Source organism: Coregonus lavaretus (assembly GCF_964263955.1).
Source record: "Coregonus lavaretus genome assembly, contig: HAP1_SCAFFOLD_1997, whole genome shotgun sequence".
NCBI classification, from domain to species: domain Eukaryota; kingdom Metazoa; phylum Chordata; class Actinopteri; order Salmoniformes; family Salmonidae; genus Coregonus; species Coregonus lavaretus.
In genome coordinates, this window is record NW_028156988.1 from 31,695 (window position 1) to 91,532 (window position 59,838).

General features: G+C 44.3%; 1 protein-coding gene across 4 annotated transcripts; it reads right to left on the reverse strand.

Moving 5' to 3' along the window:
* Nucleotides 1–4,745: 4,745 nt before the first annotated feature.
* LOC311125949 (zinc finger protein 513-like) lies at nt 4,746–33,183 on the reverse strand. Of its 4 annotated transcripts, none has more exons than XM_084199977.1 (5): nt 32,848–33,183; nt 24,264–24,398; nt 15,016–15,153; nt 6,183–6,932; nt 4,746–5,972 (listed from the first exon to the last, which is right to left on the reverse strand). In XM_084199977.1, exons 2-5 carry the CDS (start codon nt 24,301–24,303, stop codon nt 4,855–4,857), a joined length of 2,046 nt encoding a protein of 681 aa, XP_084056103.1. In that variant the 5' UTR covers nt 24,304–24,398; nt 32,848–33,183; the 3' UTR covers nt 4,746–4,854. The 4 variants fall into 4 exon arrangements, with proteins under 4 accessions (XP_084056103.1, XP_084056101.1, XP_084056100.1 ...); XM_084199975.1 differs by having other exon boundaries at nt 4,746–6,008; nt 32,848–33,111; XM_084199974.1 differs by lacking the exon at nt 32,848–33,183 and adding an exon at nt 24,997–25,203 and having other exon boundaries at nt 4,746–6,008.
* Nucleotides 33,184–59,838: the final 26,655 nt, after the last annotated feature.

A 59,838-nucleotide genomic window follows, 5' to 3' on the forward strand; every position in this document is an offset into this window, starting at 1 on the left:
CAGTTGGTTTAGCCTACGTTATCATTCCATTTAATGACATTTTCTTTACCTTAATTTGCTTCCTCTGTAAAGCCGTCACCGCCGTGTGGTTGATGCTGAGGATCATTAGTAGCAGACTAATTAAATTGTTATGAAGCAGAGTGCAGACCAGGCCGTGTCATCACACAGTTCCATGGTCAGTGCAGGCAATAGATGAGGGTACATTTACATTTTAGCAGACGCTCTTATCCAAAGTGACTTACAGTTAGTGAGTGCATACATTATTTTGGGAATTGAACCCACAACCTTGGCGTTACAAACGCCATGCTCTACCAACTGAGCTACCCTGGACAACGCGCCGCCCCCCATGGGGTCTCCCGGTCGCGGCCGGCTGCGACAGAGCCTGGATTCGAACCAGGATCTCTAGTGGCACAGCTAGCACTGCAATGAAGTGCCTTAGACCACTGCGCCACTCGGGAGGGTATAGCTATTCCTATTGTAATTATAATGATATACACACACTAATCTTCCAACATTACCATGGGTTGAAGAACTGAATGTGGCAATTTTCAGAATTAATAAAACCACAATTTTCTTACTTTCGTGTATAAAGGGTCTTCAAACCTGTTTGAGTCATAAATACTTTCCTAACACTAAATAATCTACAAGATCAGAGGATTTTTAAAATCAGGCCTCCTGAGTGGCGCAGCATCGCAGTGCTTGAGGCGTCACTACAGACCCGGGTTCGATCCCAAGCTGTGTCACAACTGGCCGTGACCGGGAGTCCCATTGGGCGGCGCACAACTGGCCCAGCGTCGTCCGGGTTAGGGGAGGGTTTGGCCCAGCGTCGTCCGGGTTAGGGGAGGGTTTGGCCCAGCGTCGTCCGGGTTAGGGGAGGGTTTGGCCCAGCGTCGTCCGGGTTAGGGGAGGGTTTGGCCCAGCGTCGTCCGGGTTAGGGGAGGGTTTGGCCTGGGGGGGCTTTACTTGGCTCAGTGCTCTCTAGCGACTCCTTGTGGTGGGCCGGGTGCCTGCAGGCTGACGTCGGTCATCAGTTGAACGGCGTTTCCTTCTGACACATTGGTGTGGCTGGCTTCCGGGTTAACCGGGCGGGTGTTAAGAAGCGCGGTTTTGGCGGGTCATGTTTCGGAGGACGCATGACTCGACCTTCGCCTCTCCCGAGCCCGTTGCAGCGATGAGACAAGATCGAAATCACGAAATTGGGGAGATAAAGGGGGTAAAATACCAATTTAAAATAAATATAATTGAGTATTTTTAAATCTAACAATTTGTGCTGCGACGGGGACTAATATGCATATATTCCGACGGCTTTCTTTAATTGATCCCTAACATTCTGAACCCGTTCTCTCTATATTCTAGTGAGTCTTGACAAAATTCGAACTAAAAAGGTATATGTATTTAAAGGGATGATACACCGTATTGAATGAAAACTCCATATTATATATATATATATATATATATATATATATATATATATATATATATATATATATATATATATATATATATATTATATTATATTATATTATATTATATATATAGGCCAGCAAGTGGGAGGGTTTTCAGTGATTTAATTCCATTTATTCAGCGTGCGCAAAGGAACCACAAACTACTGAGAAGTGCGTAATTTCCTAAAATCGGAATCAGGCCCCAAATAAATAGAAGCAAAGAAAGCAGTCTAATCTCACACTGAGTGAACACAAAGTCCATGTGTTTATTTCAAAATACTTAAGGCAATTATGGGACCGTAGATAGGGCTGGACATAAGAGCCGTAGATAGGGCTGGACATAAGAGCCACACACGTCTGTCTTAACACAAGACGTCGTCTCCCCTTCTACACACAGTAAAAAATAAAGACATTCCACCAGGGTTGGGATCAATTCCATTTCAATTGAAAGTGAAGTTCCAATTGTCCTTGTTTTTCCAATGAGGAAAATAGGAATTTGAATCAGTTTACTTCTGAATTGACTTAAATGAAAATGGACCCCAACCCTAATCTTCTACATACACAGGTAATGTGGGGCACTTCAGGCTGGACGAATCAATGCATTTCAGATTATCCATAATTTCTTTACAACTATTTTTTTTTTTTTTTACACTGCATATAGTAAGAAGTTCATGGTCCTTTTGTATATTTCTCCCGTATAACAAGCATAATGCCACAGTCACACATTCTTCAAGATAGGAAAAATAAAAAAGTTATATCATTTAAAAAAAATATGAACTTCTAATGAGGATCGTCACGTAAACAAAATAAACGCTATATATCCAGTTGACACTTCTCAGATCATGCTTTAAAAAACGTTTACTATGTGTCGTCTTGGGGATGCGTCCCAAATGACTCTCTTCCATTTATTAGTGCACTACTTTTGAACAGGGCCCATTGGGGAATAGGGTGTCATTTGGGACGCATTGTTGCTTCTTCAAGTAAAAACAAAACAGAAGGATGTAACAAATGGGATCATTTCACAGTCGATATGAACACAGCGAGCGTTTCCACAGCAACACACTACACCAGCCTGAGGGATATACTACAACTTGCCTAAATAAGGTTAGTTTGTAATTTTAAAAATCAGCTTGAAATGGGAATCGTCTACTCTAATTGACTCAACAACCAAAAACACATTCACTATATATACAGCAGTATGTGGACACCCCTTCAAATGAGTGGATTCTGCTATTTTCAGCCACACCCGTTGCTGACAGGTGTATAAAACTCGAGCACACGCCATGCAATCTCAACGTGGCACCGTCGGTTTGTCAAATTTCTGCCCTGCTAGAGCTGCCACGGTCAACTGTAAGTGCTGTTATTGTGGCAACGTCTAGGAGCAACAACGGCTCAGCCGCGAAGTGATAGGCCACACAAGCTCCCAGAACGGGACCGCCGAGTGCTGAAGTGAGTAGCGTGTAAAAATAGTATTTCCTCAGTTGCAACACTCAGTACCAAGTTCCAAACTGCCTCTGGAAACAACGTCTGCACAATAACTGTTTGTCGGGAGCTTCATGAAATGGGTTTCTGTGGCCGAGCAGCCGCACACAGGCCTAAGATCACCATGTGCAATGCCAAGCGTCGGCTGGAGTGGTGTAAAGCTCGCCGCCATTGGACTCTGGAGCAGTGACAACGCGTTCTCTGGAGTGATGAATCACGCTTCACCATCTGGCAGTCCGACGGACTAATCTGGGTTTGGCAGATGCCAGGTGAACGCTACCTGGCCCAATGCATAGTGCCATCTGTAAAGTTTGGTGGAGGAGGAATAATGGTCTGGGGCTGTTTTTCATGGTTCGGGCCTAGGCCCCTTAGTTCCAGTGAAGGGAAATCTTAACGCTACAGTATACAATGGCGTTCTAGACGATTCTGTGCTTCCAACATTGTGGCAATAGTTTTGGGAAGGCCCTTTCCTGTTTCAACATGACAATGTCCCCGTGCACAAAGCGAGGTCCATACAGAAATGGTTTGTCGAGATCGGTGTGGAAGAACATGACTGACCTGCACAGAGCCCTGACCTCAACCCCATCGAACACCTTTGGAACGCCGACTGTGAGCCAGGCCTAATCGCCCAACATCAGTGCTGAACTCAGTAATGCTCTTGTGGCTGAATGGAAGCAAGTCCCCGCAGCAATGTTCCAACATCTAGTGGAAAGCCTTCCCAGAAGAGTGGAGGCTGTTATAGCAGCAAAGGGGAGACCAACTCCATATTAATGCCCATGATTTTGGAATGAGATGTTCGATGAGCATGTGTCCACATACACTACATGACCAAAAGTATCTAAGTTTATATTTCTGGTTGTTTATCAAAGTTCTCTGGCTAACGTATACCCCTCTGGTCCCAGATCCGTTTGTGCGGTCTTGCCAACACCTATGGTCAATGACAGCAGTTGGTCAGCAAGAGAGTACGGATCAGGCTAAGTCCATACGCTCTCCGTTCGAGGGCCTTTCTCAAAACGAGGCCAGGTTCAGTAGCCAGACGTTTTGGAACGTTGCAGATAGAAATGCCATGAATAAGGGTCAACATTATTCCTTGTTCTACACGTCAGAGGCATGTTGGTTCTACATAGTATATTTCTATCTGAACGTTCCAAAACGCTGCGTCCTGCTGAACACGCCCCCAGGATGTAACAATAGGTGGTTGTTATGGCGATACAGCGATAAGGGGTTGAGGAGGAGAGAAGGGAGGAGCTATGGAAGATGGGAGTGGACAGTAGAGGGGTTGGAATAGCATACTAGACTGCTGCAGATGTAGGATCTTCATTTTATCACTTTAGTTGTAGAGAATTTTCCAAGTTAACTTGTAGTGTATTTGAGTTTTAAAAAGGCTTCTAAAATGTGGAATTTCCACTTTGAAAATGTCAGACTTGATTTGCCCTAAAGAAAAAAAATGTATCCATTAATTATAATCCACATAATAATTCACATTTCCTGTTGCTGCAGGATTATTTTCCTGCTGTAGCAAACTGGCTCAAATTAAGGTCCTACATCTGTATGAAGAGGATAAATAGTGGTTGTAAGCCACAATGTGAAATGACTTCAGGCAGGGGTTTGGGCTTTAGGGGAATGTTAAAGTAGATGACTCATCCCAGTCCATTTGTCTGGCAACAACAACAACCAGAGGGTCTGAATAGCTTCCTCCATCCCACTCCTTCTGTGTCCAAAGGCATCAAAACATAAATCACTATCATATTTTATAATTGTACATAGCAGCCACCGAAGATAGTTGACAAAATAACAACACAAAAAAAAAAACATAAGGACGTTGAGAAAACAATCTAGGATTTTGCTGGTAGATTTGCTTTTATTTTCAAGTCTTTTTCCAATGTAATGCATGTTAAAAATGTATGGCCCAGCTCTCCCTTTCCTCTTATCTGGACATATACTGCATCACCATCTCTCCTTCTTTCCTCTGCGGCTGTCCCACCACCCTCTCTTCCTCCCCTTCTTCCTCCTCCTCCTCCTCCTCATGGGCACCTGGCATCTGAACTTTGACCCATCCGTCGGTGGCGAGGCCGTGTTTCTTCTGGTGGCGTTTGTAGTTGTCCCAGTGTCCCGTGGTGTAGCCACACTCCTGGCATTTGTAGGGCTTCTCGCCCGTGTGTCTCAGCATGTGTCTCTTCAGGTTCATGCTCTGGTTACAGCTGTAGCTGCACGCCGCGCACTGGAACGGCTTGGCGCCCGAGTGGACCCGCTGGTGGCGTTTTAAGTTAGCCAGGTTGCCACAGGCGTAGTCACACAGGTGGCACTTGTACGGCTTCTCGCCCGTGTGGACTCTGTGGTGGCGTTTCAGGTTGTCGAAGTGGGCGGAGGCGTAGTCGCACTGAGGGCACTTGTAGGGCTTCTCGCCGCTGTGTGTCTTCATGTGTCGCGCCAGGTGGTTGGGGTAGTGGGTGAGGAAGGGACAGGCGCTGCAGGTGTAGACCTTGTCCCCGCGCTCCCCGGGGCTGTTGGGGCCGGATGAGTCTTTGTTCAGCATGTCCAGGGTGCACTTGGCACAGATCTGGGTGGTGGAGCCGTCCTCGTCCTCCAGGGGGATACCACAGAGACGACAGGTGAAAAGGAACGGGAACGGAGGGAGAGAGTCCCTGTGTGTGTCCTCTGACTTCGCTCCCACCACAGCTCCGAGCCTAGCCCCGGTCAAAGACCCTCCTAAAGCCCCAGTCCTTCTCCCAGACTCAGCCCTAGCCCCAGTCATAGCCCCGGTCAAAGACCCTCCTAAACCCCCAGTCCTTCTCCCAGACTCAGCCCTAGCCCCAGTCATAGACCCGGTCAAAGACCCTCCTAAACCCCCAGTCCTACTCCCAGACTCAGCCCTAGCCCCAGTCATAGACCCAGTCCCAGGTCCACAGCCAGGCGCCTCCAGAAGTCTTGAGGGCTGGTGCTCAGGGAGCTCTGGCGGTGGTGGTACCGTCAGTCCATCACAGCATGGCAAGTAGTCTCTGCTATGGCCTCCTACGTGGAGGTTCTGGTCGGGCTTTAGGGCTTCTGGAAAGAGATCAGACGTGGGAGAAACAAGTTCAGCTGAAAAAAAAAAACTAGAATTATTGCCTAAATATATAAATACATACACAATATAATTTTAGGAAAATATACAAGAACACATCTTTAAAACTATTCAAAATGGTCTAACTTGAGAAATAGTCCAGACCTTAACTCTTTAATTCACGTTTTTCATGGAAAGACTTTGGACATTACCTTCAGTTGAAGCACTAGGCTCATCCTCCCAGTGCCTCTTTACACCACACCCACCCGCAGAGGGACCAATAGGAGGTCCACTAGCAGGTCTGACTGCTTCCTGTCCCGCCACATGCATCCTCTGATGCCTCTTCAGGTTGCCTAGGGAACTGCAGGCGAAGGAGCAGGAGTCACACCTGTATGGTTTCTCCCCAGTGTGAATCCTCAGGTGTCTCTGCAGGTTGACCAGCTGGGCTGAGGCGTAGGTACACAGGGGGCAGTGGTACGGCTTCTCCCCGTTGTGAGTCTTCATGTGCCTCTTGACGTGGTTGGCGTAACGGGAGGAGAAGCCACACAGCTGGCAGGAGTAGAGCTTGGAGGACGGACCGTCGTCACCCATCGTGGAGTTATCGTCCGTTCCATCAGCGCCGTCTATCCCGCCTCCGTCTCCTTCCTCGCCATCGTCCGCCTGTGATCGCGAACCGTAGCGAAAGCCGCCGAACGCGGCGCTGAAGTCCCCACTTCCTCCCTTGCAGCAACGGTGACAGTAGGGTCCCACTAGGTCCTGGCCACAGCCCCGGCAGGACAGGTAGGGGGGAAAGGGGGGCTGGTGGTCGGGGCCCTCCTCCTGGTCACCCTGGCTCTCCGTGGCGGTGCGGGTGGCGGTGGCGGTACGAGGGTCTCGGTCGTCTGCGTCACTCTCCATACTGAGACAACTCTCCTCATCACCCAGAGAGTACACAGAGAAGCCGATCTCAGCCGCTACGGAGTCTACAGGGGAGACAGAAAACAGCAGTATGAGGAATAGACCAAACAATAGGAACACCTTCCTAATATTGAGTTGCATCTCCCTCAATTCGTCGGGGCATGGACTCTACAAGCTGTCGAAAGGGTTCCACAGGGGATGCTGGCCCATGTTGACTCCAATGCTTCTCACAGTTGTATCAAGTTGGCTGGATGTCCTTTGGGTGGTGGACCATACTTGATACACACGGCAAACAGTTGAGCGTGAAAAACACAGCAGAGTTGCAGTTCTTGACACTAACCGGTGCGCCTGGCACCTACTACCATACCCTGTTCAAAAGGCACTTCACACTCTGAATGGCACACATACACAATCCATGTCTCAACTGACTCTAGGCTTAAAAGTCCTTCTTAAACCTGTCTCGTCCCCTTCATCTACACTGATTGAAGTGGATTTAACAAGTGACATCAATAAGGGATCATAGCTTTCACCTGGATTCACTTGGTCAGTCTATGTCATGGAAAGAGCAGGTATTCCTAATGTTTTGTCCAGTCTGTGTAGATTCACAGGGTTTAAGACAACATCATAAGACATGTTACACAGAGAAGCCAATGACTGCCCATACTGAGTCTTCAGCAGGGGGAAAGGCACAAAAACATTGAGGATAAATCTTTACAGTCTTTACGGGGTTAAAATACACTATGATAAGACACAGGGTTAAAGACACCATGATAAGACACAGGGTTATAGACACCATGATAAGACATGGTTAAGGACAGGGTTATAGACACCATGATAAGACACAGGGTTATAGACACCATGATAAGACACAGGGTTATAGACACCATGATAAGACACAGGGTTATATACACCATGATAAGACACAGGGTTAAAGACAGGGTTAAAGACACCATGATAAGACACAGGGTTAAAGACAATCAATCGATCACATTTATTTATAAAGGGTTATAGACACCATGATAAGACACAGGGTTATAGACACCATGATAAGACACAGGGTTATAGACACCATGATAAGACACAGGGTTATAGACACCATGATAAGACACAGGGTTATAGACACCATGATAAGACACAGGGTTATAGACACCATGATAAGACACAGGGTTATAGACACCATGATAAGACACAGGGTTAAAGACAGGGTTAAAGACACCATGATCAGACACAGGGTTAAAGACAGGGTTAAAGACACCATGATAAGACACAGGGTTAAAGACAGGGTTAAAGACAGGGTTAAAGACACCATGATAAGACACCTCTACCTGTTCTACTGCAGGGGGACAAACAATAAGAATTGTTATTGTTTAGAACAATATTCAAATATATTTGGGAGGCAGTAGAATAAAAAAACCATTCTAAAAAAAAAATGGTTTGTGCAAAAACAAGCTCACACAAATCAGCCACTGACATCACAGTAGAAATAGAACTGTATTCTACATGCTCCTACGTAATTTAAAATGACAGTGGAAATGCAATCATCTTTACAACGTTTGCTAAATTATATAATATTGATATCTTTAGGCCTTATGAAAAATGTGTTTAAACTCGGTTCATAGCAGTTTGTCAGATGTAAAACTACATTTGTGGAAAAGGGTATACTAATGTGGAATAAACACTACCGTTCAAAAGTTTGAGGTCACTTAGAAATGTCCTTGTTTTTGAAAGAAAAGCAATTTTTTTGTCCATTAAAATAACATCAAATTGATCAGAAATACAGTGTAGACATAGTTAATGTTGTAAACGGCTGATTTGTAATGGAATATCTACATAGGCGTACAGAGGCCCATTATCAGCGACCATCAGTCCTGTGATCCAATGACACGTGTTTGCTAATCCAAGTTTATCATTTTAAAAGGCTAATTGATCATTAGAAAAACCTTTTGCAATTATGTTAGCACAGCTGAAAACTGTTGTGCTGATTAAATAAGCAATAAAACTGGCCTTCTTGAGACTAGTTGAGTATCTGGAGCATCAGCAATTGTGGGTTCGATTACAGGCTCAAAATGGCCAGAAACAAATAACTTTCTTCTGAAACTCATCAGTCTATTCTTGTTCTGAGAAATGAAGGCTATTCCATGCGAGAAATTGTCAAGAAACTGAATATCTCGTACAACGCTGTGTACTACTCCCTTCACAGAACAGCGCAAACTGGCTCTAACCAGAATAGAAAGAGGAGTGGGAGGCCCCGGTGCACAACTGAGCAAGAGGACAAATACATTAGAGTGTCTAGTTTGAGAAACAGATGCCTCACAGGTCCTCAACTGGCAGCTTCATTAAATAGTACCCGCAAAACACCAGTCTCAACGTCAACAGTGAAGAGGCGACTCCGGGATGTTGACCTTCTAGGCAGAGTTGCAAAGAAGAAGCCATATCTCAGACTGGCCAATAAAAATAAAAGATTAAGATGGGCAAAAAAACACAGACACTGGACTTCTTTGCAACTCTGCCTAGAAGGTCAGCATCCCGGAGTCGCCTCTTCACTTTTGACGTTGAGACTTGTTTTGCGGGTACTATTTAATGAAGCTGCCAGTTGAGGACCTGTGAGGCGTCTGTTTCTCAAACTAGACACTCTAATGTATTTGTCCTCTTGCTCAGTTGTGCACCGGGGCCTCCCACTCCTCTTTCTATTCTGGTTAGAGCCACCGGGAAAGGGAGGGGGGTGTCAAAAACTATACACAAAAGGGAATGGTCAGAATATCCCCTCCGGTAGGCAAACCCAGGACCTTCAAATCCCAGGTGCGCTACGAACCCTGTTCCAGATTTGTAAAATTGTCACTATTTAAAAATGTACAGTTTGGTGATGACAGCACACGTTTTCGCTCCAAAATGTTTGTTAATTCACTCAGTACTAATTGAACATTTAATTATCTTGCTTGGTAAAATATTTGTCTATAACAGTTGATGTGTTGAAAACTGTTTCATTTTATCACATAGCTAACCAAGTTAGCAAGCATGGCATTTTCTTTTGACTACGCACAGGTCCAGCAAGCAAGGAATGATTGTTTATGATGATGTTGTTGTTGTTGTTGTTATTGTTGTTGTTGTTGCAACACGCACGCACCCCTGCTATTTGTTTACTTGTTGATGGCGAATTCAGGTTTCCGGGAACACATTGAAAATTAACTTGGCACTGTGTTGATCAGTCAGAGCACATTTGGATTATAATGATAAGAAGAACATGTCATTGAGAGGGGAGGAACTGCGTACTGAACTAATGCATAAGGTAAGGGCTAGAATTTGCACTGGATTTTCTAACAGCAACATTCTGGTGTGTGCATGTATTATACATTAGCAGCATGGCAGTTTTCCCAGAGCTGGTATGTATATATATATATATATATACACTGCTCAAAAAAATTAAGGGAACACTTAAACAACACAATGTAACTCCAAGTCAATCACACTTCTGTGAAATCAAACTGTCCACTTAGGAAGCAACACTGATTGACAATACATTTCACATGCTGTTGTGCAAATGGAATAGACAACAGGTGGAAATTATAGGCAATTAGCAAGACACCCCCAATAAAGGACTGGTTTTGCAGTTGGTGACCACAGACCACTTCTCAGTTCCTATGCTTCCTGGCTGATGTTTTGGTCACTTTTGAATGCTGGCGGTGCTTTCACTCTAGTGGTAGCATGAGACAGAGTCTACAACCCACACAAGTGGCTCAGGTAGTGCAGCTCATCCAGGATGGCACATCAATGTGAGCTGTGGCAAGAAGGTTTGCTGTGTCTGTCAGCGTAGTGTCCAGAGCATGGAGGCGCTACCAGGAGACAGGCCAGTACATCAGGAGACGTGGAGGAGGCCGTAGGAGGGCAACAACCCAGCAGCAGGACTGCTACCTCCGCCTTTGTGCAAGGAGGAGCAGGAGGAGCACTGCCAGAGCCCTGCAAAATGACCTCCAGCAGGCCACAAATGTGCATGTGTCTGCTCAAACGGTCAGGAACAGACTCCATGAGGGTGGTATGAGGGCCCGACGTCCACAGGTGGGGGTTGTGCTTACAGCCCAACACCGTGCAGGACGTTTGGCATTTGCCAGAGAACACCAAGATTGGCAAATTCGCCACTGGCGCCCTGTGCTCTTCACAGATGAAAGCAGGTTCACACTGAGCACGTGACAGATGTGACAGAGTCTGGAGACGCCGTGGAGAACGTTCTGCTGCCTGCAACATCCTCCAGAATGACCGGTTTGGCGGTGGGTCAGTCATGGTGTGGGGTGGCATTTCTTTGGGGGGCCGCACAGCCCTCCATGTACTCGCCAGAGGTAGCCTGACTGCCATTAGGTACCGAGATGAGATCCTCAGACCCCTTGTGAGACCATATGCTGGTGTGGTTGGCCCTGGGTTCCTCCTAATGCAAGACAATGCTAGACCTCATGTGGCTGGAGTGTGTCAGCAGTTCCTGAGGATGCTATGGACCGCCCGTTCCCCAGACCTGAATCCAATTGAGCACATCTGGGACATGTCTCGCTCCATCCACCAACGCCACGTTGCACCACAGACTGTCCAGGAGTTGGCGGATGCTTTAGTCCAGGTCTGGGAGGAGATCCCTCAGGAGACCATCCACCACCTCATCAGGAGCATGCCCAGGTGTTGTAGGGAGGTCATACAGGCACGTGGAGGCCACACACACTACTGAGCCTCATTTTGACTTGTTTTAAGGACATTACATCAAAGTTGGATCAGCCTGTAGTGTGGTTTTCCACTTTAATTTTGAGGGTGACTCCAAATCCAGACCTCCATGGGTTGATAAATTTGATTTCCATTGATAATTTTTGTGTGATTTTGTTGTCAGCACATTCAACTATGTAAAGAAAAAAGTATTTAATAAGATTATTTCATTCATTCAGATCTAGGATGTGTTATTTTAGTGTTCCCTTTATTTTTTTGAGCAGTGTATATATATATATATAGTTGAAGTCAGAAGTTTACATACACCTTAGCCAAATACATTTAAACTCCTGACATTTAATCCTAGTAAACATTCCCTGTCTTAGGTCAGTTAGGATCACCACTTTATTTTAAGAATGTGAAATGTCAGAATAATAGTAGAGATAACGATTTATTTCAGCTTTTATTTATTTCATCACATTCCCAGTGGGTCAGAAGTTAACATACACTCAATTAGTATTTAGTAGCATTGCCTTTAAATTGTTTAACTTGGGTCAATTGTTTCGGGTAGCCTTCCACAAGCTTCCCACAATAAGTTGGGTGAATTTTGGCCCATTCCTCCTGACAGAGCTGGTGTAACTGAGTCAGGTTTGTAGGCCTCCTTGCTCGCACACGTTTTTTCAGTTCTGCCCACACATTTTCCATAGGATTGAGGTCAGGGCTTTGTGATGGCCACTCCAACACCTTGACTTTGTTGTCCTTAAGCCATTTTGCCACAACTTTGGAAGTATGATTGGGGTCATTGTCCATTTGGAAGACCCATTTGCGAACAAGCTTTAACTTCCTGACTGATGTCTTGAGATGTTGCCTAAATATATCCAAAATTTTCCTTCTTCATGATGTCATCTATTTTGTGAAGTGCACCAGTCCCTCCTGCAGCAAAGCATCCCCACAGCTTGATGCTGCCACCCCCGTGCTTCACGGTTGGGATGGTGGGGCGGCAGGTAGCTTAGTGGTTTAGAGCGTTGTGCCAGTAATCGAAAGGTCGCTGGTTCTAATCCCCGAGCCGACTAGGTGAAAAATCTGTCGATGTGCCCTTGAGCAAGGCACTTAACCCTAATTGCTCCTGTAAGTCGCTCTGGATAAGAGCGTCTGCTAAATGACTAAAATGTAAATGTAATGTAAATGTGTTCTTCAGCTTGCAAGCGACCCCCTTTTTCCTCCATGATGGTCATTATGTCCAAACAGTTCTATTTTTGTTTAATCAGACCAAAGGACATTTCTCCAAAAAATATGATCTTTGTCCCCATGTGCAGTTGCAAACCGTAGTTTGGCATTTTATGGCGGTTTTGGAGCAGTGGCTTCTTCCTTGCTGAGCGGCCTTTGAGGTTATGTCGATATAGGACTCATTTTATTGTGGATATAGTTACTTTTGTTTCCTCCAGCATCTTCACAAGGTCGTTTGCTGTTGTTCTGGGATTGATTTGCACTTTTCGCACCAAAGTACATTCATCTCTAGGAGACAGAATGCGTCTCCTTCCTGAGCGGTATGACGGCTACGTGGTCCCATGGTGTTTATACTTGCGTACTATTGTTTGTACAGATGAACGTGGTACCTTCAGGTGTTTGGAAATTGCTCCCAAGGATGAACCAGACTTGTGGAGGTCTACAGTTTTTTTTCTGAGGTCTTGGCTGATTTCTTTAGATTTTCCCATGATGTCAAGCAAAGAGGCACTGAGTTTGAAGGTAGGCCTTGAAATACATCCACAGGTACACCTCCAATTGACTGAAATGATGTCAATTAGCCTATCAGAAGCTTCTAAAGCCATGACATCATTTTCTGGAATTTTCCAAGCTGTTTAAAGGCACAGTCAACTTAGTGTATGTCAACTTCTGACCCACTGGAATTGTGATACAGTGAATTATAAGTGAAATAATGTCTGTAAACAATTGTTGGAAAATTTACTTGTGTCATACACAAAGTAGATGTCCTAACCGACTTGCCAAAACTATAGTTTGTTAACAAGAAATTTGTGGAGTGGTTGAAAAACGAGTTTTAATGACTCCAACCTAAGTGTATGTAAACTTCTGACTTCAACAGTAATAGCAGCCAAGGAGGTTCGCTAACTTATGTTTGTGCTCTGATGACTTAAGCCATATAAAAAAACCTTCCATAGCTAAATATACCTAGCTAGCTAGCTACCTTTTGCTTCTCATCCAACTGGCATTAGCTAGCTAGATACAGCTGCTAGCCTTCTCCTAGCTAGTTGCTCCTGTTGCACAGCAACTGAACTGCACCGGTTTTAGAACTCCGATTCCGCTGAAAAGATGTGAGCATTGTCAGAAATGCTACAAAAAAGGTAGCACATCGTTGGTTTTTATTGGCCAGAAATGTGCACGTGAGAGCGGTAAATAGTGAATTTAATCAAATCTGTTGCACCTACAAACTTACTCAGTCCAAATGGATCTAAGTTTAACGGTTACCTTACAGACGACGTAGCCTTGTTTTAATTCGACGTCTAGAATTTGAGCTAGATTCTGACAAAAAAAATGGTCTGATCAAATCAAAATCAAGCTTTATTTAGACATGGAATGCAACAACGTGTTTCACAGGGGAAAAAAAACAAATAAACTGAAATACTTACTACACAACAAACATAAAATACAAAAGAATAACAATAAAATTAAACTATATGAAATTATGCTAATGCTAACAACCCTGTCAGAAATGATGACCCCTAATGCTAACAACCCTGTCAGAAATGATGACCCCTAATGCTAACAACCCTGTCAGAAATGATGCTAATGCTAACAACTCTGTCAGAAATGATGCTAATGCTAACAACCCTGTCAGAAATGATGACCCCTAATGCTAACAACCCTGTCAGAAATGATGACCCCTAATGCTAACAACCCTGTCAGAAATGATGCTAATGCTAACAACTCTGTCAGAAATGATGACCCCTAATGCTAACAACCCTGTCAGAAATGATGACCCCTAATGCTAACAACCCTGTCAGAAATGATGACCCCTAATGCTAACAACCCTGTCAGAAATGATGACCCCTAATGCTAACAACCCTGTCAGAAATGATCCTAATGCTAACAACCCTGTCAGAAATTATGCTAATGCTAACAACCCTGTCAGAAATCAAGTTGATTTGCCAACTGTCATCGACATTTGTGTCATATTGGCTTAGATATACAGTATGATGGTAGGGCGATTTGAATATAACATTGAGCTTCAACCAATGCATACCGGTTGGCACAACTATAATAAAGCACCACATTAGAAGTGCTAATCTAATCTAATTTTACCCAGATCTTAAAAAGGCAAAACTGATTCTAGGTCAGCAGCACTCTCCTCAGAGACACTTTATAAATTCGGGCCCAGGTCTCCCTCACCAGAGAGATTTTAGCTAATTGGTGGCTAACCTGGCCAAATGAAGCTTTAATAAATGAAGTACCAACCTGAGTACTTGTCGTCCAGACCTAGGATCTTGTCATGGTCGGAGTCAACAAACTCAAGGTCGTGTCCCAGAAGGAAATCTGCCTCCAAGGTCAGGATTCCTGGAGCTCCAATGGTTACTACACCATCTTCAGAATCCACTGCAACACAGAGCAACAATTAGATTGACATTTTAGTCATTTAGCAGACGCTCTTATCCAGAGCGACTTACAGTTAGTGCATACAATTTTTCATACTGTCCCCCCGTGGGATCTAGCATTACATTATCGATAACTAAACTGAACAAAAATATAAATGCAACGTGAAGTGTTGTTCCCATGTTTCATGAGCTGAAATAAAAGATCCCAGAAAATTCCCACATGTACAGAAAGCTTATTTCTCTCAAATTTTGTGCACAAATTTGTTTACATCCCTGTTAGTGAGCATTTCTCCTTTGCCAAGATTATCCATCCACCTGACAGGTGTGGCATATCAAGAAGCTGATTAAACAGCATGATCATTACACTGGTGCACCTTGTGCTGGGGACAATAAAAGGTCACGCTAAAATTTGCAGTTTTGTCACACAACACAATGCCACAGATGTCTCAAGTTTTGAGGGAGCGTGCAATTGGCATGCTGACTGCAGAAATGTCCACCAGAGCTGTTGCCAGAGAATGTAATGTTTATTTCTCTACGATAAGCCGCCTCCAACATCGTTTTAGAGAATTTAGCAGTACATCCAACTGGCCTCACAACCACCGACCACGTGTATGGCGTTGTGTGGGCAAGCAGTTTGCTGATGTCAATGTTGTGAACAGTGTGCCACATGGTGGCGTGGGGTTATGGTATGGGCAGGCATAAGCTACGGACAACGAACACAATTGCATTTTATCGATGGCAATTTCAATGCACAGAGATACCGCGATGAGATCCTGAGGCCCATTGTTGTGCCATTCATCTGCCGCCATCACCTCATGTTTCAGCATGTTAATGCACGGCCCCAGGTTGCAAGGATCTGTATACAATTTCTGGAAGCTGAAAATGTCCCAGTTCTTCCATGGCCTGCATACTCACCAGACATGTCACCCATTGAGCATGTTTGGGATGCTCTGGATCGACAGCGTGTTCCAGCTCCTGCCAATATCCAGCAACTTCACACAGCTATTGAAGAAGAGTGGGACAACATTCTACAGGCCACAATCAACAGCCTGATCAACTCTATGCGAAGGTGATGTGTCGCGCTGTATGAGGCAAATGGTGCTCACCAGATACTGACTGGTTTTCTGATCCACGCCCCTAACTTTTTAAAAAAGGTACACTATATATACACACAAAAGTATGTGGACATCCCTTCAAATTAGTGGATTCGGCTATTTCAGCCACACCCGTTGCTGACAGGTCAGTTCATCAAATTTCTGCCCTGCTAGAGCTGCCCCCGGTCAACTGTAAGTGCTGTTATTGTGAAGTGGAAATGTCTAGGAGCAACAACGGCTCAGCAGCGAAGTGGTAGGCCACACACAAGCTCCCAGAACGGGACCGCTGAGTGCTGAAGCGCGTAAAAATCGTCTGTCTTCACTACCGAGTTCCAACTGCCTCTGGAAAGCAACGTCAGCATAAGAACTGTTCGTCGGGAACTTCATGAAATGGGTTTTCATGGCCATCGGCTGGAGTGGTGTAAAGCTCACCGCCATTGGACTCTGGAGCAGTGGAAACGCGTTCTCTGGAGTGATGAATCACGCTTCACCATCTGGCAGTCCGACGGACAAATCTGGGTTTGGCGGATGCCAGGAGAACGCTACCTGCCCAAATGCATAGTGCTAACTGTAAAGTTTGGTGGAGGAGTAATAATGGTCTGGGGATGGTTTTCATGGTTCAGGCTAGGCCCCTTAGTTCCAGTGAAGGGAAATCTTAACGTTACAGTATACAATTACTTTCTAGGCGATTCTGTGCTTCCAACTGTGGCAACAGTTTTGGGAAGGCCCTTCCCTGTTTTAGCATGACAATGCCCCCGTGCACAAAGCGAGATCCATACAGAAATGGTTTGTCGATCGGTGTGGAAGAACTTGACTGGCCTGCACAGAGCCCTGACCTCAACCCCATCGAACACCTTTGGGATGAATTGGAACGCCGACTGCTAGCCAGGCCCGCAGCAATGTTCCAACATCTAGTGGAAAGCCTTCCCAGAAGAGGGGAGGCTGTTATAGCAGCAAAGGGGGGGACCAACTCCATATTAATGCCCATGATTTTGGAATGAGATGTTTGACGAGCATTCTTACATGGGTATTCCTCTTGTCCAGATGGGATAGGGCAGTGTGCAGTGCAATGGCGATTGCATCGTCTGTGGATCTTTTGTGGCAGTATGCAAATTAAAGTGGGTCTAGAGTGTCAGGTAAGGTAGAGGTGATATGATCCTTAACTTGACGTGTTAGAAAGCTATTTAATATTAAATCAAGCCGTGTTTTGTTAGGCTTAATGACAGAAATTGGAACTTCTCAAAATGAATGTTAAAAAAACCACACTTGATAAACACAGCTATGAATATCCAGTAGTCAAAGACACCAGCTGCCTGTGATTTTCAGTCTGCCACAGAGGCCTTCAGAGTTCCCGAGTGGCGCAGCGGTCTAAGGCACTGCATCTCAGCGGTCTAAGGCACTGCATCTCAGCGGTCTAAGGCACTGCATCTCAGCGGTCTAAGGCACTGCATCTCAGCGGTCTAAGGCACTGCTTCTCAGCGGTCTAAGGCACTGCATCTCAGTGCTTGAGGCGTCACTACAGACCCCCCCTGGTTCGATTCCAGGCTGTATCACAACCGGCCGTGATTGGGAGTCCCATAGAGCGGTGCACATTTGGCCCAGCGTCGTCCGGGTTTGTCCGGTGTAAGCCGTCATTGTAAATAAGAATTTGTTCTTAACTGACTTGCTAAGTAAAAAAATAAAAATAAAGAGTTAACACTCTGCTGCCCCCTAGTGGATAGTGTGATGCATGACAGTACATGAATGGATATGCCCCAAATGGCACCCTATTCCCAAGGCAAGCAGATTCAGCTGCGGGACGATTTTTATCGGGGCATAATTCTAATAATGTGCACACTGCAGACTGACCACAACTAAACTCCAAAATGAGATTGTATTTCCAAAATAACAATCATTCCCTAGCTTGATTATATTGAGACACGATCACGTATTTTTATTAGTGAACAGATTTCCTACATTAAATCACCAGGAATTCAGCTACAAATGTGTTTTGAGTTAATTTTTTAAAAACTAAAATCCGACCCTTGACCTATACACAGAGTGTACAAAACATTAAGAACACCTTCCTAATCTTGAGTTGCACCCTCTTTTGCCCTCAGAACAGCCTCAATTCATCAGGGCATGGACTCTACAAGGTGTCGAAAGCGTTCGACAGGGATGCTGGCCCATGTTGACTCCAATGCTTCCCACAGTTGTGTCAAATTGGCTGGATGTCCTTTGGGTGGTGACCCATTCTTTGATACAGACGGGAAACTGTTGAGCGTGAAAAACCCAGCAGCGTTGCAGTTCTTGGCACACTCAAACTGGTGCGCCTGGCACCTACTACCATACCCCGTTCAAAGGCACTTAAATCTTCTGTCTTGCCCATTCCCCAGCTGAATGGCACAAATACACAATCCATGTCTCAAAGCTTTAAAATCTTTCTTTAACCTGTCTCCTCCCCTTCATCTAGACTGATTGAAGTGGATTTAACAAGTGACATCAATAAGGGATCATAGCTTTCACCTGGATTCACCTGGTCAGTCTGTCACGGTAAGAGCAGGTATTCTTAATGTTTTGTCCACTACTTCTGACCAGAGACCATATAGGGAACCGGGTGCCATTCGGGGCGTATCTGTAGGCTACAGTATGTGTGGGTTTCCTTCTCTTGCTTTTCACAGGGGTTAAAGCAACAAACAAAAATCCCATGACTAAAACTTTAAATCGATTGTCTGGCACCAAGTTAACCTCCCCTTTCATTTGAGAAAGTCATGAAGCATCATGCTTTTAGGGAAAGAGGATCATATTGTACATGTATTAAACTGCAAGTTTGGCCAATTCCAGTCCCCCTTGTTTAAGGGGTCCGGCCTCAGTTCTGGTGACTTTTTAAAGAAAAGGACATTCTACCATCAAAAATATAATTTCCACCTCCAGAAATGAGCCCAATACGTAGCCTACCATCATGTCAGATAGTGAAATGTTTTATACATTTTTACCTGACCAAAGTATTAGATGGCTGCAAAACAAGTATTACGTGCTGAACAAACTAGCGTGGACCAGAATGAGGCGCTCTCCTCATTATATTGTTCCTGCACTGAGGACTTCCCATCTTCACATAACGTTGTGATAATGTATCTGTAGATAATCACAGCATGTTGTGATAATGTATCTGTAGATAATCACAGCATGTTGTGATAATGTCTCTGCAGATAATCACAGCATGTTGTTATAATGCATCTGTAGATGATCTAAACCATGATTGAAACTCTGGCAGTTGAAGGAGTAAAGAAATCAGATGGTAGAAATGGACAACTGGGACCCCACTCTTTAACAAAGGCCAAAACTGCTTTCAAAAGTGTTTTCCCGCAATTGCATTAAGAATAGTTGTGCATTGACTCCTTGTCAGAATACGTTTCCCTCCCTGTCGCAACTTGAATGCACCTCGGGGTGAATATTTATCTCACATGACCACGTAAAAATGTATGCACACGACTGTAAGTCGCTTTGGATAAAAGCGTCTGCTAAATGGCATATTATTATTATTATTATTATTATTATTATTATTATTACATAGACGACACAACAACAAGCCGACTAGGTAAACTATTCTACTCTGGGTTTGTCTGATTTTGTTTTGATAACAACATTAGTAGCACTGGAAAGTTGCCTTCTGACCTGCATAAAGTAGAGGGTTGAATGACTGCAACACACCGCTGCCACGCATTAGACTGTTTAAAGAGATACTTCAGGATTCCCCAGGTCGAAGGAATTGTCCGTAGAGCTCCGAGACAGAATTGTGTCGAGGTACAGATCTGGGGAAGGATAGCAAACAATTTCTGCAGCATTGAAGGTCCCCAAGAACACAGTGGCCTCCATCATTCTTAAACGGAAGAAGTGTGGAACCAGCAAGACTCTTCCTAGAGCTGGCCGCCCGGCCAAATTGAGCAATTGGGGAAGGGCCTTTGTCAGGGAGGTGACCAAGAACCCGATGGTCACTCTGACAGAGCTCTAGTTCCTCTGTGAAGATGGGAGAACCTTCCAGAAGGACAACCATCTCTGCAGCACTCCACCAATCAGGCCTTTATGGTAGAGTGGCCAGACGGAAGCCACTCCTCAGTAAAAGTCACATGACAGCCCGCTTGGAGTTTGCCAAAAGGCACCTAAAGGACTCTCAGACCATGAGAAACAATAATATCTGGTCTGATGAAACCAAGATGGAACTCTTTGGCCTGAATGCCAAGCGTCACATCTGGAGGAAACCTGGCACCATCCCTACGGTGAAGCATGGTGGTGGCAGCATCATGCTGCGGGGATGTTTTTCTGCGGCAGGGACTGGGAGACTAGTCAGGATCAAGGCAAAGATGAACAGAGGAAAGTACAGAGAGATCCTTGATGAAAACCTGCTCCAGAGCGCTCAGGACCTCAGACTGGGGTGAAGGTTCACCTTCCAACAGGACAACGACCGTAACCACACAGCCAAGACAACGCAGGAGTGGCTTTGGGACAAGTGTCTGAATGTCCTTGAGTGGCCCAGCCAGAGCCCGGACTTGAACCCAATCTAACATCTCTGGAGGAAAATGAAAATACACTGCTCAAAAAAATTAAGGGAACACTAAAATAACACATCCTAGATCTGAATGAATGAAATAATCTTATTAAATACTTTTTTCTTTACATAGTTGAATGTGCTGACAACAAAATCACACAAAAATTATCAATGGAAATCAAATTTATCAACCCATGGAGGTCTGGATTTGGAGTCACCCTCAAAATTAAAAGTGGAAAACCACACTACAGGCTGATCCAACTTTGATGTAATGTCCTTAAAACAAGTCAAAATGAGGCTCAGTAGTGCGCGTGGCCTCCACGTGCCTGTATGACCTCCCTACAATGCCTGGGCATGCTCCTGATGAGGTGGCGGATGGTCTCCTGAGGGATCTCCTCCCAGACCTGGACTAAAGCATCCGCCAACTCCTGGACAGTCTGTGGTGCAACGTGGCGTTGGTGGATGGAGCGAGACATGATGTCCCAGATGTGCTCAATTGGATTCAGGTCTGGGGAATGGGCGGGCCAGTCCATAGCATCAATGCCTTCCTCTTGCAGGAACTGCTGACACACTCCAGCCACGAGGTCTAGCATTGTCTTGCATTAGGAGGAACCCAGGGCCAACCGCACCAGCATATGGTCTCACAAGGGGTCTGAGGATCTCATCTCGGTACCTAATGGCAGTCAGGCTACCTCTGGCGAGCACATGGAGGGCTGTGCGGCCCCCCAAAGAAATGCCACCCCACACCATGACTGACCCACCGCCAAACCGGTCATGCTGGAGGATGTTGCAGGCAGCAGAACGTTCTCAACGGCGTCTCCAGACTCTGTCACGTCTGTCACGTGCTCAGTGTGAACCTGCTTTCATCTGTGAAGAGCACAGGGCGCCAGTGGCGAATTTGCCAATCTTGGTGTTCTCTGGCAAATACCAAACGTCCTGCACGGTATTGGGCTGTAAGCACAACCCCCACCTGTGGACGTCGGGCCCTCATACCACCCTCATGGAGTCTGTTTCTGACCGTTTGAACAGACACATGCACATTTGTGGCCTGCTGGAGGTCATTTTGCAGTGCTCTGGCAGTGCTCCTCCTGCTCCTCCTTGCACAAAGGCGGAGGTAGCAGTCCTGCTGCTGGGTTGTTGCCCTCCTACGGCCTCCTCCACATCTCCTGATGTACTGGCCTGTCTCCTGGTAGCGCCTCCATGCTCTGGACACTACGCTGACAGACACAGCAAACCTTCTTGCCACAGCTCGCATTGATGTGCCATCCTGGATGAGCTGCAATACCTGAGCCACTTGTGTGGGTTGTAGACTCCGTCTCATGCTACCACTAGAGTGAAAGCACCGCCAGCATTCAAAAGTGACCAAAACATCAGCCAGGAAGCATAGGAACTGAGAAGTGGTCTGTGGTCACCATCTGCAGAACCACTTCTTTATTGGGGGTGTCTTGCTAATTGCCTATAATTTCCACCTGTTGTCTATTCCATTTGCACAACAGCATGTGAAATGTATTGTCAATCAGTGTTGCTTCCTAAGTGGACAGTTTGATTTCACAGAACTGTGACTGACTTGGAGTTACATTGTGTTGTTTAAGTGTTCCCTTTATTTTTTTGAGCAGTGTATATCACAACAATTTTATAGGGGCCACTTTAGAGTCGTTAATTAACCATTATTTTACCAGGTATATAGGACCCGGGGGTAGAGTTGAAGGGGAGAGAAGAGAAGGATGTGCCTATTTGAAAGCTAGGAAATGCAATTTAGATTCTCCCTGTGTCTATGACGTTATCAGAAAAGCACGGCATTGATTTTCACTGCTACGCAGACGATACACAACTTTACATTTATGTCACCAGAGAATTTTAGATCCACGGATAAATTAGACTGTATTAGTGATTTAAATACTTGGATGGCTAAGAACTTCCTCCAGCTAAATCAAGACAAGACCGAGGTACTTATTGTTGGAGCCAAAGCACAGAGAGAGAATCTGGACGCACATTTTAATTCACGGCAATAAAGATAAAACACCAGGTAAAAAAACCCAGGTGTTATTTTAGATTCTGAACTCAATTTTGAATCAAACATTAGAAATGTCACCAACATAGCTTTTTACCACCTGAGGAACATTGCCAAGGTGGGACCGTTTCTCTCTCAGGCTGATACAGAGAGACTCATCCATGCTTTTATTACAAGCAGGCTTGACTACTGTAATGCTCTCCTGTCTGGTCTACCCAAGAAAGCCATTGGTCAACTGCAAAACATACAGAATGCTGCAGCATGAGTACTGACCAAGACCAGACGGAGAGCACACATTACACCGGTTTTAAAGTCTCTGCACTGGGCTGCCTGTGAGTTTTAGAATTAATTTTAAGATTCTTCTATTGGTTTTTAAATCCACGATTGTGCACCCCAATATATATGTCAAACATGCTTTTAAGTGATGTACCCAGTAGGTCCCTCAGGTCCTCTGGCACTGACCTTTTAACTAGCCCAAAGCCTAGGACCAAGAGGCATGGAGAGGCAGCCTTTAGTTGCTATGCCCCCAGCCTCTGGAATAGCCTGCCAGAGAACCTGAGGGGGGCTGAATCTGTGGACATTTTTAAAAGAGATCTTAAAAACACACCTTTTTAGCTTTGCTTTTCCTTAAGGTGTTTTTTAGTCGTTCAGTTTTTTAAAAATATTCTTTAGTTTTTTTTATCCTCTTATGTTTATTGTGAAGTAAATATTTCCGTTTTTTGTTTTTGTTGTTTTTCTTCCTGTGAAGCACATTGTGTTGCATTCCATGTCTGAAATGTGCTGTATAAATAAAGCTTGGTTTGATGACATAGCCTGTACAAGTCATTTCCTGTAGGCTATCTGATCACATTCAAGTCATTTCCTGCATCTTACTATATGCCTTATGGTTTCTTATAATTTTTGGACCTCATCTGTTCCTCAAAGATTATCATGTGAAAACAATTGCTTAAGCATTGCCAGGTTCTCCAGTGAAATGCCTATTGGGGTAGAATGGTTGTATCACATACAGTATGTCCATTTCTATGGCTCTATATAAACGTAAAGATCCAACCTCTCAGAGTAGGTTCACCATGTTGGATAACATTACCAAATTAGTTTACACCCTACAAACATTCCAGTAAACTAATTATGTTGTGAATGAATGCTGTTGTTCCTGTATTTCAAAATGTGACTATCAGTTAGTCTGTGTACACAGACAGGACGCGTTTTAAGACTAGAGTACAAAGATTAACAATGGCATTCTAAAGCATGTTGCCCTGTACAGAATGGAGCAACCATCACTGTTCTATACAGGGCCAATTCATATAACAGTTGGCCTGAAATCTAGACCTATTTTGTTCTAACATTCCACTTCTTGTACTCTTTGTCATATGCCAAACATGATCTATGTTTAGAATGATACATAGCACAAACAGACCGGTACCCAGGCTATATAACAGTAGCCAACAATAGTTATAAGAACGGACAGTTTGAGCCCTTACACTTGACAGATTGAGGATTCTGTTGTTTTCTTCTTGGCATCTTCCGGTCAGCCTCTCTTTTGTCACCTCTTCTGGAAGACCTCAGGAACTATCAGCTCATGCTGCTATCCAGGAAACTCGGCTTCTCCAGTAGTTCTATACACAGATAAAAAAATAAAATAAAGATCAATCAGATATGCCAATGCATTTTCAAGCAATTCAGGCATAATTGGCCCTAGTTACATCTCTACGTAGCTCTGGTATAGACACAGCTAACTCGCAACTGTGTGACACGGACCTAGCTAACAGCTGTACATCCATGATTAAAAATGCCCCATTAAAATGATAGCTAACACTAGCTAGCCAAATGGCTTGCTGAGTGAAGGGATGCAGTCAGATCAAATCGCTCTGTCATGTGGGTGTTGTTGCAGCTTGCTAACTTGCTCCCGGCCCTTAATGATCCTTTGTAGACAGCTAACTATCGAATTATGTTAACTATCTAGCTAATGATGTTAGCATCAATGACTACACGTACCAGGCTAATTTGACTGAAAGGTCAAAAAAAGAGCAACCTAGGAAAGATATTAGCTAACTAACTACTGTTACAAATTTAAGTGCGGTTTGTTATAGAAAGTATACTTGCTAGTTAATGATAGGATGTCGGCAACGGTTAACATCAGTAACGTTAGCTAGCTAGCTATAGAAAAAAACAAGTATGTGCGAAATTAGCCGATTAGTTATCAAGCTAACTTACCTAAATATCATAAATAAACCTCTCGATTGTAGCCGTTTTCATCCAGTAACTTAACGCACCATGTAACCTTGCATAAACGAGGTCTAGATATCCGCCATTTTTTTATGTGTAGCTGGACAAAGAAAGCAATTAATGGTGTTTTTCATAACTTAATTGATTTTTGGATTTCCATTGTATACATTCTCTTCCGCTGTTATACGTGTTTCCGCTTCCTAAATACATTTCCGGTCGACTGTTTCATGGTACTTGTCGTTTTTTTTTCTTGAGCGCATTTCTGTTAATAATAATTTCATCCATTTGTGGCTAAATCCATTAACACACATGTTTTCTTGGCTTACTCTATTTCTGAGATCTGCAAATAGCCTTTGAACTATTATTTATTATATTATTATATTTGAAGAAGAAGAAGACATTATACTTTATTTTATTGGTAAACATTCTTATTTAATCTCTTAAAGGGAAATTTCACCGCTGCTCTTTCCCTGTATTGGGCCATTAATATGTCAATATTGTGTTGTACAAAATCACGAATTTCCTCACTACGAGCGTTTCTGCATCGCACCTGTAGAAACGGCCATCTAAATGTCCTGGTTGTAAGCAAACCACAATATCCAGAATTCATATCGATTTCAGGATGTAGCTAGTATCGCCTGTCGAGTGGACCCCCGTAATAATAAGGTATTCACAAATTGGGGAAAACCAACATTCTTTCCTATTGACCCCCATTGTAAAAGAGGAAACTTCGTTGTCGATGTTTTGTTAAACAGAAAATAAAATAAAAACATGCCGAAATGCTGCTGTGTTGTTCAATTTACATGTAGCCTGGTCAAAAATCAGCTAAGACATTTAATTTAGTACAGTCCGTTTAATTCCATTCACTACTTGTAGCTGTATAGTCCGTTTGTTTGTGTTGTTCGTCTTGGCTAGATGAAATGTTCTGGTCGGTAGCTAAGGGAAGCCCTACGAGTGGTGAGAACGCTAGGAGCAGGCAATGTTGAAAAGTAATCTGTAGACATGTTGTACTTTTCTTTAAAATGTAGATTTGCAATTGACTAAAACAAGCAGACAACAACAAAAGTGTGTTTGAAAAAGGTATAGTTTTTGCTGTGAGCCAATGGGGTAACCTAGGTAACCATAGGTTGTTTTCCCCACAGGTGGGCAGGGTCGTGACGTTCAATCAAAATGCCGACCAGGTCTATGGGAATCAACAGGTAGCTAACATTACTCACTGGACCAGACAGTTGTTCATAGAACATCAGCTTGCGAATAACTATTTATTTGTATTATTGTGTCTGCGAATAACTATTTATTTTTATTTATTACTGTGTCGACAACAACTGTAAAGTTTAGTCATGGTGTGGCGCTCAGTACCCGGACGTGAACCTAAAAGCTGGTGGGGGTAGCATTTCATTGGTTACTTAGAAGTCGAGCAGAGGTAACGTAGCTAACTAGCAAACTACATTTATCTATCTAAATCAAAATCTAGCTAGCTAGCTTTCATAATACGCTCGCAAGACATTCCAAAGCAAATACATGTAATTAACCAGCTGCTATCTGTCGATGTGATATGTAATGTTAGCTTCACCCTACCGGACCATATCTAACCGTTAGCTAGCTACAGTAGACTGCTACTGCAGAAACTAACATGACTGGTGTATGTGTTCTATTTACAGAGTCCGATCCCATCAACATATGCAGCGGCATCAATTAGTGACCCCATGATGAGCAAATAAATATACTGGAGCTAGGCGTAAACATGGTCTGTGTCTTGTTGTAATAGTTGGTGAGGCTACAACTTCTACTGTAGTGGTCTCTACATTATATATTATTGTATCTATATTATGGAGGCTTAGTTGATTGTTTATGGGGCGGCAGGTAGCTTAGTGGTTAAGAGCGTTGTGCCAGTAACCGAAAGGTCGCTGGTTCTAATCCCCGAGCCAACTAGGTGAAAAATCTGTCGATGTGCCCATGAGCAAGGCACTTAACCCTAATTGCTCATGTAAGTCGCTCTGGATAAGAGCGTCTGCTAAATGACTTTTAAAAAATTAAAAATGGGAGAAAGCAGTTATTAGGGACAGTTGGAGATTTACTGAGGTGGGGGAAATAGGGGAGGGTTGTTTAGTTTTTTTATTGGGCACAGGGAAGGGTAGTGCATTTTTTCCCCTGGTTTACATTCACTCTTTTGAAGTTTTTACTATACACAGAGTGTACAAAACATTAAGAACACCTTCCTAATAGCCTAAATTCGTCAGGGTTGTTTCGTTTTTTATTGGGCACAGGGAAGGGTAGTGCATTTTTTCCCCTGGTTTACATTCACTCTTTTGATGTTTTTACTATACACGGAGTGTACAAAACATTAAGAACACCTTCCTAATAGCCTCAATTCGTCAGGGCATGGACTCTACAGGGTGTCAAGCTTTCCACAGAGATGCTGGCCCATATTTACTCCAATGCTTCCCACAGTTGTATCAAGTTGGCTGGATGTCCTTTGGGTGGTGGACCATTCTTGATACACACGGGAAACTGTTGAGCGTGAAAAATCCAGCAGCGTTGCTGATCTTGACACACTCAAACCGGTGTGCCTGGCACCTACTACCATACCCCGTTCAAAGGCACTTAAATCTTGTCTTGCCCATTCACCCTCTGAATGGCACACATACACAATCCATGTCGCAAGGCTTAAAAATCTTTAACCGGTCTCCTCCATTTCATCTATACTGATTGAAGTAGATTTAACAAGTGATATCAATAAGGGATCATAGCTTTCACCTGGATTCACCTGGTCAGTATATGTCATGGAAAGAGCAGGTGTTCCTAATGATTTGTCCACTCAGTGTATAATTTCTTCCATCCTAGACACATTTCCTCAACTGCTTGCATGCACCTCCCCTAAATCAAGGTGTTTTGGTACTTCCCTTATGACCTACGCTTTTCAACAACCCTAACCTTTACTATACCACAGGTCAATATAGTCTACCAGTCTGTCCATCCTGCCCTCTATCCACCATTCATAGGGACAATAGTGGTAGGTGGATCATTTGTCCGGATTTGCAAAAAGCATTAAAAGCTGCATACATTTTCAATATGAATCCACAAGAACAAATAGGAATAGCTGATAGGCAGCGGACAGGCCAGGTGATAGGCAGCAGAGAGGTCAGGTGATAGGCCAGGTGATAGGTAGCGGAGAGGTCAGGTGATAGGCAGCAGAGAGGCCAGGTGATAGGTAGCGGAGAGGTCAGGTGATAGGCAGCAGAGAGGCCAGGTGATAGGTAGCGGAGAGGTCAGGTGATAGGTAGCGGAGAGGTCAGGTGATAGGCAGCAGAGGCCAGGTGATAGGCAGCAGAGAGGTCAGGTGATAGGCAGCAGAGAGGCCAGGTGATAGGTAGCAGAGAGGCCAGGTGATAGGTAGCGGAGAGGTCAGGTGATAGGCAGCAGAGAGGCCAGGTGATAGGTAGCAGAGAGGCCAGGTGATAGGCCAGGTGATAGGCAGCAGAGAGGCCAGGTGATAGGTAGCGGAGAGGCCAGGTGATAGGCAGCTGATAGGCCAGGTGATAGGCAGCAGAGAGGCCAGGTGATAGGCAGCAGAGAGGCCAGGTGATAGGCAGCAGAGAGGCCAGGTGATAGGCAGCAGAGAGGCCAGGTGATAGGCAGCAGAGAGGCCAGGTGATAGGCAGCAGAGAGGCCAGGTGATAGGCAGCAGAGAGGCCAGGTGATAGGCAGCAGAGAGGCCAGGTGATAGGCAGCAGAGAGGCCAGGTGATAGGCAGCAGAGAGGCCAGGTGATAGGCAGCGGAGAGGCCAGCGGAGAGGCCAGGTGATAGGCAGCGGAGAGGCCAGCGGAGAGGCCAGGTGATAGGCAGCGGAGAGGCCAGGTGATAGGCAGCTGATAGGCCAGGTGATAGGCAGCAGAGAGGCCAGGTGATAGGCAGCAGAGAGGCCAAGTGATAGGCAGCGGACAGGCCAGGTGATAGGCAGCGGACAGGCCAGGTGCATCATTGCGCAAGAAAGAACAATGCAGACATGAGACACAGAGCTCAAAAAGCTCCCCTATTGATATTCTTGGTTAGGGAAAATACAATTATCATACCTAGACTAGCCTATCTAGACTTGCATTATTGTTTTCAAGTGAGTACAACATTCTGCCCTAGGCTGCAGTAAAAATGTAATTTGAATGACAGCGCAAAAGCCCTGTGATTTGAATTTTTCGTTCCATTTGGATCAGTTGTACTCTCAACAGTTTATAAGGTCTCGAAAGGCACGGCAGCAGGCCAGTCCGTCAGCATTTTTCTTCTGATACTGAGATTTGCTGTCTGTTGCAGATCATCATTCTCCCAAGTCGTCCTATAATAATGTGTCCACATATGCTCCCGGCAGACCCAGTTATGTAGGCAAGCTTAACATGCTTTGCCTCTTCTCCTCACGCACCTAGAACCTAACACTTCAATAAAGCCTAAATATTTGTCATTTAACTTTTAAAATGTATTACGTTTTATGCAGTGGAGGCTGCTGAGGGGAGGACGGCTCATAATAATGGTTGGAATGGAGCGAATGGAATGGCATCAAACACATGGAAACCATGGAAACCATGTGTTTGATTTATTTGATACCATTCCACTGATTCCGCTCCTGCCATTAACATGAGCCCGTCCTCCCCAATTAAGGTGCCACTAACCTCCTGTGGTTTTGTGTGGCATAAACACAACCAGTCACAATGTTTTAAACGGATTAAGCTACTTAAACTCTCCTGTAGGCATGTGCACATTGGTCCAAAATATAATTCCAGCATCCTCAAAATGGCTTGACATTAATCAGGATTCCATCCAACCTAATTATGTGAGTAAAGTACATGACAGGCCTGATCGAAAAAGCTAATTTATCAGTAAACTTTCCAAATGTTGACAAGACAAAATATGCCAGACAAGTAGGGATCTTTTTTGTGTCAGTAAAATGAATGATGTGAGATGTGGCGGTGGAAATGCTTTTATTTGCAAATATTGATATAATAACCATCATATGGAAGTAAAGTTGGAGTCACCAGATGATATGTTGTGTGGTCCTCCCACTAGGACTTGGAAAAGCATGCAGTTTATTAGACTACAGATGAAATAAGTTATGATGAACTTCACCGGGTGGTGAAAGTGCACAGTGATGAGCTTGATGCTCCTTTCCAATAAATATTGAGGGTCTTATTCTGGTGACATGTGGATCAATGCTTGGCTGTCGTTTGACAAATAAAAATAAATCTTGTACTTTTGTCCATAATAATCTCATCGTGTAGCCTATACCTGCAATGCACATGGCAGTACCAGAGTGGGCACGTTGGCTATACCTAGCAAAACATTTTGTGACAAAACCATCAGTAAGCCTAGAGTTGAAAATGTGATGGAAACACATTTAAAAAATTTTTTATGAACACTAGGTATTTACGCATAGACTTGTATCCGCAACAAGTCAATTTGATGGAAACAGAACTCTGATGGGAAAATGCGCATATTGTTTTTATGCAGATTTAGTTTTTTTTATATTCACATGAAAATCAGTCGCTAATTGGATGGAAACCTAGCTATAGACTCCCCTAAAGACTCAGGCAAGTGCACTAGTCCAGTGTCACACTGATTATGCCTGTACATCATGGCTCACCAGCAGCCCAAACATCTAAAGAATAAGCTACAGACCAGCCAAAACAAGCTGCTGCTGAAAGTTGTAGTTATACTCCACCCGTACTCATCTGGAAGTCGAGCATTTTAATCAGCTAGGCTGGCTATCCGTGAAAATAGTAGTATTTATTCAACTTGGTCTCAGTCCCCATGTTCCTATCCAACTATGTTTTCATTTGTTAGAGATGTCCACCAGCGTAATACCAGAGCCAGTGTTTTAAATATTAGCGTATCAGGCAAGAACAAATTTTTATATACCGGTGCTGTTGAGCGGAACAAACTCCCACAGCAACTCAACGCCATACCAACCATAACCACTTTTAAAAAGAATGTCAAAAGCTGGCTAATGTGTGAACAGTATATATAAAAAAAATGTGTCTGTATTAGGGATGCAAATTTCGGTCAATTTTGTTGCCGACTAACCAACCTCATTAACCAGTTAACGAACGGTTAAATTCGTTCCAAAAAGTTAAGAATGCCAACAGAAAATACTCTGCATGGAAGGAACGGACATTTTTTATTACGACCTTAAAAAACATGCGATAATAGCAAGCCTATCCTCTCATATTATTGAACACGCAACTACTGTAATGAAGCAGAGAATGTAATACATCATTTAACAGTTTTCATAACTGTGACCTTAATTGCCTACCGTCTGTAAGCTGTTAGTGTCTTAACGACCGTTCCACAGGTGCATGTTCATTCATTGTTTACGGTTCATTGAACAAGCATGGGAAACAGTGTTTAAACCCTTTACAATGAAGATCTGTGAAGTTATTTGGATTTTTATGAATTATCTTTGAAAGACAGGGTCCTGAAAAAGGGACGTTTATTTATTTTTGCTGAGTTTATTATATACACAGTAGATGAAAAACATACTACTAACGCCTATATTAAATAATACAGTTCTACAAAGGGAATAATTGCGTATAGTGTGTTTTAGGGGGGTGCAGTGAGATACAAGGGGATATTGTTGTTAAGGGACCTTTCACGTCTCCTTTTGAGGCACAGGAGGTTGGTGGCACTTTAATTGGGGAGGAAGGGCTCTTGGTAATGGCTGGAACGGCATGGTATCAAATACACCAAAAACATGGTTTCCGTGTTTGACGCCATTCCGTTTGCTCCGTTCCGGCCATTATGAGCTGTCCTCCCCTCAGCAGCCTCCACTGATGTGAGGGATAATTTGCTCAAATGGGCCCCAACACCACAAGCAGGCAAGGAGATTTGGTGTCCTCTGCCTAGCTTCTCCCCACAGAACACACTCCAAAAATAATCTGATGGAAGAATATTATACATCTCACAGACACACATTAGCTAGCTAGCTACAACACAGGTCTAGTTACTCCAAGACTAGTGACAAAGGCATTCCTTTACTCCTCATCAAAACATTCATCCAGTTTTGTTCCTAATGAGATACACTGAGGCTTGCTAACTAGCTATAACGTTAAACTAAAGTAGATTTTGGGTATAGCTAACAGAGCTAGCTAGCGCAACTTGGCTACTAGGGCTAACAGACGGGGTGGCCATTGGAGCGAAACGGGGAGACGGCGAGTCCTCCGCAGAGGCTACCCCCAGTGGTACCTACGAGTATACCACTCTCCATCAGATGGCCTTCAATAGCAACCTAACAACATTTTAGACGTTGATCACTGATTTCAACCTGGTAGTTCAGCGATCTTCAACAGCTGTTCTTTAGTACATTATTCTAACAGTTCCTCTGATGGAACGCGAATGAACTTGTCTACATTAGACGCCATAGTCACAAGGAACTGCAACAAAATAATATTGCTCTTCCCCTCTGCTGAGCACACCAGACCACAACAAGAGAAGCGCCAATCACACTGGGCACCACAGGAGAGAGATTAGAGAGAAGGACATTCCCCAAATCCTACCGTAACTCAACCCTAGTCTTCGTGCGGATTCGCGGTGGGTAATTACGCACTGTAGCCCACTGGCATTGAAAAAAAAAAAAAAGCAAGCTGGCGGATTCCCCCCAAGCCACGGATGTGCCCCCGAGACAACTGCTCAGTCTACGGACACCACACAGAGATAAACAAAATAACCATGCCCAACATATTCCAAAGTGGATCACGTCGCTAAGCATAGCAGGGGAAAAGAACGGCTATAGCTCTGGGTAGCAAATGGCACTACCTAACCCAAATCTCCCACTGAGGTACACAGCTGATTGTACTCACCTCCTCGGACCGATGTCCCAACAGCAAGTAGAGCCTGCGCAGGGGCCTGGAAACTAACCAATTCTCTCCAACGCAGCACACAACCAACTATCCACCGCAGTGGCAAGTTCAAACAAAGAAAGGCAGCCAACACTGAGCCAAACCAGTCTAACTGGTAAACAACCAAACAGCGCAACTCAAAGCTGTAACAAAAGATGCAAACAAAAGCACCTACAGAGGTTATTTAACACTAACTCCACGTTGTCTTCCAAACCCAATCCTCACACCAGTTAGCCCAACGACACTAGTATTAAGCTTCCTGGCATACTTTACCAGGCAACACACCTGTTTGATGACGTCACCTGACAACCAAAATCACTGATACGTCTCTAAGGCACTTTACCGAACACTTATAACAGGGGTGTCAAACTCATTTTAGCTCAGGGGCCACATGGAGGAAAATCTATTCCCAAGTGGGCCGGACCGGAAAAATCATGGTATATATAACTTAAAAACAACAACTTCAGATTGTTTTCTTTGTTTTAATACGATCAACATACAACATAAAGCTGGAGCCTGAGGACAGTGTGTCCAAAATAGTACAAGCACAACATCACTATTAATCATAAAACACGTCAAGTTTATTTGAAAATTCTAAAGAAAAAGAACACACAAACACACAATGCCTCAGTGATTAACAGAACTGTTTCACAGATCACAGAACTATATCAGGGTGTCATTTCTCAGGCAGAAATGTAGATACAAATAATGAAATCCTGTTCCCCAAACAAGTGCAAGAACCACAGAGTCAAGAATAGGTTAAATATACAAATAAAATAAAATCAATTAAAAACAATAGCACATCAACATAAAAACATATAAACATAAAGCTGGAGCCTGAGGACAGTGTCCAAAAGCACAACATCACTATTAATCATAAAACACCTCAAGTTATTTGAAAGTTCTGAGGACAAAGAACACACAAACACACAATGCCTCAGTGATTCACAGAAGTATATCACAGATCACAGAACTATATCAGGGTGTCATTTCTCAGGCAGAAATGTAGATACAAATAATGAAATCCTGTTCCCCAAACAAGTGCAAGAACCACAGAGTCAAGAATAGGTTAAATATACAAATAAAATCAATTAAAAACAATAGCACATCAACATAAAAACATATAAACATAAATCTGAAAGCGTTGCTCAAACTCCCGTAACAGTCCCGTTATTTTATATTTGAACCGCTTCATGTCTGCCACATGTTGGGTCGCACACACATTTTTCAGACAGGGGAAGTGAGCTGCATCACCACCGGCAAGTTGCGTCTCCCACAATGACAGCTTCAACTTGAAAGAACGTATGCTGTCATAATACTGCGTGACAACTTTGTTGCGCCCTTGCAGCTGTTTGTTCAAGTGCTCTGTAACATCCACCATAAATGCAAGGTCCTGCATCCATTCTGCGGAATGAAATTCTAACACTGGTTTGCCCTTTTCTTCCATGAACTGTTCAATTTCTTCTCGTAAATCAAAGAAACGCCTCAGCACCTCGGCTTAACCGTCTTACCTCAGTGTGGTATGGCAGGCCATAGATGTGGTCTTTCTCTCTGAGAAGGCTGTCAAACTGACGGTGATTCAGGCTTCTGGATCAGATGAAATTAACAGTTTGGATGACCACCTTCACAAAGCCTCCTGGTGCAAAATACAGTGAAAAGTCAAAAAATCACGTCCTCCATTTGCAGATTGCACTTTCTCTCTGAACTTTGTCACAACGCCTGCTTTTTTCCCGATCATTGAGGGCGCACCATCTGTAGCCAGGCTGACAGCGCGGGACCAGTCCACTCCGACCCTGTCCAGCGCGCCGACGAGTGCGGTAAAAATATCAGCTGCTGTCGTTGTATCTGTCATCGGCACCAACTCCACGAACTCCTCGGTGACGGTCAATGTGTCATCAACTCCGCGGATGAAAATGGCCAGTTGTGCAACATCTGTAATGTCCGTGCTTTCATCAATTGCAACCGAAAACGCAATAAATGACTTTACTTTTTGCTTCAACTGGCTGTCCAAATCCACTGAAAGATCGGAAATCCTGTCTGCAACTGTGTTTCTTGTCAGGCTGATATTTGCAAAAGCCAGCCGCTTTTCAGGGCACACAATCTCCGCTTCCTTCATCATGCATGTTTTTACAAATTCACCCTCACTAAATGGTTTTGAAGCCACTGCGATTTCATTAGCAATGAGGTAGCTAGCTTTCACTGCAGCGTTACTGATGTCTCGGCTGTGAGTAAACACAGACTGCTGTTTCTTCAGACCCGCCAACAGTTCATTCACCTTCTCTCATCTCCGCTGTCCTTGAAAGTTGTCATATTTGTCGGCATGAAGACTCACATAGTGGCGACGAAGGTTATATTCTTTCAGCACTGCAACATGCTCTGAACACACCAAACATACAGCTTTCCCATTCAATTCCGTGAATAAATAGGATGACCATTTTTCTTGGAACACTCTGCACTCTGCGTCCACTTTTCTCTTTTTTGACAGAGACATCTTGGGGCAATGAGGGTGCCAAAGCACATAATGTTAAAAGTAGAAGCCGTAATAAATATCGCGGGCAAAACAAAGTAGCTCATTGGCTGCACGTGCTTGACCTACTTGCTCTGCCCCGGTATAAACAGTTTGCTTGCTTAACACAATTGCTATTGCGCCATCCAGTGGACGCAATTGGAACAGCCGTTTATTTTATTGAAAAATTGCAGCGCATTTTTTTACTTTACAAAAAAAATAAAAAAATTTTTTTTTTTTAAATCATCTCGCGGGCCGGATTAAACCCGTTTGCGGGCCTGATCCGGCCCGCGGGCTGTACGTTTGACACCCCTGACTTATAAGAATAGGAAGTTAATACCAACCAAAGCGCATCCCAATTAGCTTATATCGCTAGCTAGCTAGCTGACAGCAAAACAATTTACTTAATTGTAATTTGTCCAGCTGGTCTAGTCTGCCGCCGCCAGTTGATCTTGGAGGTTCTGAAGAACGTCTCCAGCACCCCTCTATCAACAATAACAAATAATATGCCATTTAGCAGACGCTTTTATCCAAAGCGACTTACAGTCATGCGTGCATACATTTTTTTTTTTGTGTATGGGTGGTCCCGGGGATCGAACCCACTACCTTGGCGTTACAAGCGCCGTGCTCTACCAGCTGAGCTACATAGGACCTATCCATATGTTTGTCGGAACTTCGATGGCCTGTCACATACACACACCATTTATGGGGTCTGCATGGACCCTCTCCAGTAAGAACTGTCCGTGATCTAATGTGTTGCAGCGCAGACATTCCTCTTCTGTCTGCGTGGCTGGACAGCACCCACATAGGCACCTCCAGTAGGAGTCTGACCATCGCTGCTTGCTGGGCTCACAATTCTTGTTCTCGCTGTCTCAACTCCTCTTCAGTGTTTTTTTCCGGCTCAAATTAATAGGGTTGTATGCCCCTATCTAAAAGAACATCAAAAAACTGTTTTGCCATCCAGCTCTTCTTGGAAAGAGGAATCCCCAGAAGTGTAACAGTGTTGCTTCCGTCCCTCTCCTCGCCCCAACCTGGGCTTGAACCAGGGACCCTCTGCACACATCGACAACAGTCACCCTCGAAGCACCGTTACCCGTCGCTCCACAACTACTTCAAGGTCTCAGAGCGAGTGACGTCCCCGATTGAAACGCTACTAGCGCGCACCGCTAACTAGCTAGCCATTTCACACCGGTTACAGAAGCAGCCATTGTAATTATTTAGCAGTCTCGGATAGACAGCGTACGGTAACATAGCTCCCGTGAAACCTGTAGAAACGAGTACCTGCCCGCGTTTTGAAAATCCCGCCTTCGAGGGTGGGAACGCAATTGGACAAGGAAATAGGGCTTCCATCAGGCTGTAGTCTTTACAAAGCCAGGGAAAACGAGTCAACCTAGATATTCTATAATGTCGTGGCAAGTCCAATGTCTCTATTGAACAAGGACAACCATATACTCGCAGCTCGCGTGATCGTGCAATCGGCGAAAAAACAAAGGCTACAATAATTGCTACAAAACATGACTCCATTAATTTTTTTAGATCAGACAGCAGGCTCAATCAACCAATGACGTCATGGGTTGAACTCTCCCAGCACAAAAATTCAAAAAAAATACCTCTCATCACTCGTAACAATGTAGAGAGACTGGGAAAACACCCCACATAGTGTCTAGTAGTGAAGGTTACCTTTAAAATGTCTGTGTAGGGAAATGTATCAAGATCACCCATTTTGCACATGCCTTAAACGTACATTTTTTTTAAGCCTATAGCCTGTCGGGTTGATTGCAGACTTTTAGCCTACATTTCTGAAATTGTGGATTACTTAATCTCTCATTCTGATCCCATTTGAAACTGAGTGAATGAGACTGGTGCTGTAATATCTGATGAGGCAGAGATATTTACGAATCGGAGAGGGGACCCTTCACTGCGTGATCCCATTGGTCAATGTCACCGCAGTGTGCCTCCTGCAGGCAGGCGGACCGCTGCACCCCTCCCTCTCCAACACGCCTGCTGCTACTGGAATAACCGGGAAGCGCGCTCTACAACGGGAATCTCCTCCGCAACGTCATTCGCGACACCATTTCTCCGACCGTGGGATCTTGCGAAATTCACACTTACTCATTGTAGCTATGCTTTGATGGCCAGATATGTTTAGGAACAGTGCGAGGTTTGGTGCTGCTCCACTGTTCGAGGGGAGGAGCTAGTTGTTGATTCTGGACTACAAATACAACACGCTGGAGAGAGGTAAGGTGCCGTTTTACTCAATATAAATATAATAGTGATGTGCGTAATGTCAATGTCACTTGTTTCGACCCAGAAACCGTTATAATGTAGAACGGGATGAATGTAACGTTTTTTTTGTTTGTTTATTATGAATGAGGTGGAATACGTAGTAACCTTGCCACTCCCTGCAGTGCCGATGCGCTGGTCGGACCCCTTATTAATAATGGACAGGCCGTGTGATGATACGGTGTTTATAAAATGAGCCATTGAATGGTGCAATATTGTAGGCCTATCATTCGATGCACCTCAAAAGGGTTCCTCAATACGTTTTCACGTTTCTCCCCCAAAAGATGCCTCAAAACAACATAGTTGGGATATAATCTGACATTGAATAATATACGATGTTCTAGGCTACGAATGATTGTAGCCTATAAAAAGGACCACGACATTCTATTAGACAGGGAATCAGTGATTCATGTAGCGCCTGCTTGGAGAAGAGAATGCCGTGGCCCCGCGCCGGGGCATGGGACGTGTGTCGCGGCTCGCAGGCGGTCCTGAGGACATGTCACCAAAACCCGCATTGCTGATGTGTACTGTCCCGTGGATGAATATTTATGTGCACTATTTAATAGCTAGGGTGTCATGGTCTGCTCCCCAGGGCAGATACCAACGTTGTGTTAAACTGACCATCGGTTAGCCAGTGATTGCATAGCAACAGCTTTCAGTCGCCTATTCGGTTAACAAGTGTCACAGGTAGGCTACAAAGTAAGAATGCTATCTGAGCTGTTGCATGCTCCTTGCTCCCAAACTAAATGGAGAGCTATTTAATCAATCTATAACTCCCTATCCCTAAGCGTTGAGAATGGCAACAACAACAAACAAAAAAACACAATGCTATTTTACCGAGCTCAACAGTTTTGTCGTACCATTTTATAAAAAGGGGCAAACATATTTTGACCCAACTCTCTATCTATCCCTAAAGCCTTGATAAGATAGCAGAGTTGGCAGCATTTTAACAACAGGCTATGCCTTAACCGACCTCAACAGTTTTTTATTCGTGCCATTTAAAAAAAGGAGCAAACAGATTCTGGGCTGTTGGTCTTGTTACGTAATAACCCATCTGCCATTCTGTCACCTTACTGAGAGCATCATGGAAGCTAGTGCACAGGCTGCAGGTCCATAGGCGTACGATATAGCCACATGAAATGAAATGTCAATGGAGATGGAAATGATTCACTCAGCCAGGATAACAATATTGTTTATCAAAATGATTATAGTTATTGATTTTAGTTTAATACATGTTCTAGTATGTGAATAAGTTAGTGAGGTTGTAATGGCAAACCGTTTATCTCTAATACTAGCACTATGGCTCTGTCTGGTCGATAATGTACGTAGAAGGTCTACTGTATCATGTTTCTATCTGTACTCTGCAACATGTTTTCTTTATTACATAACTGCAGTGTACATAACATCTTCTCTGGGGTGATATCACTGCACACTTCATAAAGTCTCATGGTCTCATGCCTTTTCTGCTGGAGGTCAAATGTCACGCTCTAGTATCACACACAGCCATGTTCTAGGTGTGCAAGTAGGCCTGTAAACAAAACACCTCCATTTTATACAGTAGGCCTGTAAACAAAACACCTCCATTTTATACAGTAGGCCTGTAAACAAAAACACCTCCATTTTATACAGTAGACCTGTAAACAAAACACCTCCATTTTATACAGTAGGCCTGTAAACAAAAACACCTCCATTTTATACAGTAGGCCTGTAAACAAAAACATCTCCATTTTATACAGTAGGCCTGTAAACAAAAACACCTCCATTTTATACAGTAGGCCTGTAAACAAAACACCTCCATTTTATACAGTAGGCCTGTAAACAAAAACACCTCAATTTTATACAGTAGGCCTGTAAACAAAACACCTCCATTTTATACAGTAGGCCTTTAAACAAAAACACCTCAATTTTATACAGTAGGCCTGTAAACAAAACACCTCCATTTTATACAGTAGGCCTTTAAACAAAAACACCTCAATTTTATACAGTAGGCCTGTAAACAAAACACCTCCATTTTATACAGTAGACCTGTAAACAAAACACCTCCATTTTATACAGTAGACCTGTAAACAAAACACCTCAATTTTATACAGTAGGCCTGTAAACAAAACACCTCCATTTTATACAGTAGGCCTGTAAACAAAACACCTCCATTTTATACAGTAGGCCTGTAAACAAAACACCTCCATTTTATAAAGTAGGCCTGTAAACAAAAACACCTCAATTTTATACAGTAGGCCTGTAAACAAAACACCTCCATTTTATACAGTAGGCCTGTAAACAAAAACACCTCCATTTTATACAGTAGGCCTGTAAACAAAAACACCTCCATTTTATACAGTAGACCTGTAAACAAAACACCTCCATTTTATACAGTAGGCCTGTAAACAAAACACCTCCATTTTATACAGTAGGCCTGTAAACAAAACACCTCCATTTTATACAGTAGGCCTGTAAACAAAACACCTCCATTTTACATAGTAGGTCTGTAGAGGTAGGACAAACCTAACTTAGAATACAATAATGTGAGTTTTAAAAGCATTTTGACAGAGGGAGTTAATGGCCCTGCCTATGGCTTATTAAGATACAGTGGCTTGCGAAAGTATTCACCCCCTTGGCATTTTTCTTATTTTGTTGCCTTACAACCTGGAATTAAAATAGATTTTGGGGGGGTTTGTATCATTTGATTTACATAACATGCCTACAACTTTGAAGATCCAAATATTTTTGTGTGTGAAGCAAACAGGAAATAAGATTTTTAAAAACAGAACTTGAGCGTGCATAACTATTCACCCCCCCAAAGTCAATACTTTGTAGAGCCACCTTTTGCAGCAATTACAGCTGCAAGTCTCTTGGGGTATGTCTCTATAAGCTTGGCACATCTAGCCACTGGGATTTTTGCCCATTCTTCAAGGCAAAGCTGCTCCAGCTCCTTCAAGTTGAATGGGTTCCGCTGGTGTACAGCAATCTTTAAGTCATACCACAGATTCTCAATTGGATTGAGGTCTGGGCTTTGACTAGGCCATTCCAAGACATTTAAATGTTTCCCCTTAAACCGCTCGAGTGTTGCTTTAGCAGTATGCTTAGGGTCATTGTCCTGCTGGAAGGTGAACCTCCGTCCCAGTCTCAAATCTCTGGAAGACTGAAACAGGTTTCCCTCAAGAATTTCCCTGTATTTTGCGCAATCCATCATTCCTTCAATTCTGACCAGTTTCCCAGTCCCTGCCGATGAAAAACATCCCCACAGCATGATGCTGCCACCACCATGCTTCACTGTGGGGATGGTGTTCTCAGGATGATGAGAGGTGTTGGGTTTGCGCCAGACATAGCGTTTTCCTTGATGGCCAAAAAGCTCAATTTTAGTCTCATCTGACCAGAGTATCTTCTTCCATATGTTTGGGGAGTCTCCCACATGGCTTATGGCGAACACCAAACGTGTTTGCTTATTTTTTTCTTTAAGCAATGGCTTTTTTTCTGGCCACTCTTCCATAAAGCCCAGCTCTGTGGAGTGTCCGGCTTAAAGTGGTCCTATGGACAGATATTCCAATCTCCGCTGTGGAGCTTTGCAGCTCCTTCAGGGTTATCTTTGGTCTCTTTGTTGCCTCTCTGATTAATGCCCTCCTTGCCTGGTCCATGAGTTTTGGTGGGCGGCCCTCTCTTGGCAGGTTTGTTGTGGTGCCATATTCTTTCCATTTTTTAATAATGGATTTAAATGGTGCAATGTGGGATGTTCAAAGTTTCAGATATTTTTTTTATAACCCAACCCTGATCTGTACTTCTCCACAACTTTGTCCCTGACCTGTTTGGAGAGCTCCTTGGTCTTCAAAAAAAAAGGGGGATGAATACTTTTGCAAGGCACGGTAGGTCGAACATGACAGCCAATTACTTATGCTTATTATGACTGGTTTGTAAATAGTCCAGTGGAGTCGAGTGTGTGTGTGTGTGTGTGTGTGCGCGCGTGTGTGTGTGTGAGTGTACCTACGTAGTACTGTATAAGCTTTTACATTGCAGTCAGGCCCATTAGCTGCCGAAGCCATTAAGATGGGTTCCCATGTTGTGTTCTGTAATATCCCACATTCTTCACTTTTTTGCCGCACCATAACGAGATGATGGTGTCATGGCGATGGATGACTTTCCACTTCCTTACTTCTTCTAATCAGCACTGCTACCTGTGTCCCAAATGGCACCCTATTCCCTATGTAGTGCACTACTGTTGTACCTACATACACAGAAAAAATAATCTATCTAGAACCTAAAAGGGTTCTTCGGCTGGCCCCATAGGAGAACCCTTTGTAGAACCCTTTTGGTTCCAAGTAGAACCCTTTTGAGTTCCTTTCCACCGAGGGTTCTACATGGAACCCTAAAAAAAAAGTTATACCTGGAACCAAAAAGGGTTCCCCTATGGGGACAGCCGAAGAACCCTTTTAGAACCCTTTTTTCTAAGAATGTAGTGCACTACTTTTGACCAGGGCCCATAGGGAAACCCTTAGTGAATAGGGTGCCGTTTAGGATCCAGCCTGAGAGTAGTGATTTACTTTAGCAGTGGCCATGTCAAAAGGTAAGAAAACAGGACTCCAGCCAAAGACCTCGCTCCACTGATTACGTAATGGAGGCTGGAAGGAATGCTGCTGACTCTCTGGTTTTACTGCCAAGACAAAGCACGAGTCCCAAATGGCTCCCTATACAGCGCACTACTTTTGACCAGTGCCCTAATGCAGTATAAAGTGAATTAGGGTGCCATTTGGGAAGCATCCGAACGTTGTCGATCTCTCCATGTAAACAGATGAAGTTAAACGCTGCTGAGGGGTCTGGGGGATCCGTTCCTTATTGGCACATGGGGATATCCTCAATGTGAACAGAGATTAGCAGTGCCTGGATTTGAGATCAGTTTGTTAAGTTTACTGAAAGGTTATAGTTTATTATGGATTTAAATAGTTTAGTGATAGTTTACCGTATTAATTTGAGCTTATTTTGGAGAGAAGACAGAGAGAGAGTGTCACCAGAGAGGAAGGACTGACTAACCAGGTAAGTGTGATAGGTATGCCCACTAACGTCCTCTCTTCCTACGACACCAGGTTCTTTACGAATCCCCCAGGACACACACCCACCACACAACGGTTTCCAAAAATCATACACAATTTTATCACACCACAATTCATGAAAAAGGAATAGATCCCACATATTACCACAAATGATAGGACAGGGCGATGTTCTACAGAGAGCAGGACCCAGTTGGAGCGAGCTGAGTGGAATACCACCCCACTACTGGCTAGCATGCAACCACCACCCCACTACTGGCTAGCATGCAACCACCACCCCACTACTGGCTAGCATGCAACCACCACCCCACTACTGGCTAGCATGCAACCACCACCCCACTACTGGCTAGCATGCAACCACCACCCCACTACTGGCTAGCATGCAACCACCACCCCACTACTGGCTAGCATGCAACCACCACCCCACTACTGGCTAGCATGCAACCACCACCCCACTACTGGCTAGCATGCAACCACCACCCCACTACTGGCTAGCATGCAACCACCACCCCACTACTGGCTAGCATGCAACCACCACCCCACTACTGGCTAGCATGCAACCACCACCCCACTACTGGCTAGCATGCAACCACCACCCCACTACTGGCTAGCATGCAACCACCACCCCACTACTGGCTAGCATGCAACCACCATTCAGCTGAGTGGAATACCACCCCACTACTGGCTAGCATGCAACCACCACCCCACTACTGGCTAGCATGCAACCACCACCCCACTACTGGCTAGTGGCTAGCATGCAACCACCACCCCACTACTGGCTAGCATGCAACCACCACCCCACTACTGGCTAGCATGCAACCACCACCCCACTACTGGCTAGCATGCAACCACCACCCCACTACTGGCTAGCATGCAACCACCACCCCACTACTGGCTAGCATGCAACCACCACCCCACTACTGGCTAGCATGCAACCACCACCCCACTACTGGCTAGCATGCAACCACCACCCCACTACTGGCTAGCATGCAACCACCACCCCACTACTGGCTAGCATGCAACCACCACCCCACTACTGGCTAGCATGCAACCACCATTCAGCTGAGTGGAATACCACCCCACTACTGGCTAGCATGCAACCATCGTTCACAGCAAAACACTTATTTTTTGTCAAGAAGAATAGTACACAAAAAACAGCCCCGAACGGCTGTTAGATTACTCAATGTAAGACTGGAAAACGAACAGTGTAGAAGTTCAGAGTTTATGAACAGAATACAATAGACCTCATTAACTGGGATGACATTCCCTCTCATGGGAGACCAAAAAGAGCTGGTTGAAAGCCATGCCTGCAATATTCTGACAGGTTGGCACTACTACAGTATGCTGCCAATCAGCCTGACGGCTATAACACGCCATTCATTAGAGTTGATGTCTGCACCCCCTGTGTAAATCTAATTAGCATAATACAAATCTGTCAGTTTAAGATATCTGTAACTCTTCCGCATCAGGCGGTGAAAGGTGGCAGAGCTGGAGCGGCGTTTGTCAGACCATGAGACGTCCCGAAAATCGGTCTTCTCACAAAATCGTCTGTAGCGATCTGCCAACTTCTGTCTTTAGCGTCCGAACAGTTTGGGCTACACACTTAAATGACCCCTCTGTAAAGACCCTCACGAACACATACATGCCAGTTGTTTTTCTCTAGGACGCCGACAGGCCTCACAAGACTCATCTGAAGGTCCCCCGGTACCAGATGAAAACATGAATGGAAGTATACACTGTATGTGTGTGAGTGAGTGACTGAGTGAGTTCAGGACTAGTAAGCAGTAAATAGTAAATAGTAAGCAGTAAGTAGTAAGTAGTAAGTAGTAAATAGTAAGCAGTAAATAGTAAGTAGTAAGCAGTAAGCAGTAAGTAGTAAGTAGTAAATAGTAAGTAGTAAATAGTAAGCAGTAAGTAGTATGCAGTAAGCAGTAAATAGTAAGCAGTAAGTAGTATGCAGTAAGCAGTAAATAGTAAGCAGTAAGCAGTATGCAGTAAGTAGTAAATAGTAAGTAGTAAATAGTAAGCAGTAAGTAGTATGCAGTAAGCAGTAAATAGTATGCAGTAAGCAGTAAGTAGTAAATAGTAAGTAGTAAATAGTAAGCAGTAAGTAGTATGCAGTAAGCAGTAAATAGTATGCAGTAAGCAGTAAGTAGTAAGCAGTAAGTAGTATGCAGTAAGCAGTAAATAGTAAGCAGTAAGTAGTATGCAGTAAGCAGTAAATAGTATGCAGTAAGCAGTATGCAGTAAGTAGTAAATAGTAAGTAGTAAATAGTAAGCAGTAAGTAGTATGCAGTAAGCAGTAAATAGTATGCAGTAAGCAGTAAATAGTCAGTAGTAAGTAGTAAATAGTAAGCAGTAAATAGCACCGGTGGAACAGGCTTGGACCGTGCCGGACTGGACACACACACCACTGGCTTGGTGCGGAGAGCAGGAACGGGCCAGACCGGGCTGGCGACGCGCACCACTGGCTTGGGGCGGGGAGCAGGAACGGGCCGGACCGGGCTGACGACGCGCACCACTGGCTTGGTGCGAGGGGCAGGAACAGGCCGGACCGGGCTGGCGACGCGCACCACTGGCTTGGGGCGGGGAGCAGGAACAGGCCGGACCGGGCTGGTGACGCGCACCACTTGCTTGGTGCGAGGGGCAGGGAACAGGCCGGACCGGGCTGGCGACGCGCACCACTGGCTTGGTGCGAGGGGCAGGAACAGGCCGGACCGGGCTGGCGACGCGCACCACTGGCTTGGTGCGAGGGGCAGGAACAGGCCGGACCGGGCTGGCGACGCGCACCACAGGCTTGGTGCGAGGGACAGGAACAGGCCGGACCGGGCTGGCGACGCGCACCACTGGCTTGGCGCGAGGGACAGGAACAGGCCGGACCGGGCTGGCGACACGCACCACTGGCTTGGCGCGAGGGACAGGAACAGGCCGGACCGGGCTGGCGACGCGCACCACTGGCTTGGTACGGGGAGAAGGAACAGGCCGGACTGTACTGGGAACACACACCACTGGCCTTGTGCGGGAAGCAGGAATGGGTCGGGCCATACTGGGAACACGCACCACTGTCTTAGTGCGGGGATCAGGACTGGGTTTCCTTATAAACCTCCGCTCCCTCTGCTGCCTAACCAGTTCCTCTCGCCGTGCCTCTACACTCTCCTTCTCCCTTATCACCTCCAGTAGCTCCTCCCTCTGACCCATTAACTCCTGCTCCCTCATGACCAATAGCCCCCGTAACCTGGTGTCCTCCTCTCCTAGTCCGCAGATTCGCCCTGTAGCTGCCTCCTGCTGCCCCGTCGTCCACGGCGTGTGCCCCCCCAAAAATGTTTCTTGGGGTTGCCTCTCGCGTGTCCGTCGTTGGCACGGTTGGCGCCGTTTCTCCTCTGCTGCCTGGGCATTTACCTTTGCCCATGGCCCTTTCCCTGCGAATATCTCCTCCCAAGACCACCATTTGCCCACCTGAGACATCGCAATCTTCTCCTCCTGGGCACGCTGCTTGGTCCTCTTTTGGTGGGATCTTCTGTCACGGTCGTTGACTGAAGACACGGACCAAGGCGCAGCGTGATAAGCATACATTTTATTTGTACTGAACACGAACCAAAACAACAAACGATACGTGAAGTCCTAGGTTAACACAAAACAAACCTTACGGAACAAGATCCCACAACCTAACTGGTGCCAACAGGCTGCCTAAGTATGGTCCCCTATCAGAGACAACGAGCTACAGCTGTCTCTGATTGGGAACCACCCTGGCCAACATAGATCAACACGATCTAGAACAAAAACATAGAAAACTAAACATAGAAAAATCCACACCCTGGCTCAACATTTAAGAGTCCCCAGAGCCAGGGTGTGACACAAAGAAGTTCACCTATTGGTAGATGGGTAAAAAAAAGAAGAAAAAAAAGCTGACATTGAATGTCCCTTTGAGCATGGTGAAGTTATTAATTACACTTTGGCTGGTGTATCAATACACCCAGTCACTACAAAGATACAGGTGTCTTCCCTAACTCAGATGCCGGAGAGGAAGGAAACTGCTCAGGGATTTCACCATGAGGCCAATGGTGACTTTAAAACAGTTACAGAGTTTAATGGCTGTGATAGGGAAAACTGAGGATGGATCAACAACATTGTAGTTACTCCACAATACTAACCTAAATGACAGAGTGAAAAGAAGGAAGTCTGTACAGAATAAATATATTCCAAAACATGCATCCTGTTTGCAAAAAGGCATTCAAGTAATACTGCCAAAAATGTGGCAAAGCAATTAACTTTTTGACCTGAATACGAAGTGTTATGATTGGGGCAAATACAATACAACACATTACTGAGTACCACTCTCTATATTTTTAAGCATAGTGGTGGCTGCATGTTATGTGTATGCTTGTAATTGTTAAGGACTGATGGGTTTTTCAGGATAAATTTTTTTACTGAATTCAGTTTGCTTTCCACCAGACACTGGGAGATTAATTCACTTTTCAGCAGGAGAATAAGCTAAAACACAAGGCCAAATTTACATAAATATTCTTACCAAGACGACATTGAATTCCTGAGTAGCCTAGTTACAGTTTTGACTTAAATCAGCTTGAAAATATATGGTAAGACTTGAAAATGGCTGTCTAGCAATGATCAACAACCAACTAGACAAAGCTTGAAGAATTTTAAAAAAGAATAAAGTGTAAATATTGTACAATCCAGGTGTGCAAAGCACTTAGAGAATTACCCAGAAGACTCACAGCTGTAATAGCTGCCAAAGGTGATTTTAACATGTACTGAATCAGGGGTGTGAATACTTATGTAAATGAGATTTATGTATTTCATTTTCAATACATTTGCTAAAATTTCTAAAAACATGTTTTCACTTTGTCATTATGTGGTATTGTGTGTAGCTGGAAAAAAAATAATCCATTTAATCGATTTTGAATTCAGGCTATAACACAACAACGTGGAATAATTCAAGGGGTGTGAATAATTTCTGAAGGCACTGTAGGAATACTTTCAGAAGGCACTGTAATAGTCAGCCTTCAAAATGGCCTTTATCAATGGGAGGTTAATAGTAAGATGACAATACAGTGTCTCCATCCTAACTCTATTCTGGCCCCCATCCATACTCAAAACATTTGCCGGAATGAATTTTAAATGTTGGTTGCCTCAGGACATTTATGATCCTCGCCTTCAAAAAAGAAAAAAACAGAGAAAAGTGCTTCACATTTATCCACCCCATGGTAAATTCTACGGTAATTACACGGTAATAACCCAACAGTAACTTATTTGTTTCTTTTGGGGATTTATTAACTCAGTTGTAATTTATCAGTAAGTAAAGCAGCAGAATAATTGGGTCAGTATGTTCAGCATTATGTACAGTCTCCATCTGAGACAACAGGACCTACCATATAAATCATGCCAACTCCTGTGTGTGTGTGTGTGTGTGTGTGTATATGTGTGTGTGTGTATGTGTATGTATGTGTGTGTGTGTATGTGTGTGTGTGTGTGTGTGTGTGTGTGTGTGTGTGTGTGTGTGTGTGTGTGTGTGTGTGTGTGTGTGTGTGTGTGTGTGTGTGTGTGTGTGTGTGTGTGTCTGTGTGTGTGTGTGTGTGTGTGTGTGGTATCCTATTAGGTTAGTCTGTGTGTGTGTGTGTGTGTGTGTGTCTGTGTGTGTATGTGTGTGTGTGTGTGTGTGTGTGTGTGTGTGTGTGTGTGGTATCCTATTAGGTTAGTCTGTGTGTGTGTGTGTGTGTGTGTGTGTGTCTGTGTGTGTATGTGTGTGTGTGTGTGTGTGTGTGTGTGTGGTATCCTATTAGGTTAGTCTGTGTGTGTGTGTGGTATCCTATTAGGTTAGTCTGTGTGTGTGTGTGGTATCCTATTAGGTTAGTCTGTGTGTGTGTGTGGTATCCTATTAGGTTAGTCTGTGTGTGTGTGTGTGTGTGTGTGTGTATGTGCATGTGTGTGTGTGTGTGTGTGGTATCCTATTAGGTTAGTCTGTGTGTGTGTGTGTATATATATGTGTATGTGTGTGTGTGTGTGTGTGTGTGTGTGTATATGTGTGTGTGTGTGTGTGTGTGTGTGTGTGTGGTATCCTATTAGGTTAGTCTGTGTGTGTGTGGTATCCTATTAGGTTAGTCTGTGTGTATGTGTGTGTGTGTGTGTGTGTGTGTGTATATATATGTGTATGTGTATATGTGTGTGTGTGTGTGTGTGTGTGTGTGTGTGTATATGTGTGTGTGTGTGTGTGTGTGTGTGTGTGGTATCCTATTAGGTTAGTCTGTGCTGTTGCTCTGTTTCTTCAGGTCAGACAGACTCATTGAATAACCTCTCAAGGGAGATTATTTTACCCATGATTCCCTGTAATCATGTGATGTGTTTTATGAAACTCAGATAATCACTTTATGTAATGGTTCAAAACAAGGAAGACTCTGCTGTATTACCTCTATTTCCTGAAGAAGTAAAAAACAAGTTAAAAAAAGAGAAAGGGGTCTTTATTTTTTGTATTACTTTTTTTGGCGGGGTCATTTAGCAGACGCTCTTATCCAGAGCGACTTACAGGAGCAATTAGGGTTAAGTGCCTTGCTCGAGGGCACATCGACAGATTTTTCACGTAGTTGGCTCGGGGATTAGAACCAGTGACCTTTCGGTTACTGGCACAACGCTCTTAACCACTAAGCTACCTGCCGCCCCATTAATATGAGGTCAGATGTTCTGTGTTCTAGTGTGAGACTGGACTGTGATTGGACTGTATACTTCCTCCCTCTTCTCAGAAAAGAGGCGCATTAGGTTGTAAACTGAAGATGTGTGTTTTCCCTCAACATCTCTCTCTCCAGCCCTCTCTCTCTACTGTTTGTCCTTGGAGCCCTCAGTGGAAGGACTAGACGAAATAGGATCCTCCCCACTGATTGGGGCTCTACTCCCTCGTCCCCAACTCTCTCCCTCCCATTTAAAGGCCAAGATAAACAGGACAGTCAAACGTAGCCCCCAGACAAACAACATCTTCTCAACCAAAAGCTTTCCGCCATTTCTGTTACTGTATTCAGGAGGGAGGGAGGGAGAGACAGAGACAGAGACAGAGACAGAGACAGAGACAGAGACAGAGACAGAGAGAGAGAGAGAGAGAGAGAGAGAGAGAGAGAGAGAGAGAGAGAGAGAGAGAGAGAGAGAGAGAGAGATTTGTTTTTGTTTTGATGGGTGGCTGATGTGATTGGAGATAACAGTGCCCTAACGATGCACCGAGGGTTTGCGGATGCTGGACAGAAACGGTTGCGTCCCAAATGTCACCCTATTCCCTTTAGAATGACTTTTGACAAGAGCCCAACGGACCCTGAACTACATAGAGAACAGGGTGCTGTTTGGGATGCAGGCACTACATAGAGAACAGAGTGCTGTTTGGGATGCAGGCGCTACATAGAGAACAGGGTGCTGTTTGGGATGCAGGCACTACATAGAGAACAGGGTGCTGTTTGGGATGCAGGCACTACATAGAGAACAGGGTGCTGTTTGGGATGCAGGCACTACATAGAGAACAGGGTGCTGTTTGGGATGCAGGCACTACATAGAGAACAGGGTGCTGTTTGGGATGCAGGCACTACATAGACAACAGGGTGCTGTTTGGGATGCAGGCACTACATAGAGAACAGGGTGCTGTTTGAGATGCAGACACTACATAGAGAACAGGGTGCTGTTTGGGATGCAGGAACTACATAGAGAACAGGGTGCTGTTTGGGATGCAGGCACTACATAGACAACAGGGTGCTGTTTGGGATGCAGGCACTACATAGAGAACAGGGTGCTGTTTGGGATGCAGGCACTACATAGACAACAGGGTGCTGTTTGGGATGCAGGCACTACATAGACAACAGGGTGCTGTTTGGGATGCAGGCACTACATAGAGAACAGGGTGCTGTTTGGGATGCAGGCACTACATAGACAACAGGGTGCTGTTTGGGATGCAAACAGATCAGATGGCTAAGGGAAGGCTGCCGGTAAGTGAAGTGAAACAACAGGGTCATGCATCACGTGACATGGACAATTTTGTTTCATGTTGAAAATATTAAACTGAAGTATAAAACAGTGAACACATTTGGGGAAATGTTTTTTTCTGAAGCCATTACATACCAGGCCCTGTCCAGAAACATGCCCGAGTTCCTCACCCCCAGGTAGGCTACTTTTATTTAAATCCTAAAGAATTGATAAGCAATTTCTTCAGGTCCAAAGTGTTTGTGTACATTACAATAGTGCGTTGTTGAGCCAAAGCAGTGACTCTTCCAGTGAGGAGAGGATAGGGCCTGAAATGTGACCATGTGGTGAGTGAAGGCCAAATCAAACAGTGTTTTTTTTAACGCGTCTACTCGCTGGAATTAGAATGCACCGTAGTGAATGACAGATAACAGACTGGCCGGGAGCGTCACCGTCAACGGCGTCATGCGGTTCAAATTAGAAAGCAGGTCTATTTTTCCTCACGTATGCGCGAAGAAATGCTGGTAAAGTGAGCGGATACATTTCCAGAAAATAGACTGTTTGTGCGTCGTTAGGTCTGGAATTGTGACATGTATAGTTAAAAGTGTCTATTTAAGGTTGATAGGTTTAGCTGCCAGTGCCAATAATACGTGACGCCTACCTTTGTTGATTTCGAGCACAGGCATGTAGCCTAGGCAGTCTACACCTGGGAAACTCAAGGAACTCCGTTCAAGAGACAATAATGTTATGTAAAAAGGGTATATTAGCTACAACTCTCCTCACGTGCATGAGCCAACATAACAGGAGGTAGGTATGGTGTCTCCCGTAGGACATGTAAGGTGAGTCAAAAGAAACACACAACAATAATTCACACGTGCTAAATAGTGAACCTAACGTATACAACTGTTTATTTTGGATTGTCATGACATTGATTACGGGGCGGCAGGTAGCTTGGTTAAGAGCGTTGTGCCAGTAACCGAAAGGTCGCTTATTCTAATCCCCGAGCCGACTAGGTGAAAAATCTGTCAATGTGCCCTTAAGTAGTGCACTATATAGGGAATAGGGTGCAATTTGGGACAAAATCAATTGTCTGCCTAATGACCTGGCTAACTTTAGAGTCTGAGGAAGTGTAGCCTAAAGCCGAAACCACAGAGACGCCGTCAACGGCGTCAACATTTGTATGCGAGAGTATAGAGTTTATACCAACTTAATTTTACATTTTTAGTCATTTAGCAGACGCTCTTATCCAGAGCAATTAGGGTTAAGTGCCTTGCTCAAGGGCACATCGACAGATTTTTCACCTAGTCAGCTCGGGGATTAGAACCAGCGACCTTTCGGTTACTGGCACAACGCTCTTAACCACTAAGCTACCTGCCGCCCTAGACATGACAATATGGAGAGACTTGACAATGAGGGTTATAGGTTACACGTTGGGAGGTCCAGTCAAAAGCTGTCTTTTGGGAGGGAAGAATATGGAAAGAAGTTGGTCGACGGTGAGGTGCGATCATATGGCACTACAGTTGAATATTTTGTCGGCTGAATGAATGTGCACTGTCCCTGTAAATAATACATTTAATAAATAAGTGGTACAGGTTAGTAGGTTTAGGGTTGGTAGTTTTAATGAATAAGTGAAACCATGAACTGCACCACATTTTACATGTCGTCAACATGTTTATGGACTGTTATTAGTGCTACGTGGTTAAAGAGTCCTACCTGTGTGACTGGACTGGGTGACTGCTATGCTGAGCTCCTGGCCTGTCTCTACATGTGTGGATAAATGAGTTTGACACTGTGCCAGCTCTGTCATATAATCCATGTTTCAACTAAACAGGTTCTGGATGGTATGTAAACAGGTTGCTGTTTCAACTCTGGATGGTATGTAAACAGGTTGCTGTTTCAACTCTGGATGGTATGTAAACAGGTTGCTGTTTACACTCTGGATGGTATGTAAACAGGTTGCTGTTTCCACTCTGGATGGTATGTAAACAGGTTGCTGTTTCAACTCTGGATGGTATGTAAACAGGTTGCTGTTTCAACTCTGGATGGTATGTAAACAGGTTGCTGTTTCAACTCTGGATGGTATGTAAACAGGTTGCTGTTTCAACTCTGGATGGTATGTAAACAGGTTGCTGTTTCAACTCTGGATGGTATGTAAACAGGTTGCTGTTTCAACTCTAGATGGTATGTAAACAGGTTGCTGTTTCAACTCTAGATGGTATGCTTACTTGGCTCTGATCCTCTAGTCTTGAATGTACACAACATGACCAAAAGTATGTGGACAGCTGCTCGTCGAACATCTCATTCCAAAATCATGGGCATTAATATGGAGTTGCCCCCCCCCCCCCTTTGCTGCTATAACAGCCTCCACTTTTCTGGGAAGGCTTTCCACTAGATGTTGGAACATTGCTGCCGGGACTTGCTTCCATTCAGCCACAAGAGCATTAGTGAGGTTGGGCGCTGATGTTGAGCGATTAGGTCTGGCTCGCAGTCCGCGTTCCAATTCATCCCAATGGTGTTTGATGGGGTTGAGGTCAGGGCTCTGTGCAGGCCAGTCAAGTTCCTCCACACTGATCTTAACAAACCATTTCTGTATGGACCTCTCTTTGTGCACGGGGGCATTGTCATGCTGAAACAGGAACGGGCGTCCCCAAACTGTTGCCACAAAGTTGGAAGCACAGAATCGTCTAGAAGGTCATTGTATGCTGTAGCGTTAAGATTCCCCTTCACCGGAACTAAGGGGACTAGCCTGAACCATGTAAAACAGCCCCGGACCATTATTCCTCCTCCACCAAACTTTACAGTTGGCACTATGCATTCGGTTAGGTAGCATTCTCCTGGCATCCACCAAACCCAGATTTGTCCGTCGGACTGACAGATGGTGAAGCGTGATTCATCACTCCAGAGAACGCGTTGTCACTGCTCCAGAGTCCAATGGCGGCAAGCTTTACACCACTCCAGCCGATGCTTGGCATTGCACATGGTGATCTTAGGCTTGTGTGCGGCTGCTCGGCCATGGAAACCATTTCATGAAGCTCCCAACGAAGAGTTCTTGTGCTCTTGTTGCTTCCAGAGGCAGTTTGGAACTTGGTAGTGAGTGTTACAACTGAGGACAGACTATTTTTACGCGCTACGCGCTTCAGCCCTCGGCGGTCCCGTTCTGTGAGCTTGTGTGGCCTACCACTTCGCGGCTGAGTCGTTGTTGCTCCTAGATTTTTCCACTTCACAATAACAGCACTTACAGTTGACCGGGGCAGCTCTAGCAGGGCAGAAATTTGACGAACTGTCTTGTTGGAAAGGTGGCATCCTATGACTGTGCCACGTTGAAAGTCACTGAGCTCTTCAGTAAGGCCATTCTACTGCCAGTGTTTGTCTATGGAGATTGCATGGCCGTGTGGTCGATTTTATACACCTGTCAGCAACGGGTGTGACTGAAATAGCCGAATCCACTAATTTGAAAGGGTGTCCACATACTTTTGTATAGATGGTGTACATGTTTCCAACTGTTGTTGGAATGTTCTTGTGTTTTCAAGGGAACAGATATACAGGACCAGTCAAAAGTTTGGTACACCTACTCATTCAAGGGATATTGTATTGTAGAATAATAGTGAAGACATCAAAACTATGAAATAACACATATGGAATCATGTAGTAACCAACAAAGTGTTAAACAAATCAAAATATATTTTTATTTGAGATTCTTCAAATAGCCTCCCTTTGCCTTGATGACAGCTGTGCACACTCTTGGCATTCTCTCAACCAGCTTCACCTGGATTGCTTCTCCAACAGTCTTGAAGGAGTTCCCACATACGCTAAGCACTTGTTGGCTGCTTTTCCTCCGACTCAACCCAAACCATCTCAATTGGAAGCATAATGGTATGATTCATAAAGACGTATGATTCATAAAGAGGTATGGTTCATCAAGATGTATGGTTCATCAAGATGTATGGTTCATCAAGTTGTATGGTTCATCAAGTTGTATGGTTCATCAAGACCTATGGTATGGTTCATAAAGACTGTATGGTTCATAAAGACATATGGTATGGTTCATAAAGACGTATGTTATGGTTCATAAAGACCTACTTCATATGATATGGGCTCAGTTGACTTGAAAAATGAGTGTAGCATAAGCAGTCAAAAGGCTCCTACGTTTAGTTAAACCTTTACTGTGATTGGGGAGCTTATATCCTGGTAGCATTATGACAGAGGTCTGTGATTTGGGAGCTTATATCCTGGTAGCATTATGACAGAGGTCTGTGATTGGGGAGCTTATATCCTAGTAGCATTATGACAGAGGTCTGTGATTGGGGAGCTTATATCCTGGTAGCATTATGACAGAGGTCTGTGATTGGGGAGCTTATATCCTGGTAGCATTATGACAGAGGTCTGTGATTGGGAAGCTTATATCCTGGTAGCATTATGACAGAGGTCTGTGATTGGGGAGCTTATATCCTGGTAGCATTATGACAGAGGTCTGTGATTTGGGGAGCTTATATCCTGGTAGCATTATGACAGAGGTCTGTGATTTGGGGAGCTTATATCCTGGTAGCATTATGACAGAGGTCTGTGATTTGGGGAGCTTATATCCTGGTAGCATTATGACAGAGGTCTGTGATTGGGGAGCTTATATCCTGGTAGCATTATGACAGAGGTCTGTGATTTGGGGAGCTTATATCCTGGTAGCATTATGACAGAGGTCTGTGATTGGGAAGCTTATATCCTGGTAGCATTATGACAGAGGTCTGTGATTGGGGAGCTTATATCCTGGTAGCATTATGACAGAGGTCTGTGATTTGGGGAGCTTATATCCTGGTAGCATTATGACAGAGGTCTTTGAGGCTCTGTTACCTGAAGCAGGGGGTTTCTCTGGATCCTACCCAGCCTGGGTATTTGTAAGGTGTACCCATCTATCCCATTTATCTTGTGAACTACCAGCATGATCTATGATATGTTTATAAAGGTGAAAGGTGTAATTGTCGGAAACAAGGGAATGGTGGCAAAAGAGTGTGTTGTGTGTATACTGAAAAATAATATAAATGCAACATGTAAAGTGTTGGTCCTATGTTTCTTGAGCTGAAATAAAAGATCCCAGAAATTTTCCATACGCACAAAAAGCTTATTTCTCTTCAATTTTGTGCACAAATTTGTTTACATCCCTGTTAGTGAGCATTTCTCCTTTGCCAAGATAATCCATCCACCTGACAGGTGTGGCATATCAAGAAGCTGATTAAACAGCATGATCATTACACAGGTGCACCTTGTGCTGGGGGACAATAAAAGGCCACTCTAAAATGTGCAGTTTTGTCACAGATGTCTCAAGTTTTGATGGGAGCGTGCAATTGGCATGCTGACTGCAGGAATGTCCACCAGAGCTGTTGCCAGAGACGTCATTTTTAGATAATGTGGCAGTACGTGTGTAACCACGCCAACCACGCCAGCCCAGGACCTCCACATCCGGCTTCTTCACCTGAGGGATTGTCTGAGACCAGCCACCCGGACAGCTGATGAAACCGAGGAGTATTTCCGTCTGTAATAAAGCCCCTTTGTGGGGAAAAACTCATTCTGATTGGCTGGGCCTGGCTCCCAGTGGGCGGGCCTATGCCCTCCAGGGCCACCGATGGCTGCGCTCCTGCCCAGTCATGTGAAATCCATAGATTAGGGCCTAATGAATTTATTTCGATTGACTGATTTCCTTGTATGAACTGTGACTCACTAAAATCGTTGAAATTGCTGCATGTTGCGTTTTTATATTTTGTTCAGTATAATATACATTCTTTCCATGACATAGACTGACCAGGTGAATCCAGATGAAAGATAAGATCCCTTATTGATGTCACTTGTTAAATCCACGTCAATCAGTGTAGATGAAAGGGAGGAGACAGGTTAAAGAAGGATTTTTAAGCCTTGAGACAATTGAGAGATGGATTGTGTATGTGTACCATTCAGAGGGTGAATGGGTAAGACAAAATATTTAAGTGCCTTTGAACGGGGTATGGTAGTAGGTGCCAGGCGCACCGGTTTGAGTGTGTCAAGAACTGCAACGCTGCTGGGTTTTTCACGCTCAACAGTTTCCCGTGTGTATGAAGAATGGTCCACCACCCAAAGGACATCCAGCCAACTTGACACAACTGTGGGAAGCATTGGAGTCAACATGGGCCAATATCCCTGTGGAACCCTTTCGACAGCTTGTAGATTCCATGCCCCGACGAATTGAGGCTGTTCTGAGGGCAAAATATGTGTGTATGTATATATGTGGTATTGTATTATACTGTATACATGTTGTATTGTACTGTATATATGTTGTATTGTATTGTACTGTATATATATTGTATTGTATTATACTGTATACATGTTGTATTGTACTGTATATATGTTGTATTGTATTATACTGTATATATGTTGTATTGTATTATACTGTATATATGTTGAATTGTATTATACTGTATATATGTTGTATTGTATTATACTGTATAAGTATTGTACTGTATGTATGTTGTATTATACTGCATGTACAGTGGGGGGAAAAAAGTATTTAGTCAGCCACCAATTGTGCAAGTTCTCCCGCTTAAAAAGATGAGAGAGGCCTGTAATTTTCATCATAGGTACACGTCAACTATGACAGACAAATTGAGGGAAAAAAATCCTGAAAATCACATTGTAGGATTTTTTATGAATTTATTTGCAAATTATGGTGGAAAATAAGTATTTGGTCACCTACAAACAAGCAAGATTTCTGGCTCTCACAGACCTGTAACTTCTTCTTTAAGAGGCTCCTCTGTCCTCTACTCGTTACCTGTATTAATGGCACCTGTTTGAACTTGTTATCAGTATAAAAGACACCTGTCCACAACCTCAAACAGTCACACTCCAAACTCCACTATGGCCAAGACCAAAGAGCTGTCAAAGGACACCAGAAACAAAATTGTAGACCTGCACCAGGCTGGGAAGACTGAATCTGCAATAGGTAAGCAGCTTGGTTTGAAGAAATCAACTGTGGGAGCAATTATTAGGAAATGGAAGACATACAAGACCCCGTGGGGTCAAAATGATCACAAGAACGGTGAGCAAAAATCCCAGAACCACACGGGGGGACCTAGTGAATGACCTGCAGAGAGCTGGGACCAAAGTAACAAAGCCTACCATCAGTAACACACTACGCCGCCAGGGACTCAAATCCTGCAGTGCCAGACGTGTCCCCCTGCTTAAGCCAGTACATGTCCAGGCCCGTCTGAAGTTTGCTAGAGTGCATTTGGATGATCCAGAAGAGGATTGGGAGAATGTCATATGGTCAGATGAAACCAAAATATAACTTTTTGGTAAAAACTCAACTCGTCGTGTTTGGAGGACAAAGAACACCATACCTACTGTGAAGCATGGGGGTGGAAACATGCTTTGGGGCTGTTTTTCTGCAAAGGGACCAGGACGACTGATCCGTGTAAAGGAAAGAATGAATGGGGCCATGTATCGTGAGATTTTGAGTGAAAACCTCCTTCCATCAGCAAGGGCATTGAAGATTAAACGTGGCTGGGTCTTTCAGCATGACAATGATCCCAAACACACCGCCCGGGCAACGAAAGGAGTGGCTTCGTGAGAAGCATTTCAAGGTCCTGGAGTGGCCTAGCCAGTCTCCAGATCTCAACCGCATAGAAAATCTTTGGAGGGAGTTGAAAGTCTGTGTTGCCCAGCGACAGCCCCAAAACATCACTGCTCTAGAGGAGATCTGCATGGAGGAATGGGCCAAAATACCAGCAACAGTGTGTGAAAACTTTGTGAAGACTTACAGAAAACGTTTGACCTGTGTCATTGCCAACAAAGGGTATATAACAAAGTATTGAGAAACTTTTGTTATTGACCAAATACTTATTTTCCACCATAATTTGCAAATAAATTCATTAAAAATCCTACAATGTGATTTTCTGGATTTTTTTATTCTCATTTTGTCTGTCATAGTTGACGTGTACCTATGATGAAAATCACAGGCCTCTCTCATCTTTTTAAGTGGGAGAACTTGCACAATTGGTGGCTGACTAAATACTTTTTTTCCCCCACTGTATGTATGTTGTATTGTACTGTATATATGTTGTATTGTATTATACTGTATATATGTTGTATTATATATAATGTGGTGTCCTGTAGCATGAGTCCATCCTCTGTGTGATCCCGTTGGAAGGTAGTATGGTATAGCGTAATCTGATGCTGCTTAATACCTTGCAGTCACCAACACCATATTGATTTCAGATGTGCTGATGTATTTACTGACCTTACCACACTGCCGTGGATTAGGCAGTTAATCTCCATCCAGCGTTTGTTCTGTTGGAAGGAACATTTACTATGATACTATGATATGGACACCACTAGTGTTGCTGTTTTAAGACGATTACTTTTTAATCTACACCCTTCTTCCTCCCCCCCCCTCTCTCTCTCTCTCTCTCTCCTCCCTCTCTCTGTCCTCCAACTCTGTCCCACTCGCTCTCCCCCTTTTCTACTCTCTGTCTGGCAGCCATCCTCTGCTCATCCATCCATCTGTCTTTTCTTCTGTATTCACTCTCTCCGCCCCACTCTGCTTACCTGGTTTTCCTGCTGTGTCTCGGGGGAAAGTGATGTCATAATGTTAAACCACTCTTCTTGTCTTCTCCTGATCTCACTTTCAATCAATTTTATTCCAACGCTTATTTTACAGCGCAATGTCATTGTCATGGAAATGGCCTAGGTTGTGTTTCAAATGGCACCCTATTCCCTATATAGTGCACTACTTTTGAACAGGGCCGGTGTCCCAAGAGTCATGCATTGATTGACATTCACAAATCTGACCTTTTTGGCGAGGCGTGACCAGGGATTATATTCTGAGGCGTCCTACGCTCATTTTGAGACAACACCTTTAGAATTGGCATTACGTTACTGTCAAGATGGATTCACACTGTGCCTTGAGTTAGATTGCGTGTACACCCAGCCCCCAACCCTAATGGTGTCTTGTCTTGGATTGCCGAAACCCCTCCCCCAAGCCATCCATCAATTCCCAGTCCCTGCTGTGACTGGTTGAGTCCCAATTAACACCCTATCCCTTGTATAGTGCACTACTTTTGAACAGGGCCCATAGGTAATAGGGTACCATTTGGGAAGCGAAGTGTGTTAACTTTTTACCACTGATCGCTGTTCCAACAGTGTTCTTTAATACATACTGTATCC

What these genes read in the sequence shown, in the direction of transcription:
- LOC311125949 (XM_084199975.1), bottom strand. Translation starts at nt 24,303, where the DNA reads ATGCCAAGAAGAAAACAACAGAATCCTCAATCTGTCAAGT. An exon ending in GAATCCTCAATCTGTCAAGT is followed by an intron (nt 15,154 to 24,263) that starts GTAAGGGCTCAA and finishes TCTGTGTTGCAG; the next exon opens with TGGATTCTGAAGATGGTGTA. An exon ending in GCCTAGTGCTTCAACTGAAG is followed by an intron (nt 6,009 to 6,182) that starts GTAATGTCCAAA and finishes TTTTTTTTTCAG; the next exon opens with CTGAACTTGTTTCTCCCACG.